At 40.2% G+C, this 72,089-nt stretch overlaps 5 protein-coding genes across 5 annotated transcripts in view; 4 read left to right on the plus strand and 1 right to left on the minus strand.

The window, feature by feature from the left end:
- Positions 1 to 11,841: 11,841 nt before the first annotated feature.
- Positions 11,842 to 12,786, plus strand: LOC120855616 (olfactory receptor 6N1-like). Its single transcript, XM_040230159.1, has one exon. The coding sequence runs from the start codon at positions 11,842 to 11,844 to the stop codon at positions 12,784 to 12,786; it is 945 nt and encodes a 314-aa protein (XP_040086093.1).
- Positions 12,787 to 26,832: 14,046 nt separating this feature from the next.
- LOC120855617 (olfactory receptor 6N2-like) lies at positions 26,833 to 27,777 on the plus strand. Its single transcript, XM_040230160.1, has one exon. It carries the CDS (start codon positions 26,833 to 26,835, stop codon positions 27,775 to 27,777), a length of 945 nt encoding a protein of 314 aa, XP_040086094.1.
- Positions 27,778 to 43,580: 15,803 nt separating this feature from the next.
- LOC120855618 (olfactory receptor 6N2) lies at positions 43,581 to 44,534 on the plus strand. Its single transcript, XM_040230161.1, has one exon. It carries the CDS (start codon positions 43,581 to 43,583, stop codon positions 44,532 to 44,534), a length of 954 nt encoding a protein of 317 aa, XP_040086095.1.
- Positions 44,535 to 60,225: 15,691 nt separating this feature from the next.
- LOC120855619 (olfactory receptor 6N1) lies at positions 60,226 to 61,164 on the plus strand. The gene has a single exon (XM_040230162.1). The coding sequence runs from the start codon at positions 60,226 to 60,228 to the stop codon at positions 61,162 to 61,164; it is 939 nt and encodes a 312-aa protein (XP_040086096.1).
- A 9,928-nt stretch (positions 61,165 to 71,092) lies between these two features.
- LOC120855620 (olfactory receptor 6K6) overlaps positions 71,093 to 72,089 on the minus strand; it is a 1,023-nt gene continuing 26 nt past the window's right edge. The window contains exon 1 of the mRNA XM_040230163.1: positions 71,093 to 72,089. This exon is cut by the window's right edge and continues 26 nt beyond it. Within this exon, the coding sequence (XP_040086097.1) occupies positions 71,093 to 72,040 (948 nt within the window). The 5' untranslated portion in view covers positions 72,041 to 72,089.

The raw sequence follows: 72,089 nt of genomic DNA on the forward strand, positions 1-72,089 counted from the left end.
GTGAATATTCAGGACTAATTTCCTTTAGGGTTGACTGGCTTTATCTCTTTGCTGTCCAAGGGACTCTAAGTCTTCTCTAGCACCACAGTTGAAAAGCATCAGTTCTTCAGTGCTCATCTTTTTTTATGGTCCAGTTCTCACATCATACATGACTAATGGAAAAACCATATCTTTGACTAGATGGACCTTTGTTGGCAAAGTAATATCTCTGCTTTTTAATATGCTGTCTAGGTTGGTCATAGCTTTTCTTCTAAACAGCAAGCATATCTTAATTTTACTGCAGTAGTCACCATCTGCAGTAATTTTGGAGCCCAAGAAAATAAACTCTGTCAGTGTTATGTCACTGACTGGGGAAACAGATTCTTGGATGGCACAAAAAGAACCTTGTGTGCATGAGGACCCAGGAGAAAGGAGCAGTGTCCCCACAAGAGACTGACCCAGACTTGCCTGTGAGTGTCCATGAGTCTCTGGTGAAGGCGTGGGTTGACAGAGGCCTGCTGTGGGGTCAGGGACACTGAATACAATAGTGTGGGCACAAGTCCTTTTGAAGGAGGTCCCCATTACTCTTACCCTTACTATAGTTTGGCCTCAGGCCAAACAACAGGGAAGGAACACAGCCCTTCCCATCAACAGAAAATTGGATTAAAGATTTACTGAGCATGGCCCCACCCCCAGAACAAGATCCAGATTCCTCACAGTCAGTCTCTTCCATACAAGCCTCTTATCTTTTCCATCAAAGGGCAGACAGAATGAAAACCACAATCACAGAAAACTAACCAAACTGATCACATGGATAGCCTTGGGTAACTCAATGAAACTATGAGCCATGCCATGTAGGGCCACCCAAGATGGACGGGTCATGGTGGAGAGTTCTGACAAAACGTGGTCCACTAGAGAAGGCAATGGCAAACTATTCAGTATTCCTGCCTTGAGAACCCCATGCACAGTATGAAAAGGCAAACACACAGAACAGAGAGGAAAAAGTGTTGGCCCAGATCCCTTTTTGGTTATATGCTTGCTGCCTGCTAAGATGCTTCAATCATGTCCAACTCTTTGCAACCCATGGACTGTAGCCCATCAGGCTCCTCTGATCATGGGATTCTCTGGGCAAGATTACTAGAGTGGGTTGTCATGCCCTCTTCCAGGGGATTGTCCCAACCCAGAGACCAAATCCACACCTCTTGTGACTCCTGAATTGGCATGCAGGTTCTTTACCACTAGTGCCACCTATATGATTCCAAATTTAAAAAAAAATAACCTCTGCCTGAGCAACTGTTTCCTTGATATTTTAAAGAAAAATATTTATAATGATCATCACACAGTTCTATAAAGATTAAAGGAAACAAAACATTTAAAGTGATCAATGCTTAAGTGTTCTTGATACTTGAGTTACTCTGTGAATAATAAAAAGCTTTATTATTTTAGGGGCAGGGCCAGGGACTTTGAAGCTTGGTTCCTGAATTCAGTCATCTCTACCACTTTCTTTATTCATGATCTTAAACAATTCACTTAACTTTCCTATTTTCCATATGTAAAAGACTCCCTCATCTGTAAAATGATGAGGGAGTAGTCCCTCATTCAAAGAATTCTTTTGAGGACTGTTGTTGCTGCTCAGCCACTAAGGCATGTCTGACTGTTTGTGACCCATGGACTACAGCATTCCAGGCTTCCCTGTCCTTCACTATCTCCTGGAGTTTGCTTAAACTCATGTCGAATGACTCAGTGATGCCATCCAACCATCTCCTCCTCTGTGGCCCCCTTCTCAGCAAACAGAATAGTAAATATTACATATGAGATAGTCATTATTACTACAAATTTGCCACATAAATTTCTGCAGTGGGAATTTATTCCTTAAGCTTGCTTGATTTTACACATATCTCACATTTTTGTCACATGTGTGGGTCAATAGAACTGATAATAATTCAAACTGAGGATTGTTCTTGGGCTTAGGTGTCCAAAATCACCCTAGAACATCCTGTGTGTTTCTCCTTGCCCTTGTGAAATTTATACTATCCCTCAATACATGGCTTCAGGGCCCTTATCCTCTTCCCACTCTTTCTTTTCTCCTACCCCAAAGTTATCTCAACTTGTCTTTATTGGGGTGGTCGTGGGTTGCAGCAAAATACTATTTGGTCAGCACATTACCAGGTGGCAGTCGAAATGAATCACTAGCAATGGGGATTCCCTGGAGGCTCAGTGGTAAAGAATCAGCCTGCCAATGTAGGAGATGCGGGTTTGATTTCTGGCCTGGGAAGATCATACATGCCACAGAGCAACTAAGCCCATGTGCCACAACTATTGAGCCTGTACTCTAGAGCCCAGGGGCTGCAACTATTGAGTCCATGCACCCTAGAGCCTGTGCTCCACAGCCAGAAAAGCCTCTGCAATGAGAAGCCCATGCACCCCAACTAGAGAGTAGCCCCTGCTTGCTTCAACCTGAGAAAAGCCTGAGCAGCAATGAAGACTCAGCACAACCAAAAATAAATAAATAAAATTTTAAAAAAGAAAAGGAATCACTAGCAATTTCTTGGGTCACATTAATCAACTGTGTAATGAGCTTGAGGGCTTACAATCCTGTTGTAGATACATCTTATAATTCAAAGAAGCATATATTTCACCAGTGATTTCTGATATGGTACCTGGTAAATTCTTAAATTTATGAATAAGTGAAGAAAAGAATGAATAGATGAGTGAACAGATGGACTCTTTAGAGAGCAAATAAGATGATAGAGATTGTTTCTTTCTGTAAGCTTACCAGGGGTCATTCCTCTTTTTTAGATCAGTTCTGTGCTTCAAAATCATCTTCTCTTTTACTGCACAATCTTATATGCTCTCAAACCTTCTGAGGTCCTTCTTTTCAGACTGTCTTTAGTTTCCCAACAAACATAGGTAATAGGTGGGTTGAACTGCCCATCTCCCTCCACCTGACAACTCGAGTGATAAGATACAACCTGAGGAAATTACAGACTTTGAACAGTTTGCACTTAAGCAGACTTATTCAGTTCAGTTCAGTTCAGTCGCTCAGTCATGTCCGACTCTGTGCACCCCCATAGATGGCAGCCCACCAGGCTCCACCATTCCTGGGATTCTCCAGGCAAGAACACTGTAGTGGCTTGCCATTTCCTTCTCCAATGCATGAAAGTGAAAAGTGAAAGTGAAGTCACTCAGTCGTGTCCAACCCTCAGAGATCCCATGGACTGCAGCCTACCAGGCTCCTCTGTCCATGGGAGTTTTCAGGCGAGAGTACTGAGTAGGCTGCCATTGTCTTCTCTGCAGACTTATCAACACATTTTAAAATTTGCTAAGATGTGAAAAGAAGTAGGAAGCAATGCATGAATGTGACACACTGGGGTCAATGCCTCAGGGCCAACTCTTTGCCTCCTTCCTTTTTCAATGTTCGTAGCAGTTTGTTACTCTAGACGGACTGAAATTATATATATAATAACTCTGATTGCAAACTTTGAAGGAGTATCAAAGTTAGCATTCTATCACATAGGATGTATGTGTAGTTTACCCTGAAAGTAAAGCGCACATATTTTTAAGAATAAAGTAGGGCCCTATTAATAATTATCCTGAACAACAGGCATTAACCAGAACTCACTTGAGCAAACCAGGATGTGCGATTGCACTATGTCACTGTATTCACATTTATTTTAAGAATCAGTTCAGTTCAGTTCAGTTGCTCAGTCTTGTCCAACTCTGCAATTCCATGAATCGCAGTCCGCCAGGCCTCCCTGTCCTTCACCAACTCCCACAGTTCACTCAAACTCACATCCATTGAGTCAGTGATGCCATCCAGCCATCTCATCCTCTGGTGTTCCCTTCTCCTCCTGCCCCCAATCCCTCCCAGCAACAGAGTCTTTTCCAATGAGTCAACCCTTCTCATGAGGTGGCCAAAGTACTGGAGTTTCAGATTTAGCATCTTTCCTTCCAAAGAAATCCCAGGGCTGATCTCCTTCAGAATGGACTGGTTGGATCTCCTTGCAATCCAAGGGACTCTCAAGAGTCTTCTCCAACACCACAGTTCAAAAGCATCAATTCTTTGGCGCTCAGCTTTCTTCACAGTCCAACTCTCACATCCATACATGACCACTGGAAAAACCATAGCCTTGACTAGACAGACCTTTGTTGGCAAAGTAATGTCTCTGCTTTTCAATATGCTATCAAGGTTGGTCATAACTTTCCTTCTAAGAAGTAAATGTCTTTTAATTTCACGGCTGCAGTTACCATCTGAAGCCCCCCAAAATAAAGTCTGACACTGTTTTGGAGCCCCCAAGAATAAAGTCTGACACTGTTTCCACTGTATCCCCATCTATTTCCCATGAAGTGATGGGACCAGATGTCATGATCTTCGTTTTCTGAATGTTGAGCTTTAAGCCAACTTTTTCACTTTCCATTTTCACTTTCATCAAGAGGCATTTTAGTTCCTCTTCATTTTCTGCCATAAGGATGGTGTCATCTGCATGCCTGAGGTTATGGATATTTCTCCCAGCAATCTTGATTCCAGCTTGTGCTTCTTCCAGCTCAGTGTTTCTCATGATGTACTCTGCATAGAAGTTAAATAAGCAGGGTGACAATATACAGCCTTGATGTACTCCTTTTCCTATTTGAAACCAGTCTGTTGTGCCATGTCCAGTTCTAACTGCCGCTTCCTGACCTGAATATAGGTTTCTCAAGAGGCAGGTCAGGTGGTTTGGTATTCCCATCTCTCTCCGAATTTTCCACAGTTTATTGTGATCCACACAGTCAAAGGCTTTGGCATAGTCAATAAAGCAGAAATAGATGTTTTTCTGGAACTGTCTTGCTTTTTCCATGATCCAGCAGATGTTGGCGATTTGATCTCTGGTTCCTCTGCCTTTTCTAAAACCAGCTTGAACTGGTTTTAGAAGTTCGCAGTTCATGTTTTGCTGAAGCCTGGCTTGGAGGATTTTGAGCATTACTTTACTAGCGTGTGAGATGAGTGAAATTGTGCGGTGGTTTGAACATTCTTTGGCATTGCCTTTCTTTGGGATTGGAATGAAAACGGACCTTTTCCTGTCCTGCGGCCACTGCTGTTTTCCAAATTTGTTGGCATATTGAGTGCAGCACTTTCACAGCATCATCTTTCAGGATTTGAAATAGCTCAACTGGAATTTATACCTACATTATTAAAAATAAAAATAACTCATAAAAATGTATATAAATCAATAGAAGAGTATTTCTCCAATACAGGTCCATCTGTCCCATGCTATCCCCACTGCCCACAATAGAAAACAATTTTCATCTGTGTTTCCTAAAACTCTGCAGTGTTTCCTTACTTAAAAACAAGTAAATATGAGTATTCTCATAAGCCCCCTGGAGACCTTTTCTGATCACTGTAGAAAGTCCTTTCTCAACGTAATAAATAGTTCATTGTGTGCTTAATTTAAACAGTCCAGTGCTTAAGGGGTCATGGGTTCTAGTCTTGCTATTACAATCAGAACTACAAAGAATAACCTTGTTTATATATCATTTCATATACATATATGCAAGATGAATTCCTAGAAGTGGGATTGCTAGGCACAAGTAACTATGTAGTTTGCATAAAGATTGATCATTTTTTCTCCAAATTTATTTTACTATTTTGTTCTTTTATGAGGAAAGTATGAAAATGTCTGTTTCCCTGCAGTTGGCCCAATAAAGTGTGCTTAAAACATCTGGATTTTTGTCAATCTGAAGGTGATAAAAGTATCTCAATGTAGTTTAAATTTGCATGCATCATTATGAATTAAAATGTATATCTTTTCATGTATTTAAGTGTCATTCTTTTATAAATGCCTATTTGGGGATAGATTGCCTACATTCCAAATTAAGCATCATGAGGAAAGGGATTACGTTTTATTCATTTCATAATTTTGCCCAGTAAGTGGTATGGGAAATAAGAAGCATTTACTAAACATATTTCATGAATAACAGAATCACTGATTTCCCCTCTCCATACACTATTGTTTCTTTTTGTTAATACTTTTTTCTAATCTTTGGATCACATTTTTTTCTTGGATAACAATATTTCATGTAAATGTATGCATAATATAGAATATATAGATAAATTTTGAATTACTTATAAAATTATTTTCAAAACAATTTTTCACCTATTCCTAATAATTTCTTGTAACAGTTTTTTCAAATATTAATAATCATTGTACAATGTTGAAACTTGAAATACTGTTTTTTTCACTTAACACTCTAACAGATATTCTTCATTGTCTCCTCTGCTAAATCACAGATCTCTTGATGGAGGTATCACACCTTGTTCATTTCTTTTGTTCCATTTCTAATACAGGATATGTATTATTAAGAGAGCATGTTTTGCTGGTGGGGGATGACATGAGAGGAAAATAAACAATTTCCTGAACTTGGAATGCTCCAACTTCTATTTTCCCTCTTGGTACTACCTTTAAGATATATTTCACTCATTTATCTACAATGCTAAATATTTTGCATATTATTTTGTATTGATTTGGATTTGTGTTTCAAGTTCTTATAAACAAGTATTTGTATCATAGTGATTGTTTTCTGAAGGCAAACAAACAGCCTTATATACTGTTTTAGTGCAAGCCATGATGGTATACAATTGAGTACTCCAAAGCATGGGGGAAGTCTGTCCCAGAATCTGTCTTATAGATCCATAAATGAAGCTAAAAATTAGAAGTGTTTTTGTATTTGGGAGTGTGAAGGATGCAGCAATTTCATCAAATGGTAGTGGTAACCATTTATCCTGGAGAAATGTCAGTTGCTTCACTTGAAGTGGAATCTCTTCAGAAAGCTAGAAAAGACTGGATGAGATCCTCTACATGCCCAAGCATCAGAAAAAATTTTTTCTCAACGATTAATTCTTCCAATCTTGAGGTTCATTATTTTCTAAAGCAAAACAGTCAAAATCAAATATCACACTTTAATGTCATTAAAACAACTCAAGATCTCACAGGAAGATTTTTCTGCCTGATTCGAGGAGTGGAGGAATGAATTCTCTCAAGTTTATGTGGCCTATCTGCAAACCTTTCCTGGTTAATATTCTGATAGCCAATTTAATTTTGCTGTTGCCTTGTCTTCTGCCTCTGATTCCGAAATGTGAAACCACATTTACACTGACCTATGATGCAAATCTACTATTCCCCAGTGGATTAATTCTTTCAATCTGTTACTTATGTGACTTTTCTATCCAAACAGTCCATGTCTATATATAATGCCCAATCAAGGTCAGAATTTGAATGAACTGACTTTAGGGCTTTTATGAAGATAATGCTGACAGTAATAAAAAATGACATGACTATGGAAAACTGAATAAGCATTATGTTCAGTTCAGTTCAGTTATTCAGTCATGTCCAACTCTTGGCGACCCCGTGGACTGCAGCCCACCAGGCTTTCCTGTACATCACCAACTCCCAGAGCTTGCTCAACCTCATGTCCATTGAGTCAGTGATGCCATTCAATCATTTCATCCTCTGGTCCCCTTCTCCTCCTGCCTTCAATCTTTCCCAGCGTCAGGGTCTTTCCTACGGAGTCAGCTCTTTACATCAGGTGGCCAAAGTATTGGAGCTTCAGCTTCAGCATCAGTCCTTCCAATGAATCTTCATGACTGATTTTCTTTAGGATTGACTGGTTGGATCTCCTTGCAGTCCAAGGGACCCTCAAGAGTCTTCTACAATGCCACAGTTCAAAAGCATCAATTCTTTGGTGCTCAGCTTTCTTTATGGTCCAACTCTCACATCTATACATGACAATTGGAAAAAACAGTATGTAGATGTTCCATATAATTATAATGGTTGTAGTGGAATAAATGACAGCAATGCTGGTGGCTTTTGTGGTTTAAAATGGTGTTTGGCACTGGTCATAGCAAACACCCTCTTCCAACACCACAAGAGAAGACTCTACACATGGACATCACTAGATGGTCAACACCGAAATCAGATTGATTATATTCGGTGCAGCCAAAGATGGAGAAACACTATACAGTCAACAAAAACAAGACCAGGAGCTGACTGTGGCTCAGATCATGAACTCCTTATTACCAAATTCAGACTTAAATTGAAGAAAGTAGGGAAAACTGCTAGACCATTCAGGTATGAACTAAATCAAATCCCTTATGATTATACAGTGGAAGTGAGAAATAGATTTAAGGGCCTAGATCTGATAGATAGAGTGCCTGATGAACTATAGAATAAGGTTCATGACATTGTACAGGAGACAGAGATCAAGACAATCCCCATGGAAAAGAAATGCAAAAAAGCAAAATGGCTTTCTGGGGAGGCCTTACAAATAGCTGTGAAAAGAAGAGAGGTGAAAAACAAAGGAGAAAAGGAAAGATATAAGCATCTGAATGCAGAGTTCCAAAGAATAGCAAGAAGAGATAAGAAAGCCTTCTTCAGCGATCAATGCAAAGAAATAGAGGAAAACAACAGAATGGGAAAGACTAGAGATCTCTTCAAGAAAATTAGAGATACCAAGGGAACACTTCATGCAAAGATGGGCTCGATAAAGGACAGAAATGGTCTGGACCTAACAGAAGTAGAAGATATTAAGAAGAGATGGCAAGAATACACAGAAGAACTGTACAAAAAAGATCTTCACGACCCAGATAATCACGATGGTGTGATCACTCATCTAAGGCCAGACATCCTGAAATGTGAAGTCAAGTGGGCCTTAGAAAGCATCACTACGAACAAAGCTAGTGAGGATGATGTAATTCCAGTTGAGCTGTTTGAAATCCTGAAAGATGATGCTGTGAAAGTGCTGCACTCAATATGCCAGCAAATTTGGAAAACTCAGCGTGGCCACAGGACTGGAAAAGGTCAGTTTTCATTCCAATCCCAAAGAAAGGCAGTGCCAAACAATACTCAAACTACCGCACAATTGCACTCATCTCACAGGCTAGTAAAATAATGCTCAAAATTCTCCCAGCTAGGCTTCAGCAATACGTGAACCATGAACTTCCTGATGTTCAAGCTGGTTTTAGAAAAGGCAGAGGAACCAGAGATCAAATTGCCAATATCTGCTGGATCATGGAAAAAGCAAGAGAGTTCCAGAAAAATATCTATTTCTGCTTTATTGACTATGCCAAAGCCTTTGACTGTGTGGATCACAATAAACTGTGGAAAATTCTGAGAGAGATGGGAATACCAGACCACCTAACCTGCCTCTTGAGAAATCTGTATGCAGGTCAGGAAGCAACAGTTAGAACTGGACATGGAACAACAGACTGGTTCTAAATAGGAAAAGGAGTACATCAAGGCTGTATATTGTCACCCTGCTTATTTAACTTTTATGCAGAGTACATCATGAGAAACGCCGGACTGGAAGAAACACAAGCTGGAATCAAGATTGCCAGGAGAAATATCAATAACCTCAGATATGCAGATGACACCACCCTTATGGCAGAAAGTGAAGAGGAACTAAAAAGCCTCTTGATGAAAGTGAAAGAGGAGAGTGAAAAAGTTGGCCTAAAGCTGAACATTCAGAAAACGAAGATCATGGCATCTGGTCCCATCACTTCATGGGAAATAGATGGGGAAACAGTGGAAACAGTGTCAGACTTTATTTTTTTTGGGCTCCAAAGTCACTGCAGATGGTGACTGCAGCCATGAAATTAAAAGACGCTTACTCCTTGGAAGGAAAGCTATGATCAACCTAGATAGTATATTCAAAAGCAGAGACATTACTTTGCTGACTAAAATCCATCTAGTCAAAGCTATGGTTTTTCCAGTAGTCATGTATAGATGTGAGAGTTGGACTGTGAGGAAGGCTGAGCACCGAATAATTGATGCTTTTGCACTGTGGTGTTGGAGAAGACTCTTGAGAGTCCCTTGGACTGCAAGGAGATCCAACCAGTCCTTTTGGAAGGAGATCAGCCCTCGGATTTCTTTGGAAGGAATGATGCTAAAGCTGAAACTCCAGCACTTTGGCCACCTCATGTGAAGAGCTGACTCACTGGAAAAGACTTTGATGCTGGGAGGGATTGGGCACAGGAGGAAAAGAGGACGACAGAGGATGAGATGGCTGGATGGCATCACTAATTCAATGGACGTGAATCTGAGTGAACTACGGGAGTTGGTGATGGACAGAGAGGCCTGGCTTGTTGCGATTCATGGAGTTGCAAAGAGTCAGACATGACTGAGTGACTGAACTGAACTTGCTACATAGCAAATATTCAATAATAATAGAATAATGGATAAATTGATTTCCTACTCCAGGGGTTTTCCTGACCCAGGGATTGAACCTGCATCTCCTGCACCACAGACAGAGTCTTCATCACTGAGCCAGAAGGGTAGGTCGTGGTAAAGTTGGTGGTTTAGCCACTAAGTTGTGTCCAACTCTTGTGACCCCATGGACTGTATCCTGCCAGGCTCCTTTGTCCATGAGATTTTCCAGGCAAGAATATTGGAGTTGGTTGCCATTTCCTTGTCCAGGGAATCTTCCCGACACAAGGATCAAACCCAAGTCTCCTGTGTTGCAGGCATATTCTTTACCAATTGAGCTACAAAGGAAACTTGAGGTAAGGTTAGCAGTGAGTAATGATGATTTACTCTTCTTAGACCACCTAGTTCTTATTATTGGAGTTGCATGGAAATGAAACTGAGAAATCTCCTTGCAATGCAATTTTTCAGAAGATGAAACTCACTTCTGGGGCACTCAGTGTGCTATTCTGTATGTATGCATAAAATTATGCAAGATGGGTTGTCTTTTTCAATAGAAAGCTATATGGAAATTTTGCAAAGTTTTCAAAGTGGCCTAGGAAAGGCAGTCTCCCTGAGACTTGATCCCAGAGCTCAACAGTCAGGGTTGCAAGGTTCAGAAGAGTCATTTGAGAAATAGTGCTACTCTGCATCACTTTTCTGTGCCCAACAACCTTTCCCCACAGGAACCTCGATTGAGAGCTCATCATACCCAACTCCACCAATGAACACACATTATACATCCCCTGGGAAGTCAGCATTTCCAGGAACATGAGATAAGTACAGAAGTGTCTTGGGGTAAAAGAATGATGAGGAAGATGCTACAAATTCTAATTTCATCCAGACAGAGAGTAATTTGGGATAATGTATCAGAGATGAGTGGAGCTGAGGAAGAGGATTAGAGGATGAGAAAAAATGCTAGGAACCATGGTGCTGATGTTTCCCACAGCCCAGAAACATTTTCAGTGGTTTTGGGGAACTGTAAATTATCTGTGTTGTAAGCTTTAGAAAACATCAGTTCAAACTTTTTTATGCTGGAGAAAAAGAAGTTGCTTAGCCCGAAGTGTACTGCCTGTTAGCAACAGAGTAAGTTCTCAAAGCAGAATCCCTGACTTAGAGGAAGGCCTTTTGTTTTTTTAAATATAATAAGACTTGTTGCTGGGTGTTCTGTCTTCATGGTTTTCCTCTTTGAAAATTCCTGGCACATTTCTTCTTTGTGGATCATCTTTCAAAGTGAGTCATTATCAGGCACTATGGATCTGTCAACATCCTCTGGATCATCGAAAAAGCAAGAGAGTTCCAGAAAAACATCTCTTTCTGCTTTATTGACTATGGCAAAGCCTTTGACTGTGTAGATCACAATAAACTGTGGAAAATTCCACAGTGGAGAAGAGAGTAGAAAAGAGTAGAACTGGCATAAGGAGCCTTGATTTCTAGTTCCAGTTCTGGAAACAACAGTTTCTGTTGGGTCCCACCATGTGTACCTGTAGGGCTGCAACTCTTCTATTGCAAACTGAGTATTGTTTAGATGATATCAAGTTCCTTCAAGGTGCTCAAATTCAGTATTCTTGACACTAGGGAAAATTTCTGAGTAGAGGAAAAGTCTTGATGTTTATTAATCCTTTGTTTTTACTCCTTGCTCCTAGAAATCATGGATCATGTCAATCACACATGGACCCAGAGTTTTCTCCTTGCAGGTTTCACTACCACTGGAGCCCTGCGACCTCTTGCTTTCCTGGGGACACTGTGCATCTATCTCCTCACCCTGGCAGGGAACTTGTTCATCATTGTGCTGGTTCAGGCAGATTCTAGACTGTCCACACCCATGTACTTCTTCATCAGTGTCCTCTCCTTCTTGGAACTCTGGTATGTCAGCAACACAGTGCCCACGCTGCTGCACACTTTGCTCCATGGGTGTTCACCCATCTCACCAACTGTGTGCTTTGTCCAGCTCTATGTCTTCCATTCACTGGGCATGACTGAGTGCTACCTATTGGGTGTCATGGCACTGGACCGCTACCTTGCCATCTGTCGCCCACTCCACTACCATGCTCTTATGAGCAGACAGGTACAGTTGTGGCTAGCAGGGGCCACTTGGGTGGCTGGCTTCTCAGCTGCACTTGTGCCAGCAAGCCTCACAGCCACTCTGCCCTTCTGCTTAAAAGAGGTGGCTCATTACTTCTGTGACCTGGCACCACTAATGAAGTTGGCATGTGTGGACACAAGGTGGCATAATGGGGTCCATGGGGCAGTTATTGGTGTGGCCACAGGGTGCAATCTTGTGCTCATTTTAGGATTGTATGGGTGTATCCTGAGAGCTGTGCTGAAGCTGCCATCAGCTGCCAGCCGTGCCAAGGCCTTTTCCACCTGTTCCTCCCACATAACTGTAGTGGTGCTTTTTTATGCTTCTGCCTTCACAGTTTATGTGGGACCACCTGGGAGTCACCTTGAGGGCACAGACAAGTATATTGCTTTAGTGTATGCCCTTCTTACTCCTTTTCTCAATCCTATCATCTATACCCTTCGAAACAAAGAGGTGAAGGAGGCTATGAAAAGGGTCAGGGTCAGGATATGGACCATTTTGCAGGAAACTTGACAATCTCTATTATCATTTTGAGGTTTCTTGGTAACTGTAGGAATGAATCACCCAGTTGGTTAGTCAATCGTCTTCCCAGAGTTAAAGTAAATGCCAGGGAAATAAAATCACTCACGGCAGAAGACATAAGCCTGGATTAATCAGAGCTGGAACATATATAGAGAAAGAAGGTATGTCTTTGGTTCCATTCCAAACAAATGGGAGAGTTATGCCACAAGGAAGAAAAACAAACCAGAGAACATGCAGACGTTTTTGAACTTATGACTGAGGGAGAGAGTAAGATACTGAGAGAAAGAAAGCAAACTAAACCTGAGAGGTGGCACTTTTATCAAGATAAGATTCCCAGAATAAGATTGAAAAAGTGGAAAACAAGGCTGGCCAAAAATTATAACCTGTGTAAGTTTCAGATGTGAAGCCATGAGCCATAGGCAGAAAACTTATCAATAACCCAGTGGTCTGGGGAGACCATGTGATCAAAGGTAGCTCACCGGAGAAGACAATGACCCTATTAGGTAGGAGCCTAGAAACTTTAGATAATAATTTACTGTTTAATGGGGAGAGACAAAAGTGTTGGAGATGAGCGTGCACTCTGAATTGCCTTCTAATACTGTGGAATATGCCTTAGAGTGATCTGGAGCTATATTCCATAAATAAATAAAATAAAAACCAAACAACAAAGAGACAAACAAAAAGCTTTGCAAGCACACCTGTACAATGTAGAAAGCATATTGAAATAAAAAATAGAGATGGGGACCTGTAGCTATGACCTCATTCTCTCCCTTCTTTTTCCCCAGCTCCTTTACCACTTTTTCTGCCTAGCAAAGTTTGAAAATTATTGCTCAGGTTTAATTTCTGTACTTTAGCAATATGTGAACTGTAGATCTAGCCCCTGCCTAAAGATGTCAGGGTTTTGAGAAAGACAGAACCAGGATCTTGGTAGAGACTGGGTCACTGTGTGGGATTTAAATACTCCCTCTAGCTTTCATTCTTATGTAACTGCTAAAAAAATCAAATCAATTATTTTTGGTATGTTTGTCCTATGCCAGAATAGTAACAGCTGCTTTCAAATGTATTTTTAATTTAATTGTCATAAGGTCTTTTGAAGAAGAAAGAATCATCTCATTATCTACAGGATGACACTAGAAAGATTACCACACTTGCTGTCAAGAGACATGGTTTTAACCCCAGATCCACTTCAGTGGGCTGGGTGAACTTAGCAAGACTTCCTCAGTTGCACTCTTTGCCAGATGTCAGTAAGGAGACTGCTTACATTCCTTCCTGCTTAGCAAGTTTTGATTCTGTGATTGCAACATATCTTAAAGAAAGCAGGATCTGGACCAGACTCAGATAGTAAGATCTGAAAATCTGGAATAGAGAGAGGAAAGTAATGGTTCAAATCCAAGGTTTACTGTTTTTGACTGTGTCATCCTGATCTCAGGTGGCCTCCAGCTCCAGAGGTTGAAGCCGATTTCAGTCTCCTGCCAGAGATTGAGGCCTATGGCAGTGCTGAATCTTAGCCACCAGGCCACCAGGGACAAGTGAGTGGCCAGTGACAAAGCCCTGACCCATCAGCTGTGTAGAAATGAATTTCACATAGAGATGAAAAGTTGTGAAACAAACTGTTTATTAGGAAGAAAAAACATATGTGTGGATAGACGCATGGGCGGGCTCAGAGAGGCTCACTATTTTAGTAGTTTAAATCACTTCACATGGGGTATGTCTTTCAGGTTTCCTCTGGCCAATCATCTTGCTTTGCCTGGTTCTGAGTTTATATTTGGTTTATGCCAGGATCCTCCCATGTGTGCTCGTGCATCTCTTAGCTAAGATAGATTCTATCAAAGATGTCTATGGGTAGATTGACATCACCTCCTATGGAGTTGTTCCTCTCTCCCTTTTGACCTTAAAGGAGATTTTCTGCTTGTGTGTAGTAAGGAAGATCTCCTTGACTTCAAGAATAAGGAATATGTGGCCTTTTATCTCTTGTCATAGCAAGGCTTAACTTCTCTTATCCACTGTCCATAGGGAACAAACTTCAGCTGTACAGCCTGAGGCCCATCTATCTTGCCTTAACCCTGTACAGAAAAGAAAGTAAATTCTCTTTGATCTTAATTTTTTCTTCCTTAAAACATTCTGTAACAAAGAGTCCTAAAGTTTAAATAAAATAACACATGCTAAGTGTTCAATACATGTTAGCTTTATTATCCCAGAGGCAGAGCAATGTAGTAGTTAGAACGTCAACTGTCAACTTTGATGCCTGCCTTCCTGGGTTGGAACATTAATTCTACCATTTAATTGCTTTGTGACCTTAGGCAATGCATGCAACTTTTCCTGTGTCTCAATTTCCTGATCTGTAAAGTGAGGACATAGTAGAATCTTAAATTCCATATAAATGTTAATTATTACTACTTCAAAGATTTTCCACTTACATTTCTGCAGTGGGAGTTTCATTCCTTGAGAATACTTAGTTTCACACATATCTCACGTTTTCATTATGTGTAGAATCATTAGAATTGATAATTCCCCAAGTGAAGCTTTTCCTTGTGAAGTGTCCAAGTCAACTTTCTATAGCCTCAGGAGTCCTGGCTTTCATGAAGTCTATGCTCTTCCCCCAAATGCAAAATGCAGTACTCCATTCTGCTGAGCTACTAAGTCTACTTCTTTTGCATTCTGATTCTTTCTCTCCTCTCATACCTTGTTTCATTTAGAAGCTCTTTATGCAGGAATTGTTGTGGGCACTCCCTGTGGGGGCAGCACCAAAAATGGCTGGAAACTGCTTTCCCTAGCAATGACTTGGGCCATGTTAATTAACAGTGGATCTATATTGTGTGGTGAGCCTAGGGGTTTATAACCCTGTTTCAGAGACATCAGTTATTAACAACTCAATGCAGCACCATTGATTTCTAGCACAGTGCTTGATATTCATTCTTTTAATGAATGAACTCTCAAGTGTTAAATAAGTGTGATAGAAATTTAAATGCTCCTTTTACAACTCTGGGACTCCCTGGTGGCTCAGATGGTAAAGAATCTGCCTGGAATGCAGGATAGCCAGGTTTGATCCCTGGGTCAAGAAGAAACCATGCGGAAGGGAATGGCCACCCACTGTAGTAGTCTTTCCTGGAAAATTTAATAAACAGAAGACCTTGGCAGATCACAGTCCATGGGGATGCAAAGAGTGAGACATGATTGAGTGAGTAACTTTACAAGTCTAGCAGGAGATAGTCTCTTTCTTAGATTTTTCATAGCTTCAAACTCCCTTAGCCGTCAGTTTATAATATTTCTGCTCTTGTAACCTCCTCAGGTCTTTCTCTTCAGAATATAAAGTTTAGATAATCCTTAGTGCAGTTTCCCAACTGGTATAAATAATGGGGTGTTGAGTAACTGAATCCCTACCCCTCACATATGACTTTCAAATGTTCATGTAGGGCCTGGGGGAACTAGAGTCCCTGGCCTAGTTGCCTCTATGGAAAACAGCCTTTCTATTCACCTAAGTGTTCCTTGAACAGCAAGGAGACCAAACTGTTGCAGGAAGGGGGACCTCTTCCAGGGCCCAAAACTGGGCTCTTGTCTAACACTTGGAAATGAATTGTCTAAGGAGACACATGTGATGACAAAGCAAGAGATTTTATTGGGAAAGGGCACTGCGGTGGAGAGCAGTAGGGTAAGGGACCCCAGGAGAACAGCTCTGTCACATGGCTCACAGTCTTGGGTTTTATGGTGATGGGATTAGTTTCCGGGTGTCCTTAGCCAATCATTCTGACTCAGAGTCCTTCCTGGTGGTACACGCCTTGTTCAGCCAAGATGGATGTGGGATAGAAGGATTCTGGGAGGTGGTCGGACATGTGGTGTCTCCTTTTGACCTGCCTTGAACTCTTCCGCTTGGTGGTGGCTTATTAGTTCTTTGTTCCTTACCAGGACCTCCTGTCATAAAACAATTCATGCAAATGGTTACTATGGTGCCTGGCCAGGGTGGATGGTTTCAGTCAGTGTGCCTCCCCTAACAAAACCAGTCAATCCTAAAGGAGATTAGCCCTAAATATTCATTGGAAGGACTGATGCTGAAGCTGAAGTTCCAATATTTTGGTTACCTGATGCAAAGAGTTGACTCATTGGAAAAGACCCTGATGCTGAGAAAGATTGAGGGCAAAAACAGAAGGGGAGGACAGAGGATGAGATGGTTGGATGGTATCACTGACTTAATGGATATGAGTTTGACTAAACTCAGGGAAATAGTGAAGGACAGAGAAGCCTGGTGTGCTGCCAATAATGGGGTTGCAAAGAGTTGGACATGACTTAGGGACTGAGCAACAACAACAAAATATTCTCTGCAAGTGTTATCGCTTTTTATATATGCTAAGATCCAAAAAAGAGGCCCTTTTCATTATAGGGGACTGACTGGAATGCAAAAGTAGGAAGTCAAGAAACACCTGGAGTAACAGGTAAATTTGGCCTTGGACTACAAAATGATGCAGGGCAAAGGCTAACAGAGTTTTGCCAAGAGAACACACTTGTCATAGCAAACACCCTCTTCCAACAACACAAGAGAAAACTCTACACATGGACATCACCAGGTGGTCAACACCGAAATCAGATTGATTATATTCTTTGCAGCCAAAGATGGAGAAGCTCTATACAGTCAGCAAAAACAAGACTGGGATCTGACAGTGGCTCAGATCATGAACCCCTTATTGCCAAATCCAGGCTTAAATTGAAGAAAGTGGAGGAAAACCACTAGACCATTCAGGAATGACCTAAGTCAAATCTCTTATGATTATACAGTGGAAGTGACAAATAGATTTAAGGGCTTAAATCTGATAGATAGACTGCCTGATGAACTAGGGATGGAGGTTCATGAAACTGTACAGGAGACAGGGATCAAGACCATCCCAAGAAAACGAAATGTAAGAAAGCAAAATGGCTGTCTCAGGAGGTCTTACAAATAGCTGTGAAAAGAAGAGAAGTGAAAAACAAAGGAGAAAAGGAAAGATATACCCATTTGAATGTAGAGTTCCAAAGAATAGCAAGGAGAGAAAAGAAAGCTTTCCTCAGCAATCAATGCAGAGAAATAGAGGAAAACAATAGAATGGGAATGATTGGAGATCTCGTTAAGAAAACTAAAGATACCAAGGAAACATTTCATGCAAAGATGGGCTCAATAAAGGACAGAAATGGTATGCACCTAACAGAAGCAGAAGATATTAAGAAGAGGTGGCAATGTTCTTTGTATACACAGAAGAACTATACAAAAAGATCTTCATGACCCAGATAATCATGATGGTGTGATCATTCACACTCACCGAGAGCCAGACATCATGGAATGTTAAGTCAAGTGGGCCTTAGGAGGCATTACTATGAACAAAGCTAGTGGAGGTGATGGAATTCCAGTTGAGCCATTTCAAATCCTAAAAGATGTTGCTGTGAAATTGCTGCACTCAATATGTCAGCAAATTTGGAAAACTCAGCAGTGGCCACAGGACTGGAAAAGGTCAGTTTTCATTCCAATCCCCAAAAAAGGCAATGCCAAAAAATGCTCAAACTGCCACACAATTGCACTCATCTCACATGCTAGTAAAGCAATGGTCAAAATTCTCCAAGCCAGGCTTCAGCAATACATGAACTGTGAACTTTCAGATGTTCAAGCTGGTTTTAGAAAAGGCAGAGAAACCAGAGATCAAATTGCCAACATCCGTTGGATCATCAAAAAAGCAAGAGAGTTCCAGAAAAACATCTGCTTCTGCTTTATTGACTATGCCCAAGCCTTTGACTATGTGGATCACAATAAACTGTGGAAAATTCTGAAAGAGATGGGAATACCAGACCACCTGACCTGCCTCTTGAGAAACCTATATGCAGGTCAGGAAACAACAGTTAGAACTGGACAAGGAACAACAGACTGGTTCCAAATAGGAAAAGGAGTACATCAAGGCTGTATATTGTCACCCTGTTTATTTAACTTCTATGCAGAGTACATCATGAGAATTGCTGGGCTGGAGGAAGTACAAGCTGGAATCAAGATTGCCGGGAGAAATATCAATAGCCTCAGATATGCAGATGACCCCACCCTTATGGCAGAAAGTGAAGAACTACAGAGCCTCTTGATGAAAGTGAAAATGGAGAGTGAAAAAGTTGGCTTAAAGCTCAGCATTCAGAAAACGAAGATCATGGCATCTGGTCCCATCACTTCATGGAAAATAGATGGGCAAACAGTGAAAACTGTGGCTGACTTTATTTTTCTGGGCTCCAAAATCACTGCAGATGGTGATTGCAGCCATGAAATTAAAAGACGCTTACTCCTTGGAAGGAAAGTTATGACTAACTTAGACAGCATATTAAAAGCAGAAACATTACTTTGTCAACAAAGGTCCATCTAATCAAGGCTATGGTCTTTCCAGAGGTCATGTACGGATATGAGAATTGGACTATAAAGAAAGCTGAGCACGGAAGAATTGATGCTTTTGAACTGTGGTGTTGAAGAAGACTCTTGAGAGTCCCTTGGACTGCAAGGAGATCCAACCATTCCATCCTAAAGGAGATCAGTCCTGGTTGTTCACTGGAAGGACTGATGTTGAAGCTGAAGCTCCTATAGTTTGGCTACCTGATGCGAAGAGCTGACTCATTTGAAAAGACCCTGATGCTGGGAAAGATTGAGGGCAGGAGGAGAAGGGGATGACAGAGGATGAGATGGCTGGATGGCATCACTGACTCAAAGGACATGAGTTTGGGTAAACTCTGGGAGTTGGTGATGGACAGGGAGACCTGGTGTGCTGCAGTTTAAAGGGATCACAAAGAGTCGGACACGACTGAGTGACTGAACTTAACTGAAGATGTGAAAAATATGTTACAGAAGCAACACCTTTTGTGTGACATTGGGGTAAGTGCTCAAGTTAAGGGATTTCCAGGTGGCTCAGTGGTAAAGAATCTGTCTGCCAATGTAGAAGACATAGGAGGGTTAGGAGACTCCGTTTCAATCCCTATTTTGAGAAGATCCTCTGGAGCAGGAAATAGCAATCCAGTCTGGTATTCTTGCCAGGAGAATCCCATGGACAGAGGGATGCACCACAGTCCATGGAGTCATAAAGCGTCTGATGAGACTGAGCAACCACACATGCATGCTCAAGTTAAGGCTCAATTTTGGCCACTTCTTACCTGGTAACATGTGGATAATGACTAGCAGGAGAGAAAATGAAAACAGGCCAGGACTGAAATATATTATAAACAGACCATTCACTCTGTCTTTCATTATGGCTAACATTCTACCCTGCAGAGTGTTCTACGGTTCATCATCCAAGTCCAAATGTAATAGGAGTGCATCAATAACAAGACATTGGGCTTTATAAACCAGAGTTGTCTGTGGCAAACAAGGACAAAAGCCCACAGATCACCACTGAACTGACATTCTTTTTTACTTAAATGTAATTTCTTTTTTTAAAACACATTTTCTTTGCTTCAACAAGTAATACACATAAAGGATTCAAAATCAAAGCCATCTAAAAGTATTTACATAGAGAAATCTTGCTACTCCAGTTTCCCAACCTCTCTGCTCCTTCCTGATTTTCAACCAACCCTGATAGAAGATCACTTTTAATGTTTCCTGATGGATTACAATGCTTCTATTTGGAAACCTCAGAAGATAAGAATATTTTATAATCCACCTTTCTTAAGCATAAGGCCTCATACTATATTTGTTCTATCTTTGCTTTTATCTTTTTTCTATCACCTTATAAAGAATGCTTAAAAAATAAAAAAAGTTCCATAGTATTCTATTTTGATTTTAACTTGACTAATCCTGAATTGAAGTACTCTTGGGTTGCTCCAGTTTTTGGCTATTAAATACACAACTGAAATGAATAACCTCGTGTATGAGTTATTTCGTATCAGTTCAGTTCAGTTCAGTCGCTCAGTGGTGTTCGACTCTTTATGACCCCATGAATCGCAGCACGCCAGGCCTCCCTGTCCATCACCATCTCCTGGAGTTCACTCAGACTCACGTCCATCACGTCAGTGATGCCATCCAGCCATCTCATCCTCTATCGACCCCTTCTCCTCCTGCCCCCAGTCCCTCCCAGCATCAGAGTCTTTTCCAATGAGTCAACTCTTCGCATGAGGTGGCCAAAGTACTGGAGCTTCAGCTTCAGCATCATTCCTTCCAAAGAAATCCCAGGGCTGATCTCCTTCAGAATGGACTGGTTGGATCTCCTTGCAGTCCAAGGGACTCTCAAGAGTCTTCTCCAACACTACAGTTCAAACGCATCAATTCTTCGGCGCTCAGCCTCCTTCACAGTCCAACTCTCACATCCATACATGACCACAGGGAAAACCATAGCCTTGGCTAGACGGACCTTAGTCGGCAAAGTAATGTCTCTGCTTTTGAATATACTATATACGTTGGTCATAACTTTTCTTCCAAGGAGTCTAAGCGTCTTTCAATTTCATGGCTGCAATCACCATCTGCAGTGATTTTGGAGCTCAAAAAAATAAAGTCTGACACTGTTTCCCCATCTATTTCCCATGAAGTGATGGGACCAGATGCCATGATCTTCGTTTTCTGAATGTTGAGCTTTAAGCCAACTTCTTCACTCTCCTCTTTCACTTTCATCAAGAGGCTTTTTAGTTCCTCTTCACTTTCTGCCATAAGGGTGGTGTCATCTGCATATCTGAGGTTATTGATATTTCTCCCGGCAATCTTGATTCCTGCTTGTGCTTCTTCCAGTCAAGCATTTCTCATGATGTACTCTGCATATAAGTTAAATAAGCAGGGTGACAATATACAGCTTTAACGTACTCTTTTTCCTATTTGGAACCAGTCTGTTGTTCTATGTCCAGTTCTAACTGTTGCTTCCTGACCTGCATACAGATTTCTCAAGAGGCAGGTTAGGTGGTCTGGTATTCCCATCTCTCTCAGAATTTTCCACAGTTTATTGTGATCCACACAGTCAAAGGCTTTGGCATAGTCAATAAAGCAGAAATAGATATTTTTCTGGAACTCTCTTGCTTTTTCCATGATCCAGCAGATGTTGGGAATTGATCTCTGGTTCCTCTGCCTTTTCTAAAACCAGCTTGAATATCAGGAAGTTCATGGTTTACGTATTGCTGAAGCCTGGGTTGGAGAATTTTGAGCATTATTTTACTAGCATGTGAGATGAGTGCAATTGTGCAGTAGTTTGAGCATTCTTTGGCATTGCCTTTCTTTGGAATTGGAACGAAAACTGACCTTTTCCAGTCCTGTGGCCACTGCTGAGTTTTCCAAATTTGCTGGCATATTGAGTGCAGCACTTTCACAGCATCATCTTTCAGGATTTGAAATAGCTCAACTGGAATTCCATTACCTCCACTAGCTTTGTTCGTAGTGATGCTTTCTAAGGCCCACTTGACTTCACATTCCAAGATGTCTGGTTCTAGATCAGTGATCACATCATCATGATTATCTGGGTCATGAAGATTTCGTATATGGGCATACAAATTCCTAGGAATGGTATTCTTGCATCATAGTGCATATGCACATATTATTTGAGTAAATATTCTTAAATTTTGCTCTAAAGGGATTACGTCATTTAGTTTTCCCAATCAGCAATGATATAAAGCATGTTTTCACATAGCACTTTTTATAAAGTACGTATTCAAACTTTTAGACATCAGTAAATATAATATTTGAGAAACAGTATTTTTTTTTAAGTTTTATGTTTCAAATTTATCTTATTGTGTATGAGGTTGGATTTTTTTCTTGTATTTGAAAAACGTATTTTTTTAATATATTAGTAAGTGGCCAATTTGAGGGTCTGTCTCTGATGGCGCTTGTGGTGAAGAACTAGCTTGACATTGCAGGAAACTTAAGAGATGTGGGTTAAATCATTGGGTCAGGAGGAGGGCATGACAACCCACTTCAGTACTCCTGCTTGGAGAATCCCACGGACAGAGGAGACTGGTGGACTATGGTCCATAGGATCACAAAGAGTCGAACACAACTGAAATGACTTAGCACTCATGCACTCCCAAGTGAAAAGAATAAGTGAAAGTGTTAGTTGCTCAGTTGCATCTGACTTTTTGCAACCCCATGAAATGTAGCCAGCCAGGCTCCTTTGTCCATGGGATTCTCCATTTCCTTCTCCAGGATATCTTCCCAACTCAGGGCTTGATCATGGGTGTCTTGCATTGCAGGTGGTTTCTCTATCATCTGAGCCATCAGGAAAACTCTGCAGTAAGCACTTTAAAGGAAAGGACTGTGTTTTATGCACCTCATTTTCCAAATTCCTAGCATAAGGCCAGTTCATAAAAAGTGTTTGAAAGATGTATTAAATAAATAAACAAATGAGTGACTGTGATTTCCCATATTTCTCCCATTATTTTAGCTATACTTGATATGTTTCTAACCTCTAAATCATGCTTTTTAAAATGTATTACATAGAAATATAGCATATAAAATGTTTAGATGAATTTTAAAATCACTTATAATAACATTACTTTAAAAGTTATCTATTCATTTTTAACTTCTAATAAGTATGCACTTTTTCAAATATTATCAATGATACTATGAGTTTTCTAACTCACTAAAGCTTACTTTTTTCAACTCCCAGAGTACCCAAACTCATGTCCTTTGATTCAGTGATGCCATCCAACCATCTCATCCTCTGTCATCCCCTTCTCCTCCTGCCCTCAATCTTTCCCAGCCTCGGGGTCTTTTCAAATGAGTCAGCTCTTCACATCAAGTGGCCAAACTATTGGAGCTTCAGCTTCATCAGTCCTTCCAATGAACATCCAGGACCGATCTCCTTTAGGATGTACTGGTTGGATCTCCTTGCAGTCCAAGGGACTCTCAAGAGTTTTCTCCAACACCACAGTTCAAAAGCATCAATTCTTCAGCTCTCAGCTTTCTTTATAGTCCACCTCTCACATTCATACATGACTAGTGGAAAAACCATAGCCTTGACTAGAGGGGCCTTTGTTGACAAAGTAATGTTTCTGCTTTTGAATATGCTGTCTAGGTTGGTCATAACTTTCCTTCCAAGGAGTAAGCGTCTTTTAATTTCATGGCTGCAATCACCATCTGCAGTGATTTTGGAGTCCCCCAAAATAAAGTCAGCCACTGTTTCCACTGTTTCCCGATCTATTTCCCGTGAAGTGATGGGACCAGATGCTGTGATCTCCATTTTCTGAATGCTGAGCTTTGAGCCAGCTATTTCACTCCCCTCTTCCCCTTTGACAGCCTTCTGATACAGTCAGTCGATGCCAAGGCATTTAGATATGCATCTGGACACTACAAACGAATAAGGAAGTCTGCTTTGAGGACCTTATAAAGGCCTTATAAAGAGAGAATGCAGGAATATCATTGTGATCTGACTCTATAGAGAACTATGGAATGGGTTGCCGTTTCCTTATCCAGGGGATCTTCCTGACCAGGGGAACGAACCCGGGTTTCCCACATTGCAGGCAGACGCTTTACCATCTGAGCCACCAGGGAATCCCCAAAATAAGTAATATAGCGGCTACTCTCAGCATAGCATAATCATGTGTTTGAGGATTCTAGATAAATGGCTAATTTCTACAGCTCAATGAAATAAGAATGGAAACAAAGAGCCTTTGGTGTTTAGGACTAGGGAGGTTGCAGTAATTTGGTGAAAGGGCAGTGGCAACTATCCATCCTGGAGAAAGGTCAGGTATTTCAGGTGAAGTGGGATGTAAACTCAGTGCTGGTTAAGATTGAAGGAAGCCCTCTGATTTCCAAATACTTGAGAGGTTGTTTTTTTTTTTCCTCAAAGAGACTCTGTAAATCCTGCAGGTACATTAGTAATCTTAGAAACAAATATTTTCTTTTTCTTTGTCTCAAAAATCTCCAGCTCTCACAGGAGTTTCTGGATCTCAGAAAATTCAGTGATTTCCTTCATTTTAGTGTTGATGTACTAGTTCATCTTTTATGGTTACCTCTCTATCTTAAATTAGGAAGTGAATTGTCCTTAAATTTGATTCTGAAAAAAAAAAAAGTACTTTTGGATGTATGAATGATTCAAATGCATTACTTTCAGTAGTGTTTTAATTCTATTATTTTTTTGGATTCCAAATCCACCCAAGTACAGGCACCACAGGTAGTGCTCACCTGAGGTTACATCTTCAATGTTGAGGGTGTGGCTATAGATAAAATGGATCATAGCAAAATGAATAAGCATCAAGAGGATAATGGTGGTAATAAAAGTAATAGTAAGAATACCAGTAAAGGAAACTTTGAACAGTGCAGTTAGAACAGAATCTTAGATATTTTAATAAACAATGGTTGAATCAATGTATAAACAGTAGAGGACTTGATGAAGGTAGAGATGGTGGTGGGATCAATGGAAGTGGAGATGTTCAGCATAGAAGTAATGGTGGTGCCGATGCTGACTGTGTTTATATGGTGATGAAGGTAGTGGTAATCAGAAAAAGAGCTGGATGAGAAATCTTGCAAGAAAGTTAAAAAAAAAAACAAAACACAACAACTCACTCCTTTTAAGATGCTCAAAGTGTGACTCTTAATGTGTGCCCATGTTTATGCAAGATGAATTGTTTCTTCTTAGAGAAAGCTATATGGAAGTTACAGAAAGTTCTAGTGATCCAGAAGACACAAGGTCTTTGAGACTGGATTCCAGAGCCCTATGGTCAGGGTTGTAAAGTTGAGAAAAGTCACTTGAGAAATAGAGCTACTCTGCATTGCTTTCCTGTGCCCAACATTCTGCCCCAGGGGGACCCCTACTAAGAGTTAGTCAAACCCAGCAACCCCAGGGAGCACAGCAAGGAGCCCCTGGGAAGCCAGCATTTCCAGGAAAATAAGACATAAATAGGGAAGTGTTTGGAGGTAAAAAGGACACTGAAAAGAAGCTATAAGACTTAATGCCACCCAAGTAGCCAGGTAAATGGTCAGAACAGTGTAGCAGAGATGAGAGGTACTCAAGAAGAGGATTGAGAGAAGGCTTTGACCTTTCCTAGCTGAAGCTTGTTATATGTGTGGGAAGAAAACTCTTGGGATCTTAGTGTAGAGCTCCTATCTCCACCCTCATCCCCAAAACATTTTTTCAGTAGTTTTAGAGAACCATAAACAGCCATGGATGTAAGGGATGTCCAGGCACCTATTTAAACTTCTTCATTCTAGAAAAGAGCAAGTTGAGGTAAAGAGAGGAGAAATGTATCATACAGCAATTGTCTTCCAATAACTGTATTTTGTTCTGTACTTCTCAAAATTGTACAATTATAATCTTTGATAATTTAAAAAAGAAAAAAAAAATAGGAGAAATGGCCAGGCTCAATATCCATTTAGTGGCCAAGCACATTTAGAAAGCTGATTCCAAGAGAATGTGTTTTATCTTATACTACAGCCCCTCTACACCAACATCATAGGGTCTGGACTTTATAAATTTATCAAATTTAGAAACTTTCCAGTATATAATTCTATTTGAGAATCCTTCCTGAAAATGCACTGTGTTTATTCATTGTTTCCTCATCTGGCCTGATAGCTCTTATAGTTGAGGAATTCTCCAGAGTATTCACATTTCTTTCTTCTTCCTCATTCAGTCCACATTGAGAACATTTCTGAATTCCAGAAAGGCTCCCTGAAGGAAGCTAGTGATCACATTATAGAAAGTATTTGTCACCTTTTCCCATAGTTAAGAACAACTGAGTTTGGATTCAGAGGAAACGGTATAGGTGGATGTCTTAAAGAATCGTGAGACCTTTCATTTAGACTAAAAGCAGATGAGCATGAAAATTTCTTATCTCTTCTATTTCCTGAACGGATATGCAGGAGAATATCCTGGGTCCCCTGACTCTGGTATCACAGTCTATACAAAGAAGTCCTGATCTGAGATTCAGGAATCCTGGACTCCACTCCAGTTCTGTCAACAACAGACTGAGATATTGTGCAAATCACTTCTGCCTTCTGGGCTTCAGCTGTCTTTTAAAAAGTAAGGTTCGATAATGCGTAAGCTATTTTCAGGGTTATATGTGCAATATTTTTGGTTCTGGAAAGATTTCTCAAGAAGACTCCTGAAGTAGTTAATCTTCTCCCTTTACTTCTTGCTCTTAGGAACCATGGACCTTGTCAATCACACATGGACCCAGAGTTTCCTCCTTGCAGGTTTCACTACCACTGGAGCCCTGCGACCTCTTGCTTTCCTGGGGACACTGTGCATCTATCTCCTCACCCTGGCAGGGAACTTGTTCATCATTGTGCTGGTTCAGGCAGATTCTAGACTGTCCACACCCATGTACTTCTTCATCAGTGTCCTCTCCTTCTTGGAACTCTGGTATGTCAGCACCACAGTGCCCACGCTGCTGCACACCTTGCTCCATGGGTGTTCACCCATCTCACCAACTGTGTGCTTTGTCCAGCTCTATGTCTTCCATTCACTGGGCATGACTGAGTGCTACCTGTTGGGTGTCATGGCACTGGACCGCTACCTTGCCATCTGTCGCCCACTCCACTACCATGCTCTTATGAGCAGACAGGTACAGTTGTGGCTAGCAGGGGCCACTTGGGTGGCTGGCTTCTCAGCTGCACTTGTGCCAGCAAGCCTCACAGCCACGCTGCCCTTCTGCTTAAAAGAGGTGGCTCATTACTTCTGTGACCTGGCACCACTAATGAGGTTGGCATGTGTGGACACAGGTTGGCACACTCAAGTCCACATTGCAGTGATTGGCATTATCAATGCTTGCAATCTTGTGCTCATTTTAGGATTGTATGGGGGTATCCTGAGAGCTGTACTGAAGCTGCCCTCAGCTGCAAGACGTGCCAAGGCCTTTTCCACCTGTTCCTCCCATGTAACTGTAGTGGTGCTATTCTTTGCCTCTGCTTTCATTGTCTATGTGGGGCCACCTGAGAGTCGTCCTGAAGGCATTGACAAACTTATTGCTTTGGTGTATACTTTTCTGACCCCTTTTCTCAACCCCATTATTTACACTTTTCGTAACAAAGAAGTGAGAGAGGCTGTCAGGAGAGTCACCCAAAGCATTAGGGCTATGATGAAGAGACCCTGAGGATCAAGCCATAGGCCCTTCATTTAGTAAGGGTAGGCTTTAGCTGGTTAGTCATTCAACTAATTAATTTGTCAAATATACTGCATATATCAATTTAAATGTATTGAGTATTATATCAGGGCAAATTGAGAAACTTGTTAAGGTGGTGAAATATGGGGCTGAACCCGTACCTATCTAATATGGGTGAAAGATCACACAAATTAAAAATAATCAAATAATAACGATGCAAATTCCAGGGTAGATTTAAAACTTAGAGAGATAAATGTGTTTTTAAGAATTTAGAAAACAAACTAACTGTGAGACTTTTCTCAAGATGAAATTTTTGGAGAGCCATTGAGAAAGTAGTAAAGGAGGTTGTTTGCTCGGTCGCATTTGACTTTTTGCAATCCCATGGGTCAAGTTTATTTTGAGATTTTCCTCAAGTCTCAGATTTTGGGATCCTAATCCCTGGGCACTGATTTGGTAGTTTTCTGAAAGTTCTCTTCAAATCAGACATGAAACTGTAGCATCCTGCTTGGAGATTCCTTGTATCTGGATAACATGGTCATAAATATACTGAAAATACAAAAAGAAAATTCATTTAAGAAATAATTCTTCTGGGCAGCATTTTTTGAAATGACTAAGTATACAATTTAAGAGCTTCCTGTATTTGCCTAATGATATTGAAATACTTTATTTCTATCACAAGGTTAACTTGGTATTTATTTTAACTTATTTTACTGGGAGAAGATGTGTGTAGAGTGACATATGGACTATTTTTTCCCATAGAATAATTCTCCTATATCTATAGAACATGATTTGCATGGGATTTAACAAAGATTTCTCTGGCCAGCCTTTCTGCTAGAGGCTTCTTGCTATCTCTTCTCTCTTTTTTTCCAGAAGTAGGAATGGGCTCCCAGCTTCCCAGAACCACTCCATGCTCTCGCCCAGTTCCATAACCTCTTCCACAAATATACCATTTATACTTGAATATTCTCATTCAAGTGTGTTCATTTTCTCATCAAATCTCTCATAGTGGCAAAATGGACGAATGTCCTTCCAAAGTCATTTAGTAAGTCTATTAAAAAAAAAAAAAGTTAACTTTACTGAGTAAGAAGAATAAATAGCATCTTTTAAAAGAGAGGGTCTGAGTCTTCACCTTCCCTATCATTCTTTTCAGCTCTGGATTTTTCATATTCTGTATGAAACTAGGAATCAGATTGTGTATGACTTATCACTTAAATGTAGGCTAACTAGAGGAAATCTTTTCAGGCATGATTTATATGAGCTAGCAGAGTCAGTTTTGGAAAGGTATTTTTTTTCCCTACAGTCATAAAGTTCTAAAAATAAGAAATTATAGGTAATTCCTTTAGTTCTTTGGTTCAGTGAACAGGCAGTGAAGTTTTTTAAGCTTCCCCAAACACAGGATTATTGATTAATTGTGAGAGAAATGAAGTTCGACACATTACCTGGAATCTTCTCAGGTAAAACCTTAACCATAGATTTGGAGTTTTTATTTTAATGAGAATGTTTATCAGATAACTTTTAGAAACTTTGAGTCTTGGATGTAACTATTTGCAAGACTCAAGGCAATGTGAAGCAAATTCAAGTCTGAGAGCCATTTATCTAATCTGATTGGTGAGACTGATAGAGGAATTAGGCATGTGTAACTCAGTCATCTGTTCCTCTTCTTGGGAACCAACCTGCCCGGTTTGTCTGTTCTGCTCTCTGCCATGGAGAAGCGCTGTGGCTTTCAGCGTTTGTGGTAATCAGGAGGGGAAACTGTCAGTAAAGCTAACATACCCACTATCATAGTAAAATGTTTGAAATTGAGTAAATATTTACCAGGCAGATACGATGAAGGAACGTAGAATACAGATGGACTTTAAGTGCAAGTCAAATTAAACAAATGCCAAGCTATAATATAAGGCCCACTTATATTATATGTGTGTTTTTTGTTCTGGAGATTGAATGTACAGCACGGTGACCATCAATGATACTGTAGTGTATGCTTGAAATTTACTAAGAGGACAGGGTAGTTCTTTAGAGTTCTATTTAAAAAAGAGAAAGGAAGGGAAGAAAGGAGGGAAGGAGAAAAGAAAAATCATTAGTGTGTGAAGTAATGGATATTTTAATTAGTTTGATTATGGTGGTCATTTAAAAATGGATACCTATAGCAAAACATCAAGCTGTATACCTTAAAATATAATTTTCTCTTGATCAAGAATACAAACAATTCAGTTCAGTTCAGTTCAGTTGTTCAGTCATGTCCAACTTTTTGCAACCCAATGAATCACAGCACGCCGGGCCTCCCTGTCCATCACCAACTCCCAGAGTTCACTCCAACTCATGTCCATTGAGTCAGTGATGCCATCCAGCCATCTCATCCTCTGTTGTCTCCTTCTCCTCCTGTCTCCAATCCCTTCCAGCATCAGAGTATTTTCCAAGGAGTCAACTCTTCACATGAGGTGGCCAAAGTACTGGAGTTTCAGCTTTAGCATCATTCCTTCCAAAGAAATCCCAGGGTTGATCTCCTTCAGAATGGACTGGTTGGATCTCTTTGCAGTCCAAGGGACTCTCAAGAGTCTTCTCCAACAGACACTCAGCTTTCTTCACAGCCCAACTCTCACATCCATACATGACCACTGGAAAAACTGTAGCCTTGACTAGGCGGACCTTTGTTGGCAAAGTAATGTCTCTGCTTTTCAATATGGTATCTAGGTTGATCATAACTTTTCTTCTAAGGAGTAAGCATCTTTTAATTTCATGGCTGCAGTCACCGTTTGCAGTGATTTTGGAGCCCCCCAAAATAAAGTCTGACACTGTTTCCACTGTTCCCTCATCTATTTCCCATGAAGTGATGGGACTAGATGCCATGATCTTCATTTTCTGAATGTGGAGCATTAAGCCAACCTTTTCACTTTCCATTTTCACTTTCATCAAGAGGCTTTTTAGTCCTCTTCATTTTCTGCCATAAGGGTGGTATCATCTGCATATCTGAGGTTATGAATATTTCTCCTGGCAATCTTGATTCCAGCTTGTGTTTCTTCCAGTCCAACGTTTCTCATGATGTACTCTGCATGTAACTTCTAATCTACCTTTTATAGGTAGTCCTGGCTACTATAGCAAATAAGCAAAAAGAATAAGAAATTAAAAGTACAAGCACTGGATAACACTTGGATTATTTTTAGATGATATTTACACTGAAGCATAGATAACCATAGGCTTCCCTGGTAGCTCAGCTAGTAAAGAATCCTCCTTCAATATGGGCAACCTGGATTTGATCCCTGGGTTTGGAAGATCCCCTGAAGGAGGGCATGGCAACCCACTCCAGTATTCTTGCCTGGAGAATCCCCATGGACAGAGGAGTCTGGCTGGCTACAGTCCATGGGATCACAAAGAGTAGGACACAATTGAGCACTTACACATTTATAGATATAGGTACCATCTCAGCACATACTTAACCATCAGGCTTCCCTGGTGGTACTAGTGATAAAAAAAAGTGTGCCGGCTGTGATGGACTGCACAGAAGCATGGTACAGAAGAGCTACCCCTCACCCAAGGTCAGGGGTGGCAGCCAAGAATAGCTACCCGGCGTCCGAGGTCAGGGGTGGCGGCGGAGAGGAGCAAGCCCACGTCCAAGGAGCGGTGGCTGCGTGGGCACAGGATGGCCTGAGAGGAGCTACTCCACGTTCAAGTTCAGGAAGGGTGGTCTTTAGCAGATACTCCGCGTCCAAGGTAAGGAGCAGCGGCTGTGCTTTGCTGGAGCAGCCGTGAAGAGATACCCCATGTTCAAGGTAAGAGAAACCCAAGTAAGACGGTAGGTGTTGTGAGAGGGCATCAGAGGGCAGAAACACTGAACCATAATCACAGAAAACTAGCAAATCTGATCACACGGACCACAGCCTTGTCTAACTCAATGAAACTAAGCCATGCACTGTGGGGGCACCCAGGACGGGCGGGTCATGGTGGAGAGGTCTGACAGAATGTGGTCCACTGGAGAAGGGAATGGCAAACCACTTCAGTATTCTTGACTTGAGAACCCCATGAACAGTATGAAAAGGCATTTATAGATAATCATGGATAAATTGTTAGCATTAATATGGTTGGCAAGCTTGCTAGATACCTCTCAATGAAAAAAAGCAACACTGTATTATTGTATAATATGAACAATCATAAATAAAATTAAATAAGTAATTTGTAATAAAAATAAAATACATATAAAATACTTAAGAGATATGCAAGACTTCTTTGAAAATCCCTATAAACTTACATTTAAACTTATTATATAGAATTTTTATATAAATGATGATATAGAACACATTCATGGATGGGATATCAATATTAGAAAAATATTTCTTGCTCTGAATTGACCTATTAATAAAATCTCAAACAAAATTCCAAAAGCGGTGTCCATGGAATTTGATAATTTTTCCCAAGGACAACATGATTATGCCATTCAAGAAGAATAAATAGAAGAAGTGGCATATCAGTATGATGGGGATTTCCACCAGGCATCCAGGGAGTCAGATTTACAAGATAATTTAGTTATACTCAGAGGCCTATGAAGGTGACAATATTAGAAAAAATTATAATTTATGTTTTGATTTATATTAAAGAATTCTTTTGAACCTGATGCTTTTCTCTAATGGCCTTTTAGAAGCAGAACTATAAAGGGCCATGTGGGAATGTATTATCCATATGAGGAGGTGAAAAATATTCAGAGATTGAAACCTGGAACAGGAAGGTATAAGGATACCTGTCAGTTTATAAAATGTTCCACATAATGCTCAGCTTAAAAATTGCCAAAAGAATTAAATGTTTTGGATTCCTACAAGCTGAAACAGAAGGAAGAAAGTTAAGGTGATTATTGCTTTAGAAATTGAAAGCTGTTCTGAATTTTTATAATGGTTCCTCTTGAAGAAACAAAAGTTAGACTCATTTTGTGTGGGGGGAATTCAAATGTATCTGAAATGATTAACTACAAAAGCAAATTATGACCACTATTAATCTTTCATACTGGACAAGCTTTATGACATTCTAAAATCTACCAAATACTATTTTATGAAGTGAAAGGTGCTCAGGTGTGTCTGACTCTTTGCAACCCTATGGACTACAGTCCATTGAATTCTCTAGGCCAGAATACTGGAGTGGGTAACCTTTTCCTTCTCCAGGGGATCTTACCAACTTAGGGATCAAACTCAGATCTCCCACATTGCAGGCAGATTCTTTACCAGCTGAGCCATCATGGCAAAAAATGAAGGCTTATGTTTTATGCTCATAATGGAAATTAACAGCAATATAGTCCAATTTCTTTTCCTAAATTCATAGAATCAAAACAGATGTGGTCTCTGCCAAGCAGAGTAGACTCCCAAGCAGAGTCAACATCAATCTTATTGAGCAACTTTGCCTCATTTTGATTAATATGCACAATTGTCTAGTTTCTGGGGGAATTATATAATCATATTCTTATGCTTCTCCTATTAACAATAATCAAGATATTTAGAAAAAAGTTTCTAAACAAACATTGAAGTCCAAGTGATGATTTTATAGATTCCTTTCAACTATAGCTTATTTCCTTCTTTATACCTTATTTCCTTCCTTTCCTCCTAATGGTTTATTTCCTTCTGACTCACTTGATGCTTGGTGGCAACGCTCATCACCTTGACATGCCAGTTTTTTCTTCCTCAAAGGGACTTAGATGACATTCCACTGTGATCGCTGCTCCCACCAGGGTTTGCTGGTGTTATCTCTGGCATCAGTAAATTATATAAAGGGCACTGCCTTCCAGTTCTGAGGTACAAGGTATGGCTCTCTAAAATTCTGCATTTGTCAGTTTCATCTAAGTCTAAGTAAGAAAAAATTTGTAGAAGAATATCTATTGGCTCTACATTCACTTGAGTCGGTTTTGCTGAATCAATACTTTCTGGGTAAGTTTTTTAGGCATAATGACAGATGAAAATAGGTTCAAAACACCAAAGTCAGAGAAAAGTCATTCAAAATAGTGCATATGTTGTGTGTGTGTGTGCATGTGCGTGTGTGTGCATCTGTGTGTGTGTATTTAAAAGATTTCTAAGTTATAGCCTTGGATACAACTATGGTCCATGGACCAAATCGGGTACATCAACTGTTTTTGAAAACAAACTTTGTGGAACACAGCCACGTCCATTAATTTATATATTGCCAATGGCTACTTTTGTGCTGCAGCCACAGGGCTGAAGGGTTGTGACAGAGACATAGGATTTGAAAAGCATAAAATACTTCCTCTCTGGTTCTAATAAGAAGTTGACCCATCCACGCCATCGGTCACAAAGAGTCAGACACGACTCCTGTCCGACTTGTGTCTGACTCTTTGTGACCCCATGGACTGTAGTCGGGCAGGTTCCTCTGTCCATGGGATTCTCCTGGCAAGAGTACTGGAGTGGATTGCCATTTCCGCCTCCAAGATATCCTCCCAATCCATGTCTCTTGCATTTCCTGCACTGGCAGGTGTGTTCTTTACCACTAGCACTACCTGGGAAGCTCCAGTATTTTTATATTATCTAATATTGTATAGACTGGTAAACATAGAGTTGAGTAAATTATAATCTTAGGGCAAATTATATTCTCAGGACAAACTAATAAGTGGTCACTTACCATTTTCAAGTTGATTTTTAATTAGACATCTCACTGCTGATTCAGATTCTGTGATACCATTTTTTGATGTTTTACACAATACTTTCTTTTGGCCCTACTCAGTTATTACCTGGGCTTCTTATCTTCTATTTCTCCCTGCCTGCATGATTCCAGTCATATGAATATGGCCTGAATATATCTGGGGAGAAAAGGAAAAATGTGCTTTGGATGAGAGTTTTGTTAAGACAGCTTATGAAGAAGGAATTCATAGGGCCTGGACTCAGTCTTAGGCCTGTTCATGCTGATCATGCTTGTCCACCTTTCCAATGGACTCTGAACTCTGTGTTTAGTGCCTATGAAAACAGCAACAGAAGGATAAGATCTCCTACAGACAGGGGAACCTTGAAGATCATATCTAGGTTACTCATCATTTAAGAGAAAACTTACACTAATCACCCCTTCCTCCAGACAGGGCATAAATTTTTCTGTATCTATTGGAGTGTAACCTCAGGTTTATTGATTATTGGCTAACTGTTTGACTGTTTGAGCGCATGAGCACATAGCACGTGAATGATGGGGTTACTGGGATTGTATTTTCCTTGGTTTATGTAAGTCTCAAGGAATTTGGAGTGGTGGGTTCAGACACGTACACATGGGGTATAAAAGATGTTCACAAACACTGGTTGGGGTCCTTGGCTAAGAGGAGACTCTGCCGTGGGCCTGCCAGTGTAATAAATTGCATTCCACTATCTGCACTGTCCTTCTGAGTGAGTTTGTTTCCTGGAACACGTGGCTACAACACTTATAGCTGGAAAAATAAACTTTTCCTTGTTGCTGCTGTTGTTCAGTCACTCACTCTTTGTTACCCCATGCGGTGCAGCACACCAGGCTTCCCTGTCCTTCACCATCTCCTGGAGCTTGCTCAAACTCACGTCCACTGAGTCGGTGATGCCATTCAGCCATCTCATCTGTCAGGAAGCATTTAACAGGAGGCTTCCTGTGTGCTGTTTTGGATCTGTCATGAATCCTCTGTCCCTTATTAATTCCTGAATATTCAGGAATTAAGTGGAGCAACAAGCTACTCCCAGGGGCTGAAGTATGCATGCATTTCCATACAGTGATAAGCAACTATTTATGACCCTCTTCCTTTGTATGAACCAGATGGTAAAAGTGATTATTTACAACCCTCTCTCTTTCATATGGATGACCTCATATTTCCTTGATAACTCGTAAGTTTTTATTTTGTCTCTGCTGAAAATAGCTGCCTTGTAAGACACACAGTGTTGAATAAAACACCTCTGCTCCATCAGAGCTTTGGTCCCCGTGTCTTGCTTTCTCTCTCTCTCTCTCTCCCCCTGCCCTCTCTCTCTTTTTCAGGCTGATCCCCTGGAGCACAGAGGCCTTCTGGATTCAATGTCCTGCCCGGGCTTCTAAGACCCTCTCAAGAAGGCGCTCTGCGCCTTCACCCCCTCGAGAGGGCGCCTGAGGCCTTCATGAACAGAGCAGAGCCCCATGCAGGGGCTTTATTGGCTTTCTCTGTAAACCAGGGAATATCAGCCTCTTTCTCTCTCCTTTTCTTTCTTATCAGTAGACTCCAGACCACCAGGTTCTGGTCCATTAAAGACCTCAACACTCATCCTCTGTCATCTCCTTCTCCTCCTGCCTTCAATCTTTCCCAGCATCAGGGTCTTTTCCAGTAAGTCAGTTCTTCTCATCAGGTGGCCAAAGTATTGGAGCTTCAGATTCAGTATCAGCCCTTCCAATGAATATTCAGGGATGATTTCCTTTAGGATTGACTGGTTTGATCTCCTTGCAGTCCAAGGGACTCTCAAGAGTCTTCTCCAATACCACAATTCAAAAGCATTAATTCTTTGGTGCTCAACCTTCTTTATGGTCTAGCTCTCACATCCATGCGTGACTATTGGAAAAACCATGGCTTTGACTAGACAGACCTTTGCTGGCAAAGTAATGTCTTTGCTTTTTAATATGTTGTCTAGGTTTGTCATAACTTTTCTTCCAAGGAACAAGTGTCTTTTAATTTCATGGCTGCAATCACCATCTGCAGTGATTTTGGAGCACAAGAAAATAAAGTCTGTCACTGTTTAAATTGTTTCCCCATCTATTTGCCATGAAGTGATGGGACTGGATGCCATGATCTTAGTTTTTTGAATGCTGAGTTTCAAGCCAGCTTTTTCACTCTTATCTCTTTCTTCTTTTCCTAAGAAATGTTTATTTCAAAATGACTCTCATAAAAAGGATCTGGGGTCTGTCACAGCAGTCTCTACTCAATCAGCAGTGGCACTCAAAAGTTTCACTAATAACCTGGTGTGCTTAATTGCATTTGACTTTCTGATCCCATGGACTATAGCCCGCCAGGCTCCTCTGTCCATGAAATTCTCCAAGCAAGAATACTGGAGTGGGTTTCCATCTCCTCCTCCAGGTGATCTTTCTGACCGAGGGATCAAACCGATGTCTCCTGTGTCTCCTGCATTGCAGGCAGATTCTTTACCCACTGAGCCATCAGAGAATCTAAATTATACACTTGTCAGATTTGTGGGTAAAGTTGGGAGGAATACACAAAAAGGCAACTGGCAGAATCAGAATCTAAAAGTATCTGAAAGCTCTTGGAAAATTGATTGAATTTCATAAGATAAACTTTAATGTAGAAAGGGCCTTGTGCTTGGTTTTCAAAACAAACAAACAAAAAGTACCATAACCATAATAAAACTTCTCAAACAAATATTGGCAGGAAACTTTTACATCCAGTTTTAAAATTATACTAAATATTTTTTCTAATCCAGACACTATATTAGGCAATAAAAAATATAGCATTGAAATATAGAGTTCCCTGGTGACCTAGTGATTAGGATTCCTGGCTTTCACTGCCTGGCCTGCATTCAATCCCTTCTCAGAGAACTGGGATTCTACAAGCTGAACGGCATGGCTCCCCAAAACCCAAAATATAGCATTGAATGGACAAATACAGAGCAAAAAAAAAAAAAAATCTCTACCTTCATGAAGCTTACATTCAATTTGGAAATAGATAATAAATTATCAGAAATGGGAGGAATGTAGAAATTCATAGTTCTCTGCAAACATCTAATAGGAGAATCTGGCCTATCTTGGTTATAAATATTGTGTGTGTTTATGTGTGTGATAGAGGGTATCAGAAAAGCCTTTTCTTATTTATTCATTCAGCGTATAGTTCTTGAATATCTACTTTGTGCAAGAAAAAATACTTGGCACTGAATAATGTATTAAGCACAGTTGGCCTTTCTCTTCACCAGCTTTATCATATATTGATAAAGAAATAAACATATGAATAAGTAATTAAAATTTGTTCTGTGAAAGGAATGGCTGGGATGCAATGGACAGAAAAAGCATTGAAAGATAGGGCATATATATAGATAGGGTATTTATATAGTGTGATTAGATCAGACTTCTTTGAGGAAGAGATGTTACTGTAAGAATGAGGCAGTATTACCTTGGTGAAAGGGGTCAGGGTAGAGGGATACAGTAACAGAATTCTTTTCTAGGACTGTCCCAAGCAGAGGGAAGTGTGATTAAAAAACATAATAGATTTAGATGATTTCTATTTTTGTGTGAAATCTTGGTGGCCTTGTTGCTCTTTTCAGGAGATGAGACTGTTGAGTCACTAGCACTGACTATTGCTTATCAACTGCAAGTTTAGTTTACCTTCTAATTAAATTTATTAAGATACTCAGTCACAGAATTATCTCCAGTAACTGACAGGATCCAATTCAGATCAATTCCTGCTTCTTTGGACCTTCCCTTGAATTACCTAACATGAAACCATACCACTAAAATAAATTCTTTTCTAACAACCCCTTACTGAAATGCTCCACAGTCCATATGATGTGCAATTTCTCTCATTGCAATAAATCAAATTTTGTTAAACTTTAAGGTGTGTTCCTGTCCACTGTGTGGAAGGCATTGCTGTGTGCTCTAATTCTAAAAGCAACCTAAATATACACACTTTAAAGGTGAAGAAAATAGGTTATGAGTGGTTAAGTAATTTAGATGCCTTCACAGTTATTTGGAGGAGTTTAATGAAAAAACATCTACTCTACATCTACTAAGTGAAACAGAAATATGTGCAGACACATTTTAGAATCAATATAGTTACTTTTCCTATTATTTTCACATAACCCTCACAACACAAATTTATACATGAGACAATATAGATTCACAGAGATGAATGACTGCTTCAGGGCACATAGGTAATGAGTGGTGGCCAGGTGGCTATGTGCCCTTGGTTATTCCATCAATCACTGAAGGCAGTGAGTTTAGAAGTGATGAGCACAGGTTCTGCGGTCAGAACATTTTGCTTCATAATCCTGACAAGGATTTGTACTAGCTGTGTGATCTTAGATATATTTTTAAACTCTCTGTGCTTCAGAGAGCTTGACATGAGAATAACAGTTGTACCAACCTCATAGCAGAGAAGGCCATGGCACCCACTCCAGTCCTCTTGCCTGGTGAATCCCATGGACGGAAAAGCCTGGTGGGCTGCAGTCCATGGGGTCGCTAAGAGTCAGACACAACTGAGCAACTTCACTTTCCCTTTTCACTTTCATGCATTAGAGAAGGAAATGGCAACCCACTCCAGTGTTCTTGCCTGGAGAATCCCAAGGACAAGGGTGCCTGGTGGGCTGCCGTCTATGGGGTTGCACAGAGTCAACACGACTGAAGCGACTTAGCAGCAGCAGCAGCAACCTCATGGAGAAATTGCAACTATCATATCAGTTGATACATACATTCTACTTAGAACAACATACGTAGCAAAGGATCAGTAAATGGGTATTTTATGAAAGCCAGACTGAAATTTAGGTTTCTCAGGCTCTAAGCCTTTGTTTTTTGTTTTTTTTTTCCAGAACAACCACTCTTATCAGAAAGTTTTCTCAAAGAATGAACAATGTTAGGCTGGATTGGGCAAATAATTAGGAAAACTCATTATTTGAAAGGATGAGAGGATATACAAAGTCTTTTTGGACTTGTGAGGCAAGACAAAGAAATATGAATGTATGTGTATGGGAAGAGTTGTAAGGTTGGGGGCCATTTCTTCAGAGCCAGAGTTCAAGAGTCTATTGAAAAGTCACTAGAAATGGGGAGAGGAATAGGAGTTGAAGAACTGGTGAAAAGATGGCAAGCATTTGGGGAAAGGCTTCTTTGAGTCCACCTGGTAAAAGATAGACATGGCCTCTATCTAAATGCTTTCCCAGGAACCTCACCTAAGCCTGATTTTCATCTGCATCTGAGGCTGAAGGTGTCCCCCTTGCCTGTGTCCCTCGTGGCCTGAGACAGTCAAGGTTAGCTCTGGGGACTCTTCCCCTTGGGGATGGAATTTCTTAAAGAGGACAAAAGGCTTCTAGGTACAGTCTCTATCTCCCACATATACCTGAGCAAAGCGAGACAAAGGCAGATACCAAATGATGTTCAGTGGCTGGTAGGTGATCTGAGGATTTGAAAGGGGGGACCTCTAATAAAGGATTTGAAAACATAATATTTTGAAGTTAGAGAGCTGGGTTGGCAGAAAGATGACTTAAATGGTGGGGACTTGAGATGTCCAATTCTGAGAATCAGAGTTTCTAATTTAGAGGAAACTTTACAGGCTACCTTGTCCACTGTCCTGTTTGATACTTAATTTCACTCTACAGCCAAGAGATTGGCTAACGGCTATTTTGAGAGACAAGAAGTTTCCCTGTATACTGCTGTAGACTGGCTACCTTCTGGCAAAGATGGCAGAGAGTAGAGGTTTCTGAGAAAATCATTCATGACATAGGAACTGTAACTAAGAAGGTCTAATGAGATATTGTATCATCTCAGGAGCAGCTAGCTGTATTTGAAAACATTTCCTGTGGAGAGGGCTGTACACAGCTCTCTCACTGTGGGCGTTAAAGAGACTTGATGATGAACCAGTGTTGAGATCTAGAGGTCTTCAGAGTCCTACTGAAATTATTCAATGTTTGTAAGAACTTACTCAACCTACACATACAGTTAGCTTTGTTGAAACAAAGCTAATTTGTAGAAAGATAAAATATCACCAATAACCCTCACTCATCAATAACGTGCTTACTCAGTCATGTCTGCCACTTTGCAACCCCATAGACTGTCTCAGGCCACTAGGGAGACAGGCAAGGGGGATACAGCCCCAGATACAGATGAGAATCAGGCTTAGGCTAGGTTCCTAGGAGGGCACTTGGATAGAAACCACGTCTGTCTTCTAGTAGGTAGATTAAAACTCAAACTCCCAGCCCTCCTACAATTCTTCCCTAGAGAATCCATGGGAGTCCCCAGGTGACTGAATCTGTGTCTCTTGAATCTTCTGCACTGGCAGGCAGGTTCTTTGGCACCTGAGCCACCAGAGAAGCCCCTCAAGAATCCTTACCTATACACAAAAAAATGATCAAAATATTTCTTGGATTTAATTTTTCTGGGTGGGTCAGAGTAATGATGGTTTTCGACAGAATTAGGGGAAAGGAGGCAAGACAAAACTTGAGCTGCTAAGTTTAGTAGGGATATTAAACTTAAGACACCAAAAGAACAAGAAGGATGTGTTCAAATGCAATAGAAAAACAAATTTATCTACAAAAATTTCAAGTATGATCAAGAAACAATGAGTTGACAACTTCTATCCTCATTGTTCTAGGCACTGGTGGGGGATATACAATAGTTATAAGGTTTCGCATTTGCTCTCAAAGATCTTACAATTTATGAGGAATACAGACACTATAAAGTTAATGCAATACGTTAAGTGGACTCTGTAAACATTATAAGGACTTTGAAGAAGGAATAAACATTTTCTGGGGGATTCAGAAAAGGTGTCACTAACGAGTTGACATTTGACTTCATTGTGAAGGATGAGAAGCAAGTTACCAGATGGAAAAAATGGGCTGAGAGGTAAACCAGAAGCAAATGGTGCAGAGGACCAAAGATGCCAGGTTGTGATTGAGCAAAGATTTCTGTTTTAGCATGTTTGTCTCTTGCAATGAGAGAGGTTAATATATAATACCTTTAGAATTAGAATAGATTCAAGAGGATGTCTTAAACACTAATTACTTTGAGTCATTTTAGGATTTACAAATATCAAGCCCAGAATTTGATTTCGTCTGCAGGGTATTTTGGGTTTGGGAACAATGTTTCAATTTAAGTATGAGGTATGAGTTGAAGGGAAACTATTGGGAGGGGAATCTACTAATTTTTAAATAATTTCCACATTTATTTGTTTGATTAAGCAATTAGCTTTTACTGAATACTTTTAATAAGTTATGACAAATATTAGGACTACAAAAATAGGAAGAGACTGCAGTTTGTCAGTTTGGGGACTAAAATATGGATGGCTGCTGCTACTGCTAAGTCGTTTCAGTTGTGTCTGACTCTGTGTGACCCCACAGACAGCCTCCTACCAGGCTTCCCCGTCCCTGGGATTCTCCAGGCAAGAACACTGGAGTGGGTTGCCATTTCCTTCTCCAATGCATGAAAGTGGAAAGTGAAAGTGAAGTCGCTCAGTCCTGTCCGACTCTTAACGACCTCATGGACTGTGGCCTACCAGGCTCCTCCATCCATCGGATTTTCTAGGCAAGAGTGCTGGAGTGGGGTGCTATTTAGACAGCCCTCTGCAAATGTGATGTGACTGACATTGGTTATCATTTTTATGCATTTAAAGTCACATTGCTTGTGGGGTTTTTTGTTTGTTTGTTTGTTTGTTTTTAGTTATGATGGTTTCTTTTCTTTTCCTTTTTCGTTTTGAATCTGCTTCACTTTGGTCTTGAGAATAAGAATGTCTGATATTTGATCCTATGAAATATCATTAAGCCAGCTATATATTTCTCACCTATTTCTGTTTTTCTGAAAATGTAGGATTTATACTAACTGCCACTTTATCATGTTTATTTTTTAGCCTTCATTCTCTTACCAGACGTGTTAACACTCCACTCATCTTTCCATCAGTGATACCCACAGGCAAATTCACACCTTCATCTCTGAGCTTGGTTAAAGTAGTCAAATATCAGTGACGTTTTCAAAATCTGCATATCATCATGTCATTTACTGACCTAATATTCTTCAATGGCTCCCCCCACCTTTTGGGGTAAGATCCTAAAATCATTGGGTGAGCTTTCCCAGTTGCCTTTTCATACTGGCAAGCATCTGTTTCCCTAAATCAGGCTGCTTCCCGTTCATCATCTGCGTGTGTGCTTTTTGTCTGAAATGTTTTTTTTCCTCTTCCCGGTAACTCCTACTCTTCCTGGAAAATTCTATTCAAAGGCTTCCTCCTCTGAGAAGCCTTTCTCAGTCTTCCTGGTCTGAGAAATGGGCCCCTGCCTTAGCACTCTGTAGTGTTCTGTACTTCACAGGCTGTATCAAGATGACTGCTTTGTCCTCTTCCCCAGGAGGATGCAAGATTTCTGGACACAGGGATTATAGCTTGTTTCGTTCTGTATTCCTTATGCCAGATACATCTGTATCCAAAAAAGTTTTAGAGCGGTGAGCTGAACAATTAGAAAAGGCTTGTTACTGCATTAATCTCATCAACAAAATTCACCCTGAACTCGAGTGGCCTCGGCCTGCAACAGCTTGAAGCAGGGGCCAGCCTCCTCTCTTAATTGTTCTGCTAGTCTCATCTTGGAGTTTCAGTCCACGGGGAATGAATCTCTAGTTACTTTACCCTGGGGGTAGGGGTGGGGAGAGTGCCTCTACCTCCTGTCTCAAACTTTTGGAGACCTGACTGAAGGAAGAGCTATGAACCAGGTTAGGGGAATAGAATGCTTGGGGAAGGTCACATAGCATAGAGGTAAATAGCATGGAGGTAGCATGCATACGGTGAAATTCTGTTTCTGTACCATGGTATCTATATGAAACAGAAAATCTTCATAATCTCACTATTTTCTCTTAAATTTTACCATTGGTAAAACATGTATAGCAATGGTACTTATCTGATTGGATGTGTGAAAATTAAGTAAAATATTGAATGCAAAGCAGTTGTGAAATGCTCAGTGCACAGTGAGTGTTAATGAGAGTTAGCTATTATTTAGGGTGGTATAAATAGCAATAGCAGTGGTAGTAGTAATGAAAGTTCTGCCTTTAAATTAAAAAAAAAAAAAAGACTAAACAGTAAAGAGAAACTTTTGAGTTGAATTTTGCAATTACTTCAATTTAATTTCTTCTATCCTTCCTCACCTCAGCCTCTCATGGAGCCACACAACCATTCAAGCCTGGCTGAATTTGTGCTCCTTGGTTTCCCCAGGGTGGGACATATCAGGGGCTGGATTTTTGTCCTGCTGCTGTTGGCATACCTGTTCACTATCTGTGGCAACATGCTCATCTTCCTAGTCATACGACTGGATGCAGCCCTACACACACCCATGTACCACTTTGTCAGTATTCTTTCTTTCTTGGAGCTGTGGTATACAGCCACCACTATCCCCAAGATGCTAGCTAATCTTCTCAGTGATAAGAAGACCATTTCTTTTTCAGGATGCCTCCTTCAGACCTACTTCTTCCACTCCCTAGGGGCCTCTGAATGCTACCTTCTTACAGCAATGGCCTATGACCGATACCTGGCCATTTGCCAGCCCCTGCACTATCCTGCAGTTATGACCCCCATGCTCTGTGCCAAGATGGCTGCTGGTTGTTGGACCTGTGGCTTTCTATGTCCCATATCTGAAGTCATCCTGGTCTCCCAGCTCCCTTTTTGTGGCTACAATGAAATTCAACACATCTTCTGTGACTTTCCACCTCTTCTGAGCCTGGCCTGCAAGGACACATCCACTAATGTCCTGGTGGACTTTGCCATCAATGCCTTCATCATCCTTATCACCTTCCTCTTTATTATGATGTCTTATGGAAGAATCATTGGGACTGTGCTGCAGATAAAAACGATCACAGGAAGAAAGAAGGCCTTCTCTACATGTGCTTCCCATCTTATTGTGGTCCTCATCTTCTTTGGGAGTATCATCTTCATGTATGTGCGGCTGAAGGAGAGCTATTCATTGACCCTTGATCGGACGCTTGCTGTAGTCTACTCTGTACTAACACCACTAGTCAACCCAATTATCTACAGTCTTCGTAACAAGGAACTCATTAAGGCCATTAAGAGAACCATCTTCCGGAAGGGAGAGAGAGCTAGTCCCACCCAACACTGACATTCTACCAAGGTCTTTCCTCCACTTCAATGTTGTTCTCATAAAATTCTATTTATCTTTGTCCTAATCTGTAATAATCTTCCTATCATCACATATGCAATGAATCCCATCTCCTCTTACATTCTCAAAGGCTTTACTTCTTTATGTTTTCTTTATTTCTTACATCTTTATGCTTTTATTATTTACTTGAACAGTGCTTTCTGCATTTAAGAATACTTTAGTATCTCCATTCTTAAAAACAAGCGTACTTATTTCCTTCAGGTTTCCCTAGTAGCTCAGCTCAGAGAATCCGCCTGCAATGCAGGAGACCCTCATTTGATTCCTGGGTTGGGAAGATCCCCTGGAGAAGGGTATTCTTGAGCTCTCCTGGTGGCTTAGATGGTAAAAAATCCTCCTGCAATGTGGGAGACCTGGGTTCAATCCCTGGGTTGGGAAGATCTTCTCAAGAAGGGAACGGGCTATCTACTCTAGTATTCTTGCCTGGTGAATCCCCTTGGACAGAGGTGCCAGGCGGGCCACAATTCATGGGGTCGAAAAGAGTTGGACAACTGAGGGACTAAGCACAGCACAGCACATATTTCCTTGGTCATATATGTCCAGCCAGCTAGAGGTCTATTTCTCTGTTCTTTTCCAGTCACATTTCTCAGTATAATGAATGGTACAATCTATCTTTTGTTCTTTACATCCTATTCACTTTTCAACCAATTTAAATCTGGTTTTGGCTTCAGACCTTTCAGCCAATATTTTGCCACAGTCATTATTGACCTCCACACTGCCAAATCCATTAGGTACATCTTGCCTTTCCTCTTATTGAGCTCCTTATGCAGGTAATCAGTTCCTCTTAAGAAAAGTTTGTCTCTCAGATTCCATGTTATCAATGTCTCTTGATTTTCTGCTTACCTCTCTAATTGGTCTCTATCAGTGGTCCTTGTCATGTAGCATTATCTTCTTAGATGCTCAGAGTTATTCCTAAGAATTTAAACCATCCCTACTGATGTCAAAAATTCTTGAATTTCAGAACTCTTTTCTGGGCTTTAGACTTATATATCCAAATACCTCTTAACAATCCTACCCGGATGTATTAAAATAATTTAAAACTTAACTTGTTAAAAACAGAGTTCTTTAATTATAAGATTATAATTTTCCAATCTTTGAATATTTATTAAAGCTCACAGATACATTTTCAATTTTCCCATCCTGAAAGCTTAATGCTTTTGTTTCTCTGTGCTCGGGCAAGAAAATTCCAAAGTTTATTTCAATTTTTCTTCTAGTCCTTCATTATTATCATGTGTCAATCCTTCTTCAAAATATATCCTCAAATCTTTTTTGTTTTCCTTTCCTTTTTCTCCTTAGTGTGTCTCCTGGTGTAAATTTCCAATATCTCTCTACTGAATTAATTCAATAATATTCTCCCACTCTCCTTGATCCTACTCTTGTTCCATTCTAATATATTTTCCATAACAAAACCAAGGTGACATATTTTAAAGTTAAATTGGGTATGCCATTCAATAAAACCATAAAATATTACAATTATGATTAACATAAAATCCAAAGCCTTGTCAAGATTTACAAGCCTTTACAAGATTCAACAGTATTCTCCCATACCGTTCTCTCCAACATTGACTCCCATCTTTCCTCATCAGTTCACTCTTATACAGTCAAATTATCACTCTAAATTCTTCAAACAAATTAAGATCTGTATGGTTTCAGGAAATTGATACTGTTCTCCTCAACCCCCTCAACCCCTCTAGCACTTCAATGGACTCATTCCTCTTTGTATGAGTTTCTGTTCAAATGTCACTTTCAAATGATATTATCTTTTAAAGAACTTCTGAAAAGCCTTCCTATTTATGCTACTTATTTCCCTTTTGAAGTAGTTTGTTTTCCTTCAAAATATGTATCAAAATTTATATGTATATTCACATTTGCGTATATGTAGACATAGTTAGATAAGATAAAATTTTCGGTTTTTTCCTACAAGACTATAAAATATATTTGCTCTAAAATCATGTCAGTTTTGTTACTTGATATACATCTATATCCAAAATCTAACAAGTGTCTAAATATGGTGAGTATTTAATAAAAATGTAATAAATGGAAACTGTAATGAGTCTTTAACAAACTGTGAAAAGCTCTTAAAGAGATGGGAATACCAGGCCATCTAACCTGTCTCCTGAGAAACCTGTGTGTGGATCAAGTAGTAACAGTTAGAACCCTGTATGGAACAAATGGTTGGTTCAGAATTGGGAAAGGAGTATGACAGGGCTATATGCTGTCACCATATTTATTTAACCTATACACTGAGCACATCATGAGAAATGCTGGGCTGAAAACTACAAGCTGGAACCAAGATAGGTGGGAGAAACATCAGCAACCTCAGATATGTGGATATCACTCTAACAGCAGAAAGCTAAGAGGAACTAAAGAGCCTCTTAATGAGGGTGAAGGAGGAGAGTGAAAAAGCTGGCTTAAAACTAAACATTAAAAAAAAAAAACTAAGATCATGGTGCTCAGCTTTCTTTATAGTCCAACTTTCACTTCCATACATGACTACTGGAAAAACCGTAGCCTTGACTAGACGGACCTTTGTTGGCAAAGTAATGTCTCTGCTTTTTAATATGCTGTCTAGGTTGGTCAGAACTTTTCTTCCAAGAAGTAAGAGTCTTTTAATTTAATGGCTGCAGCCACCATCTGCAGTGATTTTGGAGCCCCCCAAAATAAAGTCAGCCACTGTCTCTACTGTTTCTCCATCTATTTACCATAAAGTGATGGGACTGGATGCCATGATCTTTGTTTTCTGAATGTGGAGCTTCAAGCCAACTTTTCTCACTCTCTTGTTCTACTTTCATCAAGAGACTCCTTAGTTCATCTTCACTTTCTGCCATAAGGATGGTATCATCTGCATATCTGAGGTTATTGATATTTCTCCCAGCAGTCTTGATTCCAGCTTGTCCTTCATCCAGCCCAGTGCTGAAGAATTGATGCTTTAGAATTGTGGCATTGGAGAAGACTCTTAAGGGTTCCTTGGACTGCAAGGAGATCCAACCAGTCAATCCTAGAGGAAATCAGTCATGAATATTCATTGGAAGGACTGATGCTGAAGCTGAAGCTCCAATACTTTGGCCACCTGATGCAAAGAGCTGACTCATTAGAAAAGACCCTGATGCTGGGAAAGATTGAAGGCAGGAGGAGAAGGGGACGACAGAGGGTGAGATGGTTGGATGGCATCAATGACTCAATGGACATAAGTTTGAGTAAACTCCGGGAGTTTGTGATGGACACAGAGGCCTGGTGTGCTGCAGTCCATATGGTCACAAAAAATCAGACATGACTGAGCAACTGAACTGAACTGAAGACTTGCCATTCATCCCTGTAACTTCATGGCAAATAGAAGGAGAAAAGGTGAGAGTAGTAACAGATTTTTTCTTCTTAGACTCTATAATCACTGTGGATGGTGACTGCAGCCATGAAACAAGAAGATGATTGCTTCTTGGCAGGAAGGCCATGACAAACCTAGACAGTGTGTTGAAAAGCAAAGACATTATTCTGCTGACAAGGGTCTGTATAGTCAAGGCTATGGTCTTCCCAGTGGTCACGTACGGTTGTGAGAGGTGGACCATAAAGAAGGCAGAGTGCCAAATAATTGATGCCTTCACACTGTAATGCTGGAGAAGATGGCTGAGAGTATATTGGACAGCAAGGAGGTCAAACCAGCCAGTCTTGAGGGAAATCAATCCTGAATACTCACTGGAAGAACTGATGCTGAAGCTGAATTTCCAGTATTTTGGTCATCTGATGTGAACAGCTGACTCATTGGGAAATTCCCTGATGCTGGGAAAGACAGAAGACAGAAGGAGAAAAGGGAGTCAGAGAATGAGATGGCTGGATGGCATCACCAATGCAACAGACATGAATTTGTGCAAACTTCAGGAAATGGTGAGGGACAGGGAGGCCGGGCGTTCTGCCGTTCGTGAGGTTGAAAAGAGTTGGGCATGACTGGGAGACTGAACAATAACAACGAATCTTACCCACTCTTGTCACTGACATATTTTTATCTTTAGTGATTTCTTCCTGATTCCAATCACTACCCCACTGCCTTCCTACTTACTAATGAAAGGTACTATCTTTCATCTCTTTCTTACAAATCTTCCAGGATGCAGTGCATTTAATGTAAATGTCTGTGGGAAACACAAAGCAAAAAGATTCAGAAATTACAGAAGAAAAGACTCAGCTTTCTTTGGGCCTGATTCCTAGTTTGTTTTACTCTCTACTTGATTTGGTAAAAAATTGACTACACTCTGAGTAAATTACATACTATATGTCAGCTTCAGTTCTTGACCCCACAACCCTTTTGTTTTGCAGAGCCTGCAACTAGCCAAAGGAATGCAAAATGTACAAGCTAGATGGTAGGCTATCAATGAAAATCATTACTGAAATATGCCACTTAAACATGCAGAGAACTGTATGAGATATAAATATGCAACAAAATGGAAGTTCATAGAGACTGAACACTTTTTTTAAGAAAAATATTTATTTTTATTTTGTGTTTGGCTGTGTTATTGTTGTTGTTCAGTTGCTAAGTCATGTCCAACTCTTTGTGACCCCAGAGCTGCAGGATGCCTGGCTTCTCTGTCCTCCACTATCTCCTGAAGTTTGCTCAAACTCATGTTCATGGAGTCAATGATACCATCCAACCATCTCATCCTGTCACCTCATCTCCTCTTGCCCTCTATCTTTCCCAGCATCAGGGTCTTTTCCAATGAGTTGGCTCTTCACATCATGTGGCCAAAGTACTGGAACTTCAACTTCAGCATCAGTCCTTCCAATGAATAGTCAGGGTTGATTTCCTTTAGGATTGAATGTTTGATCTCCTTGTAGTCCAAGAGATTCTCAAGAATCACCTCTAGGACTACATGTTGAAAGCATTAATTTTTCAGCACTCAGCCTTCTTTATGGTCCAACTCTCACATCTGTGCATGATTACTGGAAAAAACATTTATTTGGCTGTGCTGGATCTTAATTGCAGCACATAGGATCTTCATTTTGGCACACTGAATCTTTGGTTGTGGCATTCCAAATCTTTAGTTGAGACAAAGTTAGTAAAAGTTAAGTTGCTCAGTCATGTCCGACTCTTTGTGACCCCGTGGACTGTAGCCCACAAGGCTCCTCCCTCCATGGGATTCTCCAGGCAAGAATACTGGAGTGGGTTGCCATTTCCTTCTCCAGGGGATCTTTCCGACCCAGGGATCAAACCCAGGTCTCCTGCATTAGAGGCAGATGCTTTAACCTCTGAGCCACCAGTTGAGACATCTGGGATCTAATTCCTCAAGCAAGGATCAAAACTGGGCCCTCTGCATTGGGAGTCCAGAATCTTAGCCCCCGAACCACCAGAGAAGTCTTGATGGAAACTTTTTATATAATGAGCATTCAGAACAGAATATTGGAAATATCACCAACACTCCCCATGCTCTTTTATATTAAATATACCCCTTTCCTTCCCACGACTATAATCAATAACATGACATTTAACACTGTAGATTGATTTTGCCTGTTTTGGCATTTGCAGAAGTTGTTTCTTACAGTATACATCTTTTGTGTCTGATTTTTTCACTCAATATATTTATGAGATTCATCTCTACTGTCTTCATTTGCTGTAGCTTTTTCATTCCTGGGAGCTTCCTGGATGGCTTGATGGTAAAGAATTCACCTGCCAACGCAGAGGATGCAAGTTTGATATCTGGATCAGGAAGACCCACTGTAAGAGGAAATGGCAACCCATTACAGTGTTCTTGCCTGGAAAATGCCATGGACAGAGGATACTCGTGGGTTACAGTCCACAGGATCTAAAAGAGTCAGAGAAGACAGAGTGACTGAACAATTGAACATCCTCAGTTCATTCCTGAGAGGTGAATATTAAATTGTCAGGGATTTTGTGAGCAGGTAGCTTGAAATCAGTCGTGGTGCTGGAGTATATATACTATGCAAATCAATAAATGCTACAAGGAAAGTAAAAGTTGCTCAGTCGAGTCCGACTCTGCCACCCCGTGGGCTATATGGTCCATGGAATTCTCCGGGCAAGAAAACTGGAGTGGGTAGCTGTTCCCTTCTCCAGGGAATCTTCTCAACCCAGGGATCAAACCCAGGTCTCCCACATCACAGGCAGATTTTTTTACCAGGTGAGCTGCCAGAGAAACCCAAATGCTACAAATAAGAGCCTTTTTTCAAGGTGATGGGTATCAAAACTAAACAAAGCTAGGCACTAGTTATAGTAGTAAGGAGAAATTTTAATTAGTAGCATACTATTGCAAAAAAGTAGGAGGTACAGTGTGAACTGAACTCAACTTCAACTTGTACAGAGGTGACAGCTGTTTAAAAGAAGAATGGGGGAGTAGAGACAAGATTGAGAATGGGCACAGTAGAATCAGGGAAGTAAAGTCCAGGTTCAAAGCATGATACAGGATCCTCAGGGCTGGTGCACTGGGATGACCCAGAGGGATGATGTGGCGAGGGAGGTGGGAGGGGGGTTCAGGATGGGGAACACATGTACACCCGTTGCAGATTCATGTCAATGTATGGCAAAACCAATATAATATTACAAAGTAATTACCCTCCAATTAAAATAAATAAATTTTATTTAAAAATTAAATAGGGTTGGTAAGTATAAGTGCAATAAGGCCAGCTGTGTCTGGTAGCTGGCAATAAACTAAATTAGGAATCTACTCTGTTAAAAAGACTGGGAGACAGAGGCCTTGCCTTTCCGGATGACTACACTTTAAAGGAATGGCTCTTAGGTATTTTGAGGAAGACATTTCTGAGTTGAAAGAGATTCATACACATCTCAAAAGGATAAGGGAAGGAGTCACAATTGGAAACCCTTTTCAGTGAGTGCTCTAAGAAAGGGTAATCAAGGGCCTACTCAGTTCAGTTCAGTTGCTCAGTCGACCCTATGACCCCATGAATCGCAGCACGCCAGGCCTCCCTGTCCATTACCAACTCCCAGAGTTCACTCAGACTCGCGTCCATTGAGTCAGTGGGCTTACTAGTTGGCTAGAATAAGCAGTAGATTCTTTTGGCAGCCTTGGACTGTCTCAGGCAGCAACTTCGTTAAGGTGGGTGGCTAGAATCACTTTTGGGATGAAGCACTGAGGTGTTAGAAACTATGTTATTGTTTGTTCAAGTCTTTTAATGTCTGTGAGTTGGGGGTGGGGATAGCCAAAACTTTAATATAAATCTCCAGTCATTCAGTCAGTTCAGTCCCTCAGTCATGTCCGACTCTGTGACCCCATGAATCGCAGCATGCCAGGCCTCCCTGTCCATCACCAACCCCTGGAGTTCACTCAAACTCATGTCCATTGAGTCAGTGATGCCATCCAGCCATCTCATCCTCTGTCGTCCCCTTCTCCTCCTGCCCCCAATCCCTCCCAGCATCAGAGTCTTTTCCAATGAGTCAACTCTTCTCATGAGGTGGCCAAAGTACTGGAGTTTCAGCTTTAGCATCATTCCTTCCAAAGAACACCCAGGACTGATTTCCTTCAGAATGGACTGGTTGGATCTCCTTGCAGTGCAAGGGACTCTCAAGAGTCTTCTCCAACACCACAGTTCAAAAGCATCAATTCTTTGGCGCTCAGCTTTCTTCACAGTCCAACTCTCACATCCATACATGACCACTGGAAAAACCATAGCCTTGACTAGATGGACCTTTGTTGGGAAAGTAATGCCTCTGCTTTTGAATATGCTATCTATAGTCATTCATTACATATAATTATTAGTTTAAAATCTATCCATAACAATCAAGGGATAAAATAACACAACTCAAAAATTAAATTATTGTTTAAAATATATCTACATAAGCATAAAATAACTTTCATAACTCAGTTTGAAAAAAGTAAAGTCTTTAAGGAATAGGTTAATAAGAAGAGAAGGAAAAGTTTGGATGAACAAACTTGAAGGTATGAATGGGACTGGGAAAATGAAAAAATTAAATCATTTCATGGAATTTGTTATGACTGATAAATACATTTTACATTCATTATCACATTTGGTCATTATTGCTTCATATGAAGAGAGTATATCTTCTTCATATGAAATATGGGGCATCAAATACTCAGGTAGGCGGCCAGTGTCACATAAATGGCTAGAAGAACAGCTAGGACTGGAATGCAAGATCCTGAGGCAGGGCTCTTTGAAGAGCAAGATAACAGCAGAGTAAAGAGGAAGCTACTGTATGCAGTTGAAATAAAACTGCTATAGATACGAGCAACAGGCAGGAGTAGGAGGCTGCCTTGGCATCACTTATGTTCTCATCCTGGCTGTGTTCTTATTCTCTCAGGGCCCTAAAAGGCCAGTCACATTTTAGAAAAATCCTGTTATAATTAGAAGTTATATGCTTTCTCCTAGGTTGGAATCCATTTGAACCTAGATCTCCCACACCAGTTACTGTTTTTTACAGAAAAAAAAAAAAATTTTTTTGCCCTTAGAGATATTCTTTCTCAACTTGGACTGGTGGTTATTACAATTGTAGTGAACTACTAGGTGATGAAGGATCATTGGGTAATGAACTTCTTTGACAGTTTACCTTCCTGAGAGAGCATTTTAGCAACCCCAGAAGGTTTGCTCAGAGACCCAGGGGCTTCTACCTCTCTAAGAACTCTTAATGATATTGGTCATGGGAGGGGAATCTTTCATGGTTTGACTTACTCCCAGAGATTCTATCGAAGTGCTAAACTCCTACTCTTTCAGGCTCTAGGGGAATGTGACTGTAATGCTGTAAGTATGAGGTAAGAAGTGAGCTGAGAGTTTTTCTTTTCCAGTTCCAGACTCAGCAGTGACTGGGCTGCCACAGCCAAGAACCCTCCCACCATCAGGTTCTGGGTAAGAATGTTGTCAGTCAGGCATTTCTACCATTTTGTATTCTAGTCTGAGCACTGGGAAGAACTTAGAGCATCATGAAATAGGAAGAGGAGGAGAATAATTAGAGTTCAGAGGACATGATTCAGAACATAAAAACCATTAACGCACACACACACACACACACACACACAGATATTCTCCTTTCCAAATGTTAAAGACTTTAGGCTCAGAATCAATAAATTAGCTATGTTTTATCTTTTAATTTTTTCCATTTTTATGTACTTTATCTTAACTCTGTATATCCATTAATGCTGTTATGATTATTTTTATATTTTATTGGGTTATAGTTGCTTTACAATGTTGTGTTAGTGTCTGCTGTATGACAAAGTGAAGAGAATGGGGGTGGAGTGAAAGGAAGGTGCAAAAGGGAGGGATATATGGCTATGCTGTAATTAATCTGACTTTGAGAAAGTCATCTCTCCTTTCTGTATTCTAGTTTCCTCTTTTGCAAAAGGGAGATAGAACAATATGATCTCTAAAATTCAGCCCCTTCCTAACTCCCAGCTCTTTGGTCCTATGCTTAAATAATTTGGGGTTATGGATAATGCAATTGTAGGGACTTGAAAATAGAATGCAAGGGATTTGTAGTAAAAGCTATTTTTGGAATAAGGGGAATAAAATATGATTACAAAGGACTGAAGTAAGATAAATACTAATTTATACATGTGATATGGGCTTCCCAGATGACTCAGTGGTAAAGAATCTACCTGCCAATACAGGATACCTAGGTTTAATTCCTGGATCAGGAAGATCCCCTGGAGAAAAGAGTAGCAACCCACTGTAATATTCTTGCTGGGAGAACCCAATAGACAGAGGAGTCTGGCGGGCTATAGTCCACAGAGTCGGACACAGCTTAGTGACTGAAAAATAAAAACAATACATGCGGTAGATTTTATAAGAGCTCTGACAACAATATCAGGAAACCAATGGGAGGGGATGAGTAACTGGTAAGTTAAGGAGCTCTGTAAGTCATCTAAATTATCATAATTTTTCCATTAGCCACCATGGTTGCAATGTATCAGGCATTGTGCTAAGTATCTGGAAGATGGGGCATAATATGAGATTTCTTTCACTTTACAGAGAGTTGCTTTGGGATCATAAGATGTATGCATGAAAAGTAATTGCAGTACATTTCAGAATATAATTGGAGGAAAAGTGAGGAAGTGCTACTGGGAATTTAGAAGCAGGAAAGGCCAGTGTTTACCTTGGATGGTCAAGGGAAAATGTGAGGAAACTTGAGCCAGAAAATGGTTTAGGTGTCTACAGGTTAACTTTGGATAAAGTATATTCTAGTAAGGGTACATGGCCAACAAAAAATCAAGGCTGAAGACAGGAACCGATTTGGTAAACAGTGAGATCCTTATGACATGAAAATTATGTCTAAATATATGAATTTGTCCTAGAGCAATGTTTTTGTTTTTTGTTTTTTGTTTTTCCCCCCACAGAGTAAAAACTAAGAATAGTGGGTGAAACTCAGATTTCAGGTCCATAGGAGTGTTAGTTACTCAGTTGTGTCTGATTCTTTGTGACCCCAGGGACTATATATAGCCTGCCAGGCTCCTTTGTCCACGGGATTCTCCAGGCAAGAATACTGGCGTGGGTTGCCATTTCCTTCCTCCAGGGAAGGAAGCAGCTTTATGTTTATGAACCATAAACAACAATAAGAAAGAACTGTCATATGGTGCAAGGACCTTCTGGCACTATCAGCCTACGCAGAAGTTTAGTGCCCATTTGTGAGGTGATGCCAAGAGGATAGGTTCCTACATAGCTGAGAAGATCTGAGTTTTCACTGCTTTGAATAAAAATGAAAACTATACAGACAGTATAAAGTTTGGTTCAGAATGTTTCTTTTTATTCTTTATTTCAGCTTTCCTTCTTTTTACAGATATTAAAAGATCTTTCATTTTTATCAGTTAATGGAATCTTTGACACCCTTAAAATATTCATAGTCATACAATGAAATCCAAAATTATGGAGGTCACTAGAGGGAGTGATCAGAGAAGGCAATGGCACCCCACTCCAGTACTCTTGACTGGAAAATCCCATGGATAGAGGAGCCTGGTAGGCTGCAGTCCATGGGGTCGCTGAGAGTTAGACACAACTGAGGAACTTCATTTTCACTTTTCACTTTTATGCATTGGAGAAGGAAATGGCAACCCACTCCAGTGTTCTTGCCTGGAGAATCCCAGGGACAGGGGAGCCTGGTGGGCTGCCGTCTATGGGGTCACACAGAATCAGACACGACTGAAGCAACTTAGCAGCAGTAGCAGCAGAGGGAGTGATATTTCCTAATGCTTTTTTCAACACTGACTCAAAATCTCTTGGTGCAGAAACTGAATTATAGCAGCATTTAAAAATTATAAAAGAAAATGAAATAAAACAACTATGCAAGGGGAAAAACATCAGTTTTTTTTTTGTTTTTTTTTTTTTTTTTTTGCCATATTGACTGGGTATGAGGGAATTGGTCAAAATCTCTGTAATTGTGAACTGAGAAATTGAATGAGTACAGAGGTGCTGGTTTTCAGTGGGAAATATGCTTGACCTGGACATGGTGACTTTGATTTCCCAGGCAGAGTATCCAAGGAGCTAATGACAGCAGGTCATCATTAAGAAATGAAGCAAAGCAGTTTGAGAATACTGTGAGTCTTTGGAGTCAAGTGGAAACTTTACCTTCTGAGAAAGGAAAGGGCAAGATATTGGCTTCTAACATTCAGTCTTGAGGCTGCAGCCATGAATATCTGAAAGTTTAGTTAAGGTCTCTACACAACATATCTGTGAGTGGAATTGGGAGGCCAGATATGGAGAGGAGCAGTTCTGGGAATGGTGTTTTATATTTAAATTTAAAGGAATGGAATGTAAAACATCTAGGAAAGAAAGGATCCGAGTTAGATAAAAATGTGGGGATAATTTTTTAGAGGTGATATGCCTACATCCAAGATTTGAAACAGTAAGAAGGCAGAATTGGGCAGTGGACAGACATGAATTCAAAGTTAAAAAAAAAACTAAACAAAGAGGAAATCTCTTGATAGTAAAATGATTTTGCTGAATCAGAGTCATCCATAGAAGAGTTCTGTCTAGAAGTAGTCCTCTGGTATCTTAGTGGAGAAACATTCACATTAATTCTTGGAATGAAAAAGGTTTTGATATAAGAGGTGGCCATGCTACTTGAATTTAGAAGAAAACCCTAAGAACAAAGCAGAGTAAATAATATTAGCTTGGATGGGATAAGAGGGGTCTGGAGAGGGAAGATGTGATAAGAAGCTTGGAGGGCAGAAAGAGGAGACCTTTCATAACACTTTGCTTTTATACAAGTATTCCTTTGTGCCTAGAATACTTTAATTTTTCCATCTAGAAAATTCTGACAGTTTTTCATTTCAAATGAAATTGTGCCTTCTATGAGGTTTTCCTGAACTCCATTTCCAGCCCATAGGTCATTTACTACTCTTCCAACTCTTACTGTATATGCAAATACGTGTTTATCTTTATAAATTTGCTTTTTCATTTAACAAGTATTTGCTGAATTGTCATCATGTTTGAGACACAACTCTGAACACTTGAAGTATATCAGCGAACTAAACAACAAAATCCCTTGATCTCACAGAGTTTATATTCTCACAAAGGAGAGAAACAATAAGTAAATAATTGGGATAATAACTAAGTATATTTTATAATATGTTAAAGATGATAAGTACCACTGGAAACAATTTAAAAGTAAAGTAGAGGAAGGTGATTTCAGTACAGGATATGGATGTAAGGAAGGAGGGAGACTGCAGTTTTATTTAGGGTGGTTCAGGTAGAGCTGACTGAGAGAGTTAGATTTGGCCAAAAACTTGTAATAAATGAAAAAGATATCCAAGTGGATATTTGGTGGGAAAAACAAAAAAAAAGTTTAGGAAGAGGAAACATCCACAGCAAAGACTGTAAAATATCAAGCCACAGAAGAAAGGAAAAGAAAGACCTGATTTAATAACTTAGAAGGATAATTCAGGTTGCTGCATCAGCATGCGGGTGTTGATGAACAAATGCAAATAAGAATATCTGTTAGGAGACAATTACAGTAACAAAGGTGCATGATGACAGTGGCTTAATTCAGGTGAAAAATAGATCCTGGATGTACGAGAGAAAGGTGGAAACACATGATGACTGCGAGAATTTTGGCCCACTAGCTGAGAGATTGCAATTGCCATCATTTGAGATGGGGAAGACTATGGCAGTGCCCACAGAAATTCATTTGGAGATGGCTGCTAAATGACTGAGCTTCCCTGGTGGCTCAGAGGTTAAAACGTCTGCCTGGAATGCAGGAGACCCTGGTTCGATCCCTAAGTCTGGAAGATCCCCTGGAGAAGGAAATGGCAGCCCACTCCAGTACTCTTGCTTGAAGAATCCCTTGGGGGAGGAGCCTGGTGGGCTACAGTCCATGGGGTCGCAAAGAGTTGGACACGACTGAGCGACTTCACTCACTTACTCACTAAATGATTAATAGGAGATGTGCACAGGCAGTTGAATAAGGGAGGGAAATGAAAGGGAGAGAAATGTTGGTTGGATATTCATTTAGAAATCAACACATATATGGAGTTTTAAGCTTTAGCACTGGATGACATTAACAAAGCAGTGAGTTTACAAAGAAATGAGAAAAGAAAAATAAATGCTGACCTCTGCAAACTATGGCATTAAAAAGGTAGGGCAAAGAGAAAACTTCCTCTAAGGTAGAAAGAAACCTAAAGTATAGCATCCTGAGGACCAAGTGATGAGAATGTGTCAAGAGGCAGGATAGATCACCTCCATGAAGAATGGCTGAGAGTCCAAGTAAGCAAAGGAATAAGAGATGACAATTGGATTTATAAAATCTTAGCTAATTAGTGGCTATAGGATGGAGGCTTTGCTGGAGAGGATGTGGTGAAGATTTAATTAGAATGAGTTTAAGAGTGAAGTAAGTCAGACAGAGAAAGGGAAATATTGTACCTTATCACTTATATGTGGAAGATAAAAAAAAGTGATACAAATATACTTACTTACAAAACAGAAAAAGACTCACAGACTTAAATTCAGTGAGGAAGCCCGAGAGGGATAGCTAGGGATTGACGTGTACACAATGCTGTTTTTAGAATGAATAACAAACAAGGACCTACTGTGGAGCACAGGGAACTCTATTCAATATTATGTAACAGTCAAAATGGGAAGAGAATTTGAAAAGAACAGATACATGTGTATGTAAACTGAATCACTTTGTTGTACACCTGACTCTAACATCCTTGTTAATCAAGTGTACATCAATAGAATAGTAAGAGAGGAATTAGAGGCAGTAAATATAGGCAGCTTATATATGGGAAGTTTATTACAGTGACAGAGAAGGGAATGGAGCTGTGGCAATGGGGTAATTGAATCAAGAGATTCACTTTTTGTGTTTTTCTGTTTTGTTTTGTTTCTTTCTTTCTTTTTTTTTAAATTCCTTAACAAGTGAGAATAGTGGCATATTTCCATGAAGACAGAATGTTCTAATAAACAGTTATAAAGTAATTAGTTGGCTCTCCATTTTCTCTATTAGAATATTAGTTTGTCAACTTCAGATGCCATATGTTCTAGGTATTAATATAATGCTTACACACAAAAAATGTTCAGTTAACTTTTGCTACATTGACCTCAACACAGTGAAATACAAATATTTACCATCTGTGAAGCAACAAATCAGAAACATGCATTTGAAGTTGGTGGAGGGGGAAAGTGGTAAGAAGAATTGATAAAGTGGCCACAGTATGGAGTAGAAATGCAGAGATAGATTTGCCTTCCAGTTTTTGGTGGCTCTTTTATTTACTTAATCCCCCCCACCCCCCTTTTCCTTGGCTAGGATTCTCACCAATGTCCAAAAGAGGTGAAACTCTGATCTACCAGCTTGAAAGAAGCTGTTAGACCTGTGTTTCTATAAGAAAATGGAATGGAGCTGGGGGTGAAAGCATTGATTCTTTGGTGTCCAGAAAATTGAAGAAGAAAATGAATTAAAATTGGAAATAAAAATGTATGGTTCAAATGATGTAATCTTAGTGGAGTGAACTACTACAGTACTAATACAGTGAACTACAGTATTTTATTAATATAAATGATGATTTACACTCCACACAAGGAAATGTACATAAATTATGATATGAATCTGGTTGAGGAATATTTAAATTTTTAAAACCCCTATAGATTCTATTGGAGAAGGCAGTGGCACCCCACTCCAGTATTCTTGCCTGGAAAATCCCATGGATGGAGGAGCCTGGTAGGCTGCAGTCCATGAGGTTGCTAGGGGTCGGACACGACTGAGAGACTTCACTTTGATTTTTCACTTACATGCATTGGAGAAGGAAATGGCAACCCACTCCAGGATTCTTGCCTGGAGAATCCCAGGGGCAGGGGAGCCTGGCTGGTTTCTGTCTACGGGGTTGCACAGAGTTGGACACGACTGAAGCGACTTAGCAGCAGCAGCAGTAGCAGCATAGATTCTATGAAGAAAGATAAATTTGTTATAGAATGGATTACAGTGGCCAAAAATGGGTTGTGTAATTAAGGAAGACAATTTAAGTCTGATTATAAGAGCGGATACTCTGAAGGAGGCTGTTGACAACTGTTCGGGGGACGGATAGAAATTCTGGCTTCGTAGAGCATGTAGGAAGATCACTTATTCTGGAGGTGCAGGGGAAGGACAAATGGACTTTGAGCATTTCCTTCTTCTTAGATATTCTTTGGCTCAACATTGTTTCTCATCCCTCCATTCTTTACATTCCAGGGATATGAATGGAGAGCGATGAAGCCCGGGAATTGGAGCCAGGTAACAGAGTTCATCATCTTGGGCTTTCCCCATCTTCAAGGTGTTCAGACTTTTCTTTTCCTCTTGTTATTCTTAATCTACCTCACTACCATCCTGGGAAATCTGCTGATATTCTTGGTGGTCTTCCTGGACTCCCGGCTCCACACACCCATGTACCTCTTTGTTAGCATACTCTCCTTATTGGAGCTTGGCTACACAGCTGCCACCATCCCCAAGATGCTGTCGAACTTGCTCAGTGAAAAGAAGACCATTTCTTTCTCTGGATGCCTTCTGCAAATCTACTTCTTCCACTCTCTTGGGGCTACTGAATGCTATCTTCTCACAGCTATGGCTTATGACAGATACTTAGCCATCTGTCAGCCCCTCCACTACCCTACTCGCATGACCCCAGCACTCTGTGTCAAGATTGCTGTTGGCTGTTGGTTGGGAGGATTGGCTGGGCCAGTGGCTGAAATTTCCCTGGTCTCTAACCTCCCTTTTTGTGGTCCCAATCGTATTCAGCACATCTTTTGTGATTTCCCTCCTGTTCTGAGCTTGGCTTGTACTGACACATCAATCAATGTCCTAGTGGACTTTGTTATCAATTCTTGCAAGATCCTGGCCACCTTTCTGTTAATCCTCAGCTCCTATGTGCACATCATCTGCACAGTGCTCAGCATTCCTTCAGCTGCAGGCAAGAGGAAGGCCTTCTCCACATGTGCCTCCCACCTCACTGTGGTCCTCATCTTCTATGGGAGCATCCTCTTCATGTATGTGCGGCTGAAGAAGAGCTACTCCCTGGACTATGACCGGGCCCTGGCTGTGGTCTACTCGGTGCTCACACCCTTCCTCAACCCCTTTATCTATAGCTTGCGCAACAAGGAGATCAAGGAGGCTGTGAGAAGGCAGTTAAAGAGGACGAGGATACTGGAGTGAAGCTGGAGGAAGCAGGCCAAGTGTGAAGCTGAGGAAATGGTGACCTTGGGGGTCCTCAGTAGTTATAGATGAAATACAAACTGTTCAAGGATTTTCTACATGGGCTACTGAACTGGGGCAAATGCTGCCTAGTTTATAGTAATAGTACAGCTATTATAATGTCTGCTGCAACCACATGTGACTTGGGATCAGAGACTGGCAATCCTCTCTAGAAATATGATACAGTGCTGTGATTTTCAAATCTTGGATGTTTGCACACCATACTTTGGATGTTGATCGAATCTATGTCTTCCTTATATATAAGTCTTTCAGATTACTTGATTTAACATGAATACATTTCATCAGATGATCGAAAATAAAATTTCCTAAATACAGAATGGGAGAGACTAGAGATCTCTTCAAGAAAATTAGAGATACCAAGGGAATATTTCATGCAAAGATGGGCTCGATAAAGGACAGAAATGGTATGGACCTAACAGAAGCAGAAGATATTAAGAAGAGGTGGCAAGAATACACAGAAGAACTGTACAAAAAAGATCTTCACGACCCAGATAATCACAATGGTGTGATCACTCATCTAGAGCCAGACATCCTGGAATGTGAAGTCAAGTGGGCCTTAGAAAACATCACTACGAACAGAACTAGTGGAAGTGATGGAATTCCAGTGGAGCTATTTCAAATCCTGAAAGATGATGCTGTGAAAGTGCTGCACTCAATATGCCAGTGAATTTGGAAAGCTCAGCAGTGGCCACAGGACTGGAAAAGGTCAGTTTTCATTCCAATCCAAAAGAAAGGCACTGCCAAAGAATGCTCTAACTACCACACAATTGCACTCATCTCACATGCTAGTAAAGTAATGCTGAAAATTCTCCAAGCCAGGTTTAAGCAATACATGAACCATGAACTTCCTGATGTTCAAGCTGGTTTTAGAAAAGGCAGAGGAACCAGAGATCAAATTGCCAACATCAGCTGGATCATGGAAAAAGCAAGAGAGTTCCAGAAAAATATCTATTTCTGCTTTATTGACTATGCCAAAGCCTTTGACTGTATGCATCACAATAAACCGTGAAAAATTCTGAGAGAGATGGGAATACCAGACCACCTGACCTGCCTCTTGAGAAATCTGTATTCAGGTCAGGAAGCAACAGTTAGAACTGGACATGGAACAACAGACTGGTTCTAAATAGGAAAAGGAGTACGTCAAGGCTATATACTGTCACCCTGCTTATTTAACTTCTATGCAGAGCACATCATGAGAAATGCTGGGCTGGAAGAAACACAAGCTGGAATCAAGATTGCCGGGAAAAATATCAATAACCTCAGATATGCAGATGACACCACCCTTATGGCAGAAAGTGAAGAGGAACTCAAAAGCCTCTTGATGAGAGTGAAAGAGGAGAGTGAAAATGTTGCCTGAAAGCTCAACATTCAGAAAATGAAGATCATAGTATCCAGTCCCATCACTTCATGGCAAATAGATGGGGAAAACAGTGGAAACAGTGTCAGACTTTATTTTTGGGGGCTCCAAAATAACTGCAGATGGTGATTGCAGCCATGAAATTAGAAGATGCCTACTCCTTGGAAGAAAAGTTATGACCAACCTAGATAGCATATTCAAAAGCAGAGACATTACTTTGTCAACAAATGTCTGTCTAGTCAAGGCCATGGTTTTTCCTGTGGTCATGTATGGATGTGAGAGTTGGATTGTGAAGAAGGCTGAGTGCTGAAGAATTCATACTTTTGAACTGTGGTGTTGGAGAAGACTCTTGAGAGTCTCTTGGACTGCAAGGAGATCCAACCAGTCCATTCTGAAGGAGATCAGCCCTGGGATTTCTTTGGAAGGAATGATGCTGAAGCTGAAACTCCAGTACTTTGGCCACCTCATGCGAAGAGCTGACTCATTGGAAAAGACTCTGATGCTGGGAGGGATTGGGGGCAGGAGGAGAAGGGGACGACAGAGGATGAGATGTCTGGATGGCATCACCAACTCAATGGACATGAGTCTGAGTGAACTCTGGGTGTTGGTGATGGACAGGGAGCCCTGGCGTGCTGTGATTCATGGGGTCGCAAAGAGTCAGACACGACTGAGCGACTGAACTGAACTGAAAATACAGCTTAGGGGAAAAAAAGGTATTTCATGTATCATTTACAATCATTTCATGTATATTGAACATCTATGTATTAAAATGAAAAACACTGATGTAGTAGAGAAAAGCTTTCTTTCAACATCACATATATCTAGGTTTAAATTCTAGTTCATTTAATCAGTTATTAAATACATAATTTCTATAACTCAAACTTTCTTAATTGATGAGTCAACTTCATCATTTGTTATTTTTGAAGGTTGTTTTGAGGATTACTGATAAGGTCTATAAACCACAGTATAAAATGTCTGGCATAAACTGATAATAAAAAAAAGAGTTACATTTATTTTATTTCTTTAACTGTGCCCAGACCTCTCATCATTACTCTGTTAGAAAAATATCCAGGAAAAGATAGTTAAGCAAAAATATTTCCCAGATATTTTTCTTAAAAGGAAAATAGGGGTAAACTAGCCAGAAGGAGAATTTGTGAGATGTGTTTATCTCAGTGGTCTTAATATCTGTTCCCAGTAAAAAGTGTGAAAATGAAGGAGTCTGTGGCAGGAAATAGGATGACTTTTTATTTTGGACTACTTTATTTCATTTCAAGCTAATTACTTCCCTTAATATATGAAAAATAATCCTATGGTTTAGCATCTGAGAAATTCAAGTCTTTAATTATTATTTGGTGTTAGGGATTATTTATATATTGGCTATCTACTGTTGGTAGATTATCAAATGTTGACTGTAAGAAAATACTTAATTCTGTGTAGAATTACATAGATCGACAAAATAAAGAGCCCAAAGTATCTGTATTTATGCAATCTTCCATGTGTCTATTCAGCACATATTTATTTAGCTATTAGTGTATATTAAATGCTGTGCTAAACTTTACATAAAATGATGATCTACAAAGTAGATGTTACTCTGTTTTTCTTTAAGTTCTTGTTCTTAGAAATGTTTTCAAAGAGTTGAAGATTCTAGACATTAAATTTGTGCTCAATTTGCAATTAGTTACAATTAATTTATTTAAGTTGTGGCAATTAGTAATTGCCACTCTCTTCCCAGGTGATGCTACTGGTAAAGAACTTGCCTGTCAATACAGGAGATATAAGAGACATGGGTTTGGTTCCTGGGTTTGCAAGATCCCCTGAAAGAGGGCATAGCAACCCTCTCTAGTACACTTGCCTGGAGAATCCCATCTACAGAGGAGCCTGGCAGGCTACAGTCCACAGGGTCTCAAAGAGTTGGCCATCACTAAAGTGACTTAGCATGCACACATGCAATCTCTACTCAAATAAGTTACATTAAAATGAAAACTGAAGGATAAATCACAATTAGACATATTTATGAAAGCAGTAATTGCAATAGTTATTTCTATTTTACAGAACTGGAAATTTAGACTTAGATAAAACAACTGCCAAAACTATAGAGCAAGTCAGAATCAGGGGCTCTGCATATGAAAACAAAGTCTCTTAAACAAATTCTATTTCAAAATATAGATATTTTACTGATTAATTTCTCTAAACATAGTGATTTTAAGTGGATGGGAGGGATGGATTGGGAAGAGATTATTGAAAGGAGATAATATTATCAACAGTAAATGTTATCTCTTGGATCTTTTTTACTTTACCCTGCATGGAAGTTGTTAGTCCAAAGATATAAGATATATGGGATGGGAAGCAGTGTAGCAAAATGAATAATAAAAAGTTTATTTTTAAAGGAAAAATAAGTATTGAATTCAGGAATATCACTGGCTAAACTGATTTAAACCAGGGTTTTGCACAACCAACCAGCTTTATGCCGACCTGGTGCTTTGTTCCCTGGAGAAATGAAATGTAAATGCAGACAATGAGGTTCTCCAATCACAGTTTTAGAGAAGTAGTGTTTAATTCCAAGCTCTGATGGTACTGACTATTTTGCTAAAGGGTTTAGCTATAGCTCTGGTCATTTATCAGTTTCAAAATGTAAAGAATTATGTCTTCTGAAAGACAGTAAATTTCCAACATGGGGAGACATGATCACATCTTAGCCAGGACTCTGTAATCTATGTGTTCAATGGCAAGGTGTTCTTTAGTTTGTGCCAAAAGTTCATACAACAATTACAGTGCTTGGCCTTGGGTAACTCATGTTATGAAATTTGGGTAATTCAGCTTCTGCTACTGGGATTTCAGAAGCAAAAACTAAAGATTGAATGGCATTCCCTAGAGATGTACAAGATGAGGGGCCTGGAAGTAATTTTAAGTTTAGAACAATAATAAAAGTAAAAAAAAAAATTGATTAATAGTAACTAATATTTGGTAAGCACTATAGACATTGTGCTCAGCATTTTATACACCTTACAGCATTTAATCCTCAAAAGCCTTGAAGATCCCATATTATAGATAGTGACACTGTAGCTCAGGACACCTATGCTAGTTCCCCATGGTTGTAAAGCTGGCAAGTGGAAAAGTAAAGATTCATGTTCAGACAGTATGATCTCAAATTCTCAGTTTTAGACCACATTAAGTTTACTCTAATAAGGAGAAGCAATCTGAAAATTAGAGCTATCCAACATTGTAGGAGACCACCTTGGTTAAGTGTTCAAGCAGACATTAGATTACATTTGTTCAGATGTGCTGAATAATAATTCCTCATCAGATGTAGAGATAACTTGATGTCTCCAAAAGTAACTTTGGAGTTCAGAACAAATGGGGAAAATAGCTACTCTCTTGTTCTAATGACTTTAAACAGAAAGCAAAGGCACTATTATACATAGGAGATACTCTTATCCTGAAATAGAGCTGGGTCTAGGAAATAGTCAAGAGCATGAAGCAGTTAAGACTAATCATTAGCTTGATGATCATCTTAGACTAATCTTTATCTTAGTCTTGCTTCTCTGAATAATTCATCCACCTGTTTGACACATCCTCTATGCAGTACATGGATGCAGTTTCAAAAACGACAGAATGATCTCTGTTCGTCTCCAAGGCAAACCATTCAATATCATGGTAATCCAAGTCTATGCCCCAACCAGTAATGCTGAAGAAGCTGAAGTTGAAAGGTTCTATGAAGACCTACAAGAGCTTTTAGAACTAACACCCAAAAAAAGATGTCCTTTTCATTATAGGAGACTGGAATGCAAAAGTATGAAGTCAAACACCTGGAGAAACAGACAAATTTGGCTTTGGAATGTGGAATGAAGCAGGGCAAGGACTAATAGAGTTTTGCCAAGAAAAAGCACTGGTCATAGCAAACACCCTCTTCCAACAACACAAGAGAAGACTCTACACATGGACATCACCAGATGGTCAACACAGAAATCAGATTGATTATATTCTTTGCCTCCAAAGATGGAGAAGCTCTATACAGTCAACAAAAACAAGACCAGGAGCTGACTGTGGCTCAGAACATGAACTACTTATTGCCAAATTCAGACTTAAATTGAAGAAAGTAGGGAAAACTGCTAGACCATTCAGGTATGACCTAAATCAAATCCCTTTTGATTATACAGTGGAAGTGAGAAATAGGTTTAAGGGCCTAGATCTGATAGATAGAGTGCCTGATGAACTACGGAATGAGGTTTGTGACATTGTACAGGAGACAAGGATCAAGGCCATCCCCATGGAAAAGAAATGCAAAAAAGCAAAATGGCTGTCTGGGGAGGACTTACAAATAGCTATGAAAAGAAGAGAAGTGAAAAGCAAAAGAGAAGAGGAAAAATGTAAGCATCTGAATGCAGAGTTCCAAAGAACAGCAAGAAGAGATAAGAAAGCCTTGTTCAGCAATCAATGCAAGGAAATAGAGGAAAACAACAGAATGGGAAAGACTAGAGATCTCTTCAAGAAAATTAGAGATACCAAGGGAAAATTTCATGCAAAAGGCTTGATAAAGGATAGAAGTGGTATGGACATAACAGAAGCAGAAGATATTAAAAAGAGGTGGCAAGAATACACAGAAGAACTGTACAAAAAAAGATCTTCATGACCCGGATAATCATGATGGTGTGATCACTCATCTAGAGCCAGACATCCTGGAACGTGAAGTCAAGTGGGCCTTAGAAAACATCACTACAAACAAAGCTAGTGGAGGTGATGGAATTCCAATTGAGCTATTTCAAATCCTGAAAGATGATGCTGTGAAAGTGCTGCACTCAGTATGCCAGCAAATTTGGAAAACTCAGTAGTGTCCACAGGACTGAAAAATGTCAGTTTTCATTCCAATCCCAAAGAAAGGCATAGCCAAAGAATGCTCAAACTATTGCACAATTGCACTCATCTCACATGATAGTAAAGAAATGCTCAAAATTCTCCAAGCCAGGCTTCAGCAATACGTGAACCATGAACTTCCTGATGTTCAAGCTGGTTTTAGAAAAGACAGAGGAACCAGAGATCAAATTGCCAACATCTGCTGGATCATGGAAAAAGCAAGAGAGTTCCAGAAAAACATCTTTTTCTGACTTATTGACTATGCCAAAGCCTTTGACAGTGTGCATCACAATAAACTGTGGAAAATTCTGAAAGAGATGGGAATACCAGACCACCTGACCTGCCTCTTGAGAAATCTGTATTCAGGTCAGGAAGCAACAGTTAGAACTGGACATGGAACAACAGACTGGTTGCAAATAAGAAAAAGAGTACATCAAGGCTGTATATTGTCACCCTGTTTATTTAACTTCTATGCAGAGTACATCATGAGAAATGCTGGGCTGGAAGAAGCACAAGCTGGAATCAAGACTGCCGGGAGAAATATCAATAACCTCAGATATGCAGATGACACCACCCTTATGACAGAAAGTGAAGAGGAACTCAAAAGCCTCTTGATGAGAGTGAAAGAGGAGAGTGAAAAAGTTGGCTTAAACTCAACATTCAGAAAATGAAGATTATGGCATCCGTTCCCATCACTTCATGGGAAGTAGATGGGGAAACAGTGTCAGACTTTATTTTTGGGGGCTCCAAAATCACTGCAGATGGTGACTGCAGCCACGAAATTAAAAGATGCTTACTCCTTGCAAGAAAAGTTATGACCAACTTAGATAGCATATTCAAAAGCAGAGCCATTACTTTGCCGACTAAGGTCCATCTAGTCAAGGCTATGGTTTTTCCAATAGTCATGTATGGATGTGAGAGTTGGACTTTGAAGAAGGCTGAGTGCTGCAGAATTGATGCTTTTGAACTGTGGTGTTGGAGAAGACTCTTGAGAGTCCCTTGGACTGCAAGGAGATCCAACCAGTCCATTCTGAAGGAGATCAACCCTGGGATTTCTTTGGAAGGAATGATGCTAAAGCTGAAACTCCAGCACTTTGGCCACCTCATGCGAAGAGTTGACTCATTGGAAAAGACTTTGATGCTGGGAGGTATTAGGGTCAGCTGGAGAAGGGGACGACAGAGGATGAGATGGCTGGATGGCATCACTGACTCGATGGACATGAATCTGAGTGAACTCCAGGAGTTGGTGATGGACCAGGAGGCCTGGTGTGCTGTGATTCATGGGGTCACAAAGAGTCAGACACGACTGAGCGACTGAACTGAACTGAGGCTGATATGGATACTTGGTTTTTACCAAGACCATCTTTTCTCTCTCCTTCATTTGTTCACACAGGTATTGATCCACCTTTGTTAGTCAGCCCAGCTTCTCAATCAGTCAGTCACTTAGCCAACAGCAAACCTTGGATAGTCAACAGATGCTATGCTGAATGGTATAATATTCAGAGGATGAGGAAACTTTATCCCTGTGGATCCTTAGTCCAATGGGATATTTGGAGCAAGCTAGAAACAGCAAGAAAAACAAAAAGATAGAAAATAAGCCACATCAAAACAAGGGCCTATTGGTCCTGATGTCAGTACCCGAATATCATACTTGAATATGAGGAATTTTCTTGAAGCTTGCAGTTAATATTGAGAAGTAGAGGACAATAATAGTAAAAACAATAATTTCTGAGCTTCAGTGACAAAAGTTAAGGTTATCCTTGAGAAAAGAATCAATATGCTAGATTGAAAGAGAGAAGAAAGGATGAAAAAATTATACATATTCAAAGAGGCTTGAAGAATAAATACTAAACGTTTAGAAGATTTAGATGAAATAAAATAGCCTAAAGCTGGGAATACTGAGTCTGTTAGGACCATTACATTTTATGTCAAGAAAAATGTGAATTCAATGAATAACAACACTCATTAAAAAGCAACAATAATTATTTATCAGACTCTGAGTCCTTCAAAGATAAAAAACACTGATATGATAACCACTAATTAAAATCCTCTGCACTTAACAGAGTACCTAACAGAACTGCTACTCAAACTTTTTTTAAAATAAATCTTGAAGTCTCAAGGAGCAAACTGTTTCATCACTTTTTGTTTAATAGTTATCATATTTACTGAATATCATATTTCCTTTGGAAGATTAGGCTTAGTAATTGGTCTAGAATGAAAGCCATGTAAAGTGAGCCCAATATCTTGGCAAATAAAGACCTAACTCTGGGCTCAGGTAGAATTGAATTTTTGCTCTGGATTCCTAGTAATAAGCTCCACATACTTGAACTATTGAAACTCTGTTTTGTGTTTTCCATTTGTAAAACAAAAAAGATTTAATATTTATTTCACAGGGTTGTTGTAAGAATAAATGAGTAATACAGTTAAGATGTTTATATTAAATTAAAAAAAAAATCTTAGCTCTTATGCATGTCAAGAAGTCCTAGAGCTAGGAATGAGTTTAGTCATTCCCACATCTGACTCATCATCTGAATATTCTTGGAAACTTCTCAGAAATGCACAAGAATGGTTTTCTTTTTCAGATTTTCTCAGTCATAAGTTCTGATAACCAATCAGTTCCAGGAACCATGTATTTTTAAAGACAAGGAAATGACACAGCTTAGAGGCAGAAAAAGACAGAACATTTTGTCCTTGAACCCTATAGTTCAATAGTCTTTCAACAATCACCTGAGGACTAGGAAATTCACAAAGGAAAGAACCCCATGACTCCTAGTACTCATTAAAGACTGGTAAGGTTTCATGAAGCTTTGAGGAAAAGAAATGTGTATAATTTATTTTCTTCAACACAGAATATATTAAATGAACATATGTATTTATTGGGGGCAGAGCATGAAGTAGAATCCTGAAGTTAAGTCCCAGCTCTGTCACTAATGATCTATATGACTTTAGGCAAATCATTAAACTTCTTTGAACCCTTGTTCCCACATTTAATATGGTGATATCTGACCTTATTGTTTTTTTTTTTCAAGTCAAGAGGAATCATATATGTGAAAATATTTAAAATAGTAAATTACTAGAGGAAATAGTGGACTATTAATAATTACTGTGCCACTCTATTGGGCTAAAATTCTATACAGATGGTATACAAGATCAGAACATGGCCACTGAGTTAAATTTGTGCATTAAATGAGCTAAAAGTGAAGATGTTCTCTCTGTAGTTTCAGGAAATTGTTTATTGATGTGGAATGTGGAACTGCATGGGGTTCATCATTGGAGAGAGGATTGGGGAAAAGCTAACAGCAATGTCAAGAACCATGATGTCTTTTATGCTTCTTCAGTCCTACTCTCTGGCCTCACCAGCACTTGGGACCACAGTAGACAAGGGCAGGAGTCTTGCTAATAGAGTGTGAGGAGGAAGCCTGCCTGCACCATAGAGCAGGAAAACCCATGTATACTGCTTTCAGCTACCACAACTGCATCAATGTAAATAAGCTCTGCAACTGCTACCAGTGACTTGGATGCAGCAGTTTTCCATCCTTGTTCATAATAATAGAACAAGTAGCTGTGACAACAGAGAAAGAGCATAATCATGAACAAGACAAGGGACAGTGCAAAGCTGAACTTCCAAGAGTTTTTTTTAGAGTCTAGAGAGATCTAGATCTATCTCTCAACCCCACCAGCCCTCTTCTGATAGCCAAAGAGCCTCCCAACTGCATCTTTCATATCCTTATTTCTCAGGCTATAGATAATGGGGTTGAGGAAGGGAGCGAGGATAACAAAAGTGACAGCAATTGCTGTGTCCCAAAACACAGAGTAGGTGGCTGAGAATCGCAAGTACATGACAGCCACACTGCCAAAAAACAGCAAGAACACAGCAAGGTGGGCAGCACAGGTAGAGAAAGCTTTGTGGCGGCCTTCAGCCGAGGGCATTTGCAGAATCACCACAATGATCCAGAGGTAGGATAGGGCGATGACCAGGAAGGAGGCCAGGATCTCCACTGCATGGATGGCATCCACAATGACCACCAGGGAAGTATCTGTGCAGGCCAAGCTCAGCACAGGGGTGAAGTCACAGAAGATCTGCTGGATCTGATTGGAGCCACAGAAAGGCAGGGTGCCAATCCATGCAATTTCAGGGAGCACCAAGAGGAAGCCACAGAGGCAGGATCCAGCTATCAGATGGATACAGAGTTTGGAAGTCATAATGGTTGGGTAATGGAGGGGGTTGCAGATAGCTATGTACCTGTCGACGGCCATTGCTGTGAGGACACAGCCTTCTGTGATGCCAAGTGAGTGGAAGAAGTACATCTGCAGAAGGCAGCCAGCAAGAGAGATGGTCTTCTGCTCACTGACTAGGCAGGAGAGCATCTTGGGGATGGTGGTCGTGGTATACCAGATCTCCAGGAAAGAGAGGACACGGATGAAGAAATACATGGGAGTGTGCAAGGCCACATCCAGCTGGGTGACAATGAATATCATTAGGTTTCCAGTTATGATAAATCCATAGATGAGAAGCAAGAGAAGAAAGAATAAGAGGCCACCTTCATGTAAATGCGGGAACGTAGAGAAGAGGAACTCAGTCACCCTTGTCTGGTTCTCACTGGTCATCACCTGTGTCACCTGGTAAGGGAAGAAAGGAGACCAAAAACTCCTGAAA

This window comes from Oryx dammah, unplaced genomic scaffold, assembly GCF_014754425.2.
Source record: "Oryx dammah isolate SB20612 unplaced genomic scaffold, SCBI_Odam_1.1 HiC_scaffold_28, whole genome shotgun sequence".
Taxonomy (NCBI): domain Eukaryota; kingdom Metazoa; phylum Chordata; class Mammalia; order Artiodactyla; family Bovidae; genus Oryx; species Oryx dammah.

What these genes read in the sequence shown, in the direction of transcription:
- LOC120855616 (XM_040230159.1), top strand. Translation starts at nt 11,842, where the DNA reads ATGGATCATGTCAATCACACATGGACCCAGAGTTTTCTCCTTGCAGGT.
- LOC120855617 (XM_040230160.1), top strand. Translation starts at nt 26,833, where the DNA reads ATGGACCTTGTCAATCACACATGGACCCAGAGTTTCCTCCTTGCAGGT.
- LOC120855618 (XM_040230161.1), top strand. Translation starts at nt 43,581, where the DNA reads ATGGAGCCACACAACCATTCAAGCCTGGCTGAATTTGTGCTCCTTGGT.
- LOC120855619 (XM_040230162.1), top strand. Translation starts at nt 60,226, where the DNA reads ATGAAGCCCGGGAATTGGAGCCAGGTAACAGAGTTCATCATCTTGGGC.